At 34.3% G+C, this 69,788-nt stretch overlaps 8 protein-coding genes across 9 annotated transcripts; 5 read left to right on the top strand and 3 right to left on the bottom strand.

The window, feature by feature from the left end:
- Window positions 1-2,761: 2,761 nt before the first annotated feature.
- LOC114744131 (glyceraldehyde-3-phosphate dehydrogenase 2, cytosolic) lies at window positions 2,762-5,909 on the top strand. The gene is made up of 12 exons (XM_028932321.1): window positions 2,762-2,969; window positions 3,077-3,100; window positions 3,259-3,359; window positions 3,622-3,737; window positions 3,837-3,936; window positions 4,230-4,376; window positions 4,457-4,517; window positions 4,604-4,701; window positions 4,784-4,926; window positions 5,058-5,141; window positions 5,262-5,351; window positions 5,462-5,909. The coding sequence occupies exons 1-12, from the start codon at window positions 2,762-2,764 to the stop codon at window positions 5,505-5,507; spliced, it is 1,218 nt and encodes a 405-aa protein (XP_028788154.1). The 3' UTR covers window positions 5,508-5,909.
- Window positions 5,910-19,047: 13,138 nt separating this feature from the next.
- LOC114744133 (uncharacterized) lies at window positions 19,048-23,444 on the top strand. Its single transcript, XM_028932323.1, has 8 exons — window positions 19,048-19,660; window positions 20,539-20,697; window positions 20,858-20,953; window positions 21,043-21,135; window positions 21,273-21,392; window positions 21,989-22,126; window positions 22,278-22,595; window positions 23,089-23,444. The coding sequence occupies exons 1-8, from the start codon at window positions 19,100-19,102 to the stop codon at window positions 23,356-23,358; spliced, it is 1,755 nt and encodes a 584-aa protein (XP_028788156.1). The 5' UTR covers window positions 19,048-19,099; the 3' UTR covers window positions 23,359-23,444.
- A 3,618-nt stretch (window positions 23,445-27,062) lies between these two features.
- LOC114744132 (protein PLASTID TRANSCRIPTIONALLY ACTIVE 10) lies at window positions 27,063-32,907 on the top strand. Its single transcript, XM_028932322.1, has 12 exons — window positions 27,063-27,865; window positions 27,950-28,009; window positions 28,109-28,138; window positions 28,390-28,463; window positions 29,027-29,108; window positions 29,755-29,828; window positions 29,935-30,001; window positions 30,578-30,670; window positions 31,502-31,678; window positions 31,752-31,802; window positions 32,132-32,283; window positions 32,366-32,907. The coding sequence occupies exons 1-12, from the start codon at window positions 27,086-27,088 to the stop codon at window positions 32,802-32,804; spliced, it is 2,079 nt and encodes a 692-aa protein (XP_028788155.1). The 5' UTR covers window positions 27,063-27,085; the 3' UTR covers window positions 32,805-32,907.
- Window positions 32,908-38,966: 6,059 nt separating this feature from the next.
- LOC114744128 (cyclin-dependent kinase G-2-like) lies at window positions 38,967-44,326 on the top strand. Its single transcript, XM_028932318.1, has 8 exons — window positions 38,967-38,973; window positions 39,388-39,483; window positions 39,894-41,328; window positions 41,431-41,566; window positions 41,660-41,748; window positions 41,949-42,060; window positions 42,152-43,107; window positions 43,213-44,326. The coding sequence occupies exons 1-7, from the start codon at window positions 38,967-38,969 to the stop codon at window positions 42,248-42,250; spliced, it is 1,974 nt and encodes a 657-aa protein (XP_028788151.1). The 3' UTR covers window positions 42,251-43,107; window positions 43,213-44,326.
- A 248-nt stretch (window positions 44,327-44,574) lies between these two features.
- On the bottom strand, window positions 44,575-49,337 carry LOC114744134 (adenylate kinase 4). 2 transcript variants are annotated; one of them, XM_028932324.1, is made up of 7 exons: window positions 49,246-49,337; window positions 49,001-49,155; window positions 46,128-46,273; window positions 45,897-46,016; window positions 45,513-45,680; window positions 45,088-45,177; window positions 44,575-44,912 (listed from the first exon to the last, which is right to left on the bottom strand). In XM_028932324.1, the coding sequence occupies exons 2-7, from the start codon at window positions 49,104-49,106 to the stop codon at window positions 44,811-44,813; spliced, it is 732 nt and encodes a 243-aa protein (XP_028788157.1). In that variant the 5' UTR covers window positions 49,107-49,155; window positions 49,246-49,337; the 3' UTR covers window positions 44,575-44,810. The 2 variants fall into 2 exon arrangements, with proteins under 2 accessions (XP_028788157.1, XP_028788158.1); XM_028932325.1 differs by having other exon boundaries at window positions 49,001-49,116; window positions 49,246-49,274.
- A 583-nt stretch (window positions 49,338-49,920) lies between these two features.
- LOC114744127 (nucleolar protein 56-like) lies at window positions 49,921-53,540 on the bottom strand. Its single transcript, XM_028932317.1, has 8 exons — window positions 53,284-53,540; window positions 52,298-52,512; window positions 52,005-52,162; window positions 51,634-51,821; window positions 51,303-51,555; window positions 50,918-51,066; window positions 50,697-50,831; window positions 49,921-50,511 (listed from the first exon to the last, which is right to left on the bottom strand). Exons 1-8 carry the CDS (start codon window positions 53,486-53,488, stop codon window positions 50,147-50,149), a joined length of 1,668 nt encoding a protein of 555 aa, XP_028788150.1. The 5' UTR covers window positions 53,489-53,540; the 3' UTR covers window positions 49,921-50,146.
- A 5,770-nt stretch (window positions 53,541-59,310) lies between these two features.
- LOC114744129 (probable inactive leucine-rich repeat receptor-like protein kinase At3g03770) lies at window positions 59,311-63,466 on the top strand. The gene is made up of 7 exons (XM_028932319.1): window positions 59,311-60,940; window positions 61,223-61,356; window positions 61,516-61,756; window positions 61,996-62,207; window positions 62,292-62,317; window positions 62,488-62,599; window positions 63,068-63,466. The coding sequence occupies exons 1-7, from the start codon at window positions 59,665-59,667 to the stop codon at window positions 63,302-63,304; spliced, it is 2,238 nt and encodes a 745-aa protein (XP_028788152.1). The 5' UTR covers window positions 59,311-59,664; the 3' UTR covers window positions 63,305-63,466.
- An 811-nt stretch (window positions 63,467-64,277) lies between these two features.
- Window positions 64,278-67,526, bottom strand: LOC114744130 (argininosuccinate synthase, chloroplastic; the record flags this gene model as incomplete). The annotated part of the gene is given in 7 exon segments (XM_028932320.1): window positions 64,278-64,946; window positions 65,143-65,231; window positions 65,871-66,056; window positions 66,132-66,206; window positions 66,617-66,799; window positions 66,961-67,009; window positions 67,446-67,526. Coding segments are annotated over 7 exon segments (1,216 nt in total), but the record flags the coding sequence as incomplete, so codon positions are not given.
- Window positions 67,527-69,788: the final 2,262 nt, after the last annotated feature.

The following is a 69,788-nucleotide window of genomic DNA, read 5'->3' as shown; positions in this document are numbered from 1 at the left end:
ATCTCGTATTTTGTAAATCACTATTGAAAATCAGCTTATGAGCTACTTGTAAGTTATTCCAAACAGGACCTAAATAAAGTGATCAAAGCTAAGGCTTAGAAACTTTTGTGAAACCCATTCGTCTAATGGACTTCAATGAAGAGTTTCAACTCGTACTACCCATGTCCCAAACATGTCTTAAACGTTACGTTGCCCCTCTGACCGGCATCTAAAGCATACAAGAATCACAAAGAAAAGAAGGGGAAAAAACAAATGGTTCACAAAGTTGCGTTAAACTTGTAGCTGGGAGTGCAACGAGAATTAAAAAGAACAAGTCAACCATTGCTCACGGATATCCCTTGAAAGTTGAGAGCTTAGACAGATCCGCTTGCCAACTCAATAAAATAGACAACTTCAGTTCATCCCTTACTTCCTGGTGGTTGAACCACCGTCCGACCTTTCTACTTGTCTCTTGCATTATATTCATTCACCTTACCACCACTACTTCTTCCGCCCTTTTTAAAAAAGCAAACCATCTATCAATAACAAGTTGTCTTGATAGCAGCAGCGTTATTTGTTTGTTTTGGGTGACCAAGTAAGAAAGGCTTCCAATTACCAAAATTATAGTGTTAAATGAAGCCTATAATAATATTAGAGGATCAGACATTCACAGTATGAGGGTGAATTAGCTTATTAGAAATATAAATGATTTTATGGTATTTAAAATAAACATACGAGAAAAGTTTTATCTTAACTTGCATAAAAAAGTATTTTTTTCTAAGGGTTATTCCAGATGCTCCTAGTGTAAGATTAAGGGTGTGTTTGGATGAAACCAAACCGTGGTTTGGAAAAGTGATTTTGGAGAATAGATTCTGGGAAAATAGATTCTGTGAAGAATAGATTTTGTAAAAAAGTGATTCTGAGAAGTGAGAGTGTTTGGATAGTTGTTATCAGAAGCACTTTTTATATATACAAATTACTAAAAAAAAGACATAAGTTAATATGATAATTACAAAAAAAATAGATTTTATGATATATTTTAATTTGAAGGAATAAAATTGTTAATAATATGTTTTTTACCAACATAATTAATAATACATAAGATAATATAATTAATAAATAATTAATGTGTATATATATTTATAAAATATAAGATTAAATATATTTATAAAAAATATGTTTATAAAAAAAATAACAAGATACATATCATATAGGCCCTCACACTCTCCCTTCTTTCTCCAAAAGCAAAAAAAATTTGCTTTTTCCAAAACCATGGTTTTGGAGTCAAAACCATGGTTTTGACCCAAAACCATGGTTTTGATTTTTGGAGGGAGTGTTTGGGTAGATTATTCCCCAAACCATGGTTTGGGGTGTCACCCAAACACACCCTAAATTCATAATCTTGCAATTGTTGGAAAGCTAGCTTTCATAGTACGAAGTGATTGTGAAGGGGATCAAATTATTGACGCGTAGAGATATATGGAACATTTCAGATTGCCCGCACAAGCTTCCCAGTCCCCACGATATTCCGGTTTTTCTGACTTTGTTGGGTTGGTGTGGCTGTTGACATCTCAGACGTGGCTGATCTCACAGCCAAATAGCCAATGTCTTTTGCTTCGAATTCGAACCCCCAAAGTTTTCAAAAGCCGACAGCAACGTGTCGTCCAATATGAACCTCCCGGTTCTCCACTACCTGATGTGTCCTCCGAATCCCCCCTCTCCAGATCCTTCTCAGCGTCTCCTCGTCCTTTCAATAAAATCGTAGCACGAATTTTATTTGTAGTATTTATCGTCTCCCCTGTTTTTATCCCTTGTATTATCATTTGTACCTATTTTTCTAACTATACAATACATTTCAATGAGAATATTTAAGAAAAATAGATTTCATTATCAACAAAAAATACAACAATTCATTCGGTAAAAAAAAACATATACGAGACTATATAAATATTTTATTTTATTTTTGAAAATATATAATAAGAAAAAGAGAGATTTGGAACAAAATAATGATAATACACATTCCCATGATCAATAATCAATAATCAAAATAATAGAAGAAAATCAAGCGGCCAAAAACCATGGGACAGTACCATGGGTCATACGCCGGTTTTGTAGCGGAACAGCTAGCGTGAGTAAGACTCTTGACCTCTCTAGCGCTAACAATCTAGATCCTTGGTTTCGTTCTCTTTCAATTGGAAAAAACTTACTCCTCCTATTTTTAATATAAGACTCATTTAACTAATTTGATTAGATTAAAGAAGTTAGGTAAGTTAGTTAATTATAGGAAAATTGACACATTTTTCCTAAAACACCATAATCATCTTTCTTAATACCCCTTAAAATTGACATCAATACTAATTATGGTTGAGAAAGTATCTATAGGGGTAATTTAGAGAAAATTAATAAATATGAGAACTGGGTCTTATATTTAGAACCAAAACCAACTCAAGAATTGGATCCTATATTAAGGATCGGAGGAGTATAACGTAAATAATTTTAGGAAAAATCACAAAAAAAAGACCATCAAAATAAAAATAAATAAATTGGGAAGTATGATAGTATTAGTATGGGTTTTGATAATAATTTCATGAAGAGGTCTCTGTATGTAATTTTTTTATTTTAACGGTTTTTTTTGGCAATTTTTTCATAATTTTAATCTCCTCCTTTTATAACTAGGTTTACCATTGCTAGGATACACTTTCCTCTGATCAAAATAATAGAAAATCTGGTTTAAAAAAAAAAAAAAGGACAATCAGGCGGCCAGAAAGTAAGGAACAGCATCATGGGTCATGCGCCGGTAATGCAGCGTGGTAGTGATGTGAGTGGGACCCTCTTACCAGCCCGCAGTGTCCAGCACCAGTCATTTCGGGCTTTAAATAAATCAAACCCTAAGACTACTTTTCTTTGCTGTCTTCCGCTGCTTTCTCATTTCTCATTTCTACTCTGCTGTGTCTTCTCGGCCTTGGACCCTCCACCCTCTGCAACTATGGGTAATCACTGCTATTTCATGGATTTTACTTTATTTTCGTTCATTATTCTACTTTATCTTCTCTGATCTGATTCTATTTCATTCTTGTTTTTGTTCGTTTGAAATCAGGCAAGATCAAGATCGGAATCAATGGTAAGTGATCTTCTACTACGATCTACATCCTCTGGTTTCATTTTCTGCTCGTTCGCTTGGATCGAGTCTATTTTTTTTTTTTTATTTGGATATTTGATTTGTCAGTGACTTCCTGAAGTGATTCGAGTTCTTGTTTTCGTTTGCGTTTTCGCTTCCAGGATTTGGAAGGATTGGTCGCTTGGTGGCGAGAGTGGCTCTGCAGAGAGATGATATCGAACTCGTTGCTGTCAATGACCCTTTCATTTCTACCGACTACATGGTATACCTTACCGTTATCTATGTTCATGTTTCATCACCGTATGTGTGGAATTGTCGTCACTCAGCTGTGATTAGCTCTCTGATCGGATTCTAGTTCTGTTTTGTTCAGCTTTTCCATTGAGTTGATGCGTGTTCAGTTTAAGTTGGTAGTCTTTAGTTGTCGACTTGCTCCACATGTTTTCCACTGTACGAATGAAATTATGAATTTGGCCTACGATTTTTCCTTTACATTTTTCTGAGTGATCGTCACTCGTGCCTGGCAGACATACATGTTCAAGTACGACAGTGTTCACGGCCAGTGGAAACATCACGATATCACGGTCAAGGACTCTAAAACCCTTCTTTTCGGTGAAAAGTCTGTCACTGTGTTTGCTCACAGGTGATGCTCTAGAAATTTTCTTATGGTTGTGCTGGTAAATGTTAACACTACGTCTCGAAGGTGAAGATTATACGTTAACCTTGTAACTTCGTGTATCAGGAACCCGGAAGAGATCCCCTGGGCTGAGACTGGAGCTGAGTTTGTTGTTGAGTCCACCGGTGTCTTTACTGACAAGGAGAAGGCTGCTGCCCATTTGAAGGTTTGCCTTTGTGCACTGCCCATTCTCTTGCCCTTAGTATTTGTCGTTTGCTCATACAAGCTTATTTTAAACGTTTGCATAATGGTATAACTTTTCACTGTTATCTTTTCTTGTATAACATCTTTTGGGACTGATTGGCGCTGGGTCTTGAAGCTTAGCTAGAAGCATGTCAAAAATGCCCGTCTTACATACACTTTGCTTATAATTTCTTTTTCAATGGTATTTTATCACAGTTTGGATTTGTGAGGATTGTGTGAAATGATTATTTGTCTGATTTGTTTTGCTTGAGCCAGGGTGGTGCAAAGAAGGTTGTCATATCTGCCCCTAGTAAAGATGCTCCCATGTTTGTCGTAGGTGTTAATGAGCACGAATACAAGCCGGAACTGAATATTGTCTCCAATGCAAGCTGCACGACCAACTGCCTTGCTCCACTTGCCAAGGTTATTAGGCCTTCGGATGCTTATACTGTATTTGTTTGCCATACTGTTCTGTTATATTAATCTTCCTTTGTCAATTGTAGGTTATTCATGATAGATTTGGCATTGTCGAGGGGCTAATGACCACCGTTCACTCCATCACTGGTGGGTATAATTAACTGTAACATCTAGCATTTCTCATTTTTGTGTGCTAAGAGTAATTGTGACTTTCTTGCTATATTGCCGCTCAGCTACCCAGAAGACTGTTGATGGGCCATCAAGTAAAGACTGGAGGGGCGGAAGAGCTGCCTCATTTAACATCATTCCGAGCAGCACTGGAGCTGCTAAGGTGAATAATTGGCATTCATATATTACTGTAAGCTGTTACCTTTTTCTGGTCTCCTTCACTGATATACTCTTGTTTGCGTCAGGCTGTTGGGAAAGTTCTTCCTTCTTTGAATGGAAAATTGACTGGAATGGCATTCCGCGTTCCTACTGTGGATGTCTCTGTTGTTGATCTCACTGTGAGGCTGGAAAAGGCAGCCTCCTATGACCAAATTAAAGCTGCCATCAAGTAAGATTTTATTCTCGAAGCAATTCTTATAGTTAACTTTTATTTGATCGTTGAACTCTTTGATATTAGCTGGAATGTTTTTGGGATTGCTTTGCTTCTGGCTTGTCTGATTTGATGCTACTGTCTTTCAGGGAGGAGTCCCAGGGCAAGTTGAAGGGAATCCTTGGTTACGTTGAAGAAGATTTGGTCTCCACTGACTTCGTTGGGGACAGCAGGTGCGGATCATCATCTGATTGGAAGTTGTTAAATTCATCAAATTCTTTATCTTGTCTTCTTTAGATCCATATATTTCCTTGGAGCTAGGAGTTGTATGTTAACCTTTTTCCTCCTTTCAGGTCAAGTATTTTTGATGCTAAGGCAGGTATTGCTTTGAACGATAACTTTGTGAAGCTTGTTGCTTGGTATGACAACGAGTGGGGTTACAGGTAATTCATCTTTCTTTCTTACTATTGCATGGTAGCGGTACCTTTAAAGCTGGTCAGGGGAAGGGTAAAGTGGTAGATAGCTAATGCTTGCTTTGTCTTTAATATTGCAGCACACGCGTTGTTGACTTGATTACTCACATGGCCAAAACTCATTAAGCCGGTACTGCAAGTAGCCTGCTGAGTGCTTGTCTTTATAAAGTTTGGCGTAGTCGCAGTCTAGTTTCCTGTCATGGAGACTGAGAGTTCCAAATAAATGGTTTCCTACTGCATCCCTCGTGTTGCTGTGGGAAACGTTGGTTTCTTAGGCCTTTCGTTTTAATTGCCTCTTTTGTGGAGGAGCTGGAGATTCTGAATTTTTATACCTGTATGTCTTTGACTTGTGATGTCAGATGGTTTTCGTGTCTCCGTTTCTGATTTTTGTTTCTTTCAAATTATGGTTGTTTAGCCTACGGAGAGTACAGAAAATGTACGAGGTTGTGCGGTGCCTCTCGAGTATATTGAAGCAATCATACCTTGGTCGTTATTAAATAAAACAGGCTGAATTATTTCAGTTCCAAATTCCTAATTACGTGAAAGTACAACTATTGGCCAAACAATGGAAAGGAGAGGGAGGTACAATTGGTAAACTAGCGGATTGAGGGTTAATTACTGGCCCCCGTTTTGTGCACTTTCTCTCTGCCTCCACCATAACCCCAGGTTCATGCAGCCTCTTCCCCCTCCTTGGCTCATTCCCAACACCATCTCTTTTCCCACCATCTTCTCAATCAGTAAATGACTTGCCGTTCCTTCCCTGCTCTTTTCTTTCCCTTGGTCACAAAGTCACTGGCTTCCTCTGCAGCCATCTCCGCGGTCACGTTTCCTTCGCCGTCGGCTCGACTCCTGTCAGACAATCATGTAACAGAACATGAGAAAACATACAATGATAGTCTAAGAATTTGGAAAAGCCTAGAGTGAGGAATACACTGAAGAGAATGATGAGATGAAGAGGCGCCTCTAAACTCAATAAATGTGAGACATGTAAGGCGGCACGGAATATAATTTTAACTCAATGTATATCAGCTGTACTTGTAAAATTATATGTATATTATATTACTTCACATAGAAATACATGAAGAAGAGTGTTAAGTGTTAGCGAGAGCATGTATATTGGCCAAAAAAAAAAGTAGGAGCATGCATTATATACAGGATGGTCACATTGAGGAAGAAATTGAAACAATATATGCAGAAGGTATATGAATGAAGAACAAAAAAAGTAAAGAATAAAAATAGTAAAGGATGGGCTCCCCTGTTTTAGTATTAAAAAAGAGAGGCACTTCTCAATCTTATTAAAATGCTATTTGTACCGTATGAAATTTTGTTAAAGAGTAGTTTTAGCTGTCTTCATTACCATTCTTTTTTTTTTTTTTTGAATTACTTCACCCGGTATCCCAAGAATGGGCTTGGACTAATCCGGATTCGGCCATTGCAAGACTCTAAGGGTGGCTAACCTACCACCAAGTATTTAATACTGTTGTATGCCCAAGGCTCGAACTCGAGACTCTTGATTAAGTTAGGATGACCCATTACCAGTCAACCTAAGCGCTTGGTGGTTCATTATCATTCTTTATGGTGATACCATAATCACCATCCACTGCAGCGGCGTTTCTTTCTTTTAAACTGGTCAAGAAGTGGATCAGAATTCTTTCCACGCAATTTTACTTTGTAGAGTGTTTCATTAAGGTATGAATAACTTGGTATGAGAAGATCATCTAGTGTAGCTTCTTCAAGTTGCAATCCTATCTTCTTCTCCAGTGCATCTCTACCTGCTTTGGAAACATTCAATATGGTGGCCGTTCGCAGTAATCCAAACAGATACCTTGTTGCTGCAGAGGACCCAGAGCTCTTAGCAGCAGATTGGAGAGTATAAACTCTAGCAGCTCTTTCTGTTCAGCCTCTAAAACTACAGACATGGACGACGGTGATGACGAAATTGGCAGCTTCCAACTTGACCTTAAAGCACTTGAAATGTATTTCTTCGCTGCTTTCTATAATCTAAAGTGGCACGAACGAAGCAGAGAGGAGTGCTTGCTTAGATATGGCGTTATGGCGGAAGGAGGAGATGTTTCAGTCATTGCTAACAAAAATCATTGACGGTGTTAATGTTTATTTGACAGCAGGGACTAACAGGGCCTAATGTTAGAAAGTTAAAAGATCCAATAAAAAGTGAAAAAAGCACAAGGATCTGATTCAAAATGGAGAGAAAGTGTAAGGACATGCAAATTAATTTTTCCTAAATATTTTCTTACTGCTGCTTTGCGCTGCATGTTTTTTTCTGGGTTTGAAACCATAATTTTTAACGGTAAAAATTATTTTTTTTAAAGAAAGAAGTAATTTTCAAATTCTACATCAATTAAAATTGTAAACTTAACTATTAGAAATATAAAACAAATAATACTAAATCTAGATTCTTCAATTTCTCGACAGTTTAGGCTGGTGCTTATAATTTTGTATTGTTGTTATTAAGTGCAAACTATTACTACTATTATTCATTTTAACTTCTCTCTTCGCAATGTACACTACCTCTAGTCCCTGACATACAATTTTTAGACAAGATATTTTCTGAATAAATTAACTGATTAAAAAATCTATAATTCAAATTGACTATAAGAAAGATATAAATTCATAATGAGTGACCTTTTTGGTCTAAAATAAAATTGAGAGAATCCAGCCGGACTAATTAAAGGACCCCTTGACTAATGAATTGCATAATTTTCCCAAACTAGGCAGGTTAAACAAAACAGTGTTCCTTTTCTTATGATCAGCTAATAATATACTACCTCCGGTCCTAATTATAAGAGCCAGTTGACTAATTTAAGAGATTAAAGAAGTAAGTTGAGTTAGTTATTTGTCCTAAATAGGTGTTGTCTTTCTTAAAATATCCTTGCTAATCAAGTGTATTGACTAGAACTATAATTATTAGAAGGACTATCTTGGAAAAAATTGAGTAAATATGAGAGATAATATGAATTGGGGTCTTATATTTAAAATCAAAATAAAAATCAAACATGATCTTATATTAAGGACCGGAGGTAGTACTCAACATACCTTCTTCCTCCGATTTATTATAAGATGTTTTAGGCGTTTTTGTGGATTTATTTGCCCAAAAAAATTCATGTATTTCAATTATACCCTTAGTCATCTTCCTTATTTGTGAAAGAGATCATAAAATCTTGGCTGAAATCATGAGATCACTATTAACATTTTAGAGATAGAGAAGGAAAATATTTGATTGTTTGACGTGACATTTTATAAATTTGACCAACTTATTTTCAAGAAGATATCTTATATACAAATATATATAACCAGAGAGGTTGTATTCGGGTATTTGCATGAAAACCAAACCATGGTTTTAAAAGTCATTTTATGATATACGAAGTAAATACACGGATGAGCCTGTCTTGATTTATGAAAAAATACTTTTTAAAAATACTTTTATATAATGTCAAACACCTCTTAGTTGCCCACGACAACAAAAAAAGAAGGGGCAGAGAGAATATAAAAGAAATGAGATAACCTTTTACTATTATTACATAATACATGATTACTTAATAATGTCAGTTATATTTTACGTGATACAGTATTTATTGTACGTGCACATTTACATTTTCTTTATATACTTTCAATTTAACATTTTTAAGGTTGCAGAAAAATTCTGGTCCTTAATTAGGAAGCAGAGTCGCTTGTGTATTGTCCCTAAAATGTTTGTTATTATGGGAGAAGGATGGCTTCGCAGCAAGTGAAGGGTGGCCCCTTACCACCAATGGCCACTTAAGCTCTGCTGCTTCACATTTTGTCTTAGTCCCCTGCAGTATAACTCTCTCACATGATTTTCCATCTATATAATTTCTCCTCTTAATATAGCTCACATGATTGTGATCTGTGTCATTGCCCTTGTCACGGTTTTGCCTCCCCAGAAATAAATAAAAATCAGACAGTTCTTAATGTAAGAGCTAATCAATTAATTTGAGTAGATTAAGGATGTTAGTTAAATTAGTTAATATGATATTTTTTAAAAAAAATACTCTAATCATATTTCTTAACTCCTTCCCTTCTTCTCCTACTTGATTATTATTGAAAAAAATATCAGTAGAGTTAATATGAAAAAAAATTGATAAACATACAAAATAGGTTTTACATATAGAACTACTATCAATTCTCAAATTAAGTTTTACATTAACGACCAGAGGAATACCATAATGTTGAAATATTGATGAAATTTTTGGGGGGGGGGGGGAACCTTATACAGAACGAGATTTTGCTGAATTTCTAAGCATATTAAAACTTCACCAAAGTGGCCAATTAGCAAAAGTCTGCAATAAGGATGTGTATAGTTCATATCCATAAATTCATATATATAATTTCTACTGTCAATCTTAATAAATGTGGTACTTTTTAAATCATAAGGTTCACCTTAATGTAGATGAGTGTTTAGAACTTAACTCATTTATGAACTTTATAATAAAAGTTGAAGAAAGAGGCTAGGGGAGAATATACATGAAATGCATGAAGGAATCCCAGTAGATCATTGAACCATGATACAGTTATATGTATATAGAATAAGAATGGTGAGAGAGAGAGAGGAATAAGAATAAGAAAAGAGGAAGCTAAAGCGATATGTCTATATGTAATTAAGAGTAAGAACAAGAAGGTGAGAAAGTAATAGAGAGATCTAGGCATAAGAATTGGGAGCACAGGCTATGCAAGCAAGCAAGAGGATAGCAGAGGAAGCTCCATCATCTTCAAGATTTGAGCTGCTTCTCTTGAACTTCCCACTTTTCCCTTTGTTGAACTGCATCATCACTATCTGCTGTTTCTGCTGCTGCTGGTCTTGTTGGTTGTTCTTCTTCATTGCTTCTGCCCTTGACACCATTGTTTCTCTCAACCTGGAAACAGATCTCACCAAAATTTCAATTTTCAAACGCTTGTATGTCACTTAGAGAGAGAAAGAGAGGGGCATGGAAAACTAGCACATGCACCTTCTGGTTTTATAGAGTTCAGTTGGCACAGAAATGCCCGTTGCCTTAATTTTCAAAAATAAGCAGTGGCCATGTGTTAGATTCTAAGTTCATTCCTTCCTGCCACATAATAGTACTTACCTATCTGTTGCTCCAACGAGGACAAGGTTTGTTGGCCCCGTTCCGAATTAATACCTCCCCCATTTCCAAATTATTACCTCCGTTACTTAATATAAAATCTTATTTGATTTTTATTTTGATATTAAATATAAGATTCTAATTCATTTTATCTCTCATATTTATTTTTTTTTTTCTAATGTAATCCTTCTAACTATTGTAGTTTTGACCACTATACTTAATTAGCAAGGATATTTTAGGAAAAACAATACCTATTTATTACAAATAATTAACTTAACTTCTTTCCCTAATCTCCTCAAATTAATCAACTAGCTCTTATAATTAGGACCGGAGGCAGTATATTAGATGAAAACATTGTTGAAAAATTCCTCATTATAAAATTTATGACCTTCCGTAACTAGTTGACTAATTTGAGTATATTAAGAAAATTAGTTAAATTAATTGTTTGTAATAAATATGTGTTATTTTTTCTAAAATATCCTTACTAACAAAGTATATTAATTAAAACTACTATTATTATAAGGAGTACATTAGGAAAAACTAGATAAATATGAGAGACAAAATGAATTGAGGTCTTATATTTATGTATGACCAAAATAAAATTCAAACTAACTTTTATATTAAGAATTAGAGGTAATACTGTGCAAAAGTATTCATGGATCTACATCCTTGAGTGAGTATAACTCGTCTTCAATAAATTTAATTATTCTTCAATTGTATATAACAAATGTTCAATTATGTGCAAACCGTTGAGAATAAAATGCCCACACCTCAGGGCTATGTCTGAATGAAGGGGAAAGTAGAGGAATAAAAACCTCCAAAAATAGTAAAAAAATTTCTTATTTTTCAGTCTTTCTTCCTAGTATTCTTTTCTCCCTCATTTCTCCCCTTCCAAACGTAGAGTGAGAGTTGCACCTGTTGAAGAAAGGTTGCATCTAAGCCTTTAATTTCACATGTTTTTTGACAATAAATTTAATAATGGGGAATTTTTCAGCATTTTTTCTTATGTTAGATTACGCTGCTTTTCCGTTTCTATTCCCTTCATTTTCGCTGAGACCAACCATATATAGGTTGAGATGCATTCTTTACACTGACAAGCTATTCTTGTGTTCCCAGATTTGATGTCAAATTTTGGGGATGTAGCTCTATATATTAATTAATTAAACTTGAATCATTAATCAAGCACCCAACAACCTACCTACCTCCTACAAAATAGGACTACCATATGACAAAATACTTGGGTGGATAGCCTACCTGTTATTAGTTGGCTAACTTGTCAAACAATAAGATCATCAATACTACCAATGTTTCCAGATAAATCAACATAAACTACACACGCATATAATGGTAGTACTGTTTATAGTGTTCACATAGGATGTGATTAATTTGTGACTCATTTTAGATATCATATAAATAATTAAATACAGATGCAAATCCCATTCTGATATAATCCATGATTATAATTAGCCTCAATCTTGTGTGCTATGATATATATGTGTGTGTGTGTGAAGATTAAGAAAATAAAAAAGGAATGGTAATTAAAAATTAATTATAATTCCTTTTTATTGGAAAAAATTATTACATTTAAACACGAAATAAATAATATCACAATTTACAATTCACTTCTGTTCTTTTTATTTCATTCTCTTCTGTATAAATTTGTTCTCAAAAGTTAGGATAATGTTAAATTTGATTTTTGTCCCTAAAGGATTGTTTGGTTTGCAAAATAATAAACAAATTATTTTATAGAAACAAAAAATTATTTTTTATTCTTGGATGGGAAAAATAGGATTTTCTAACCCTACTCTCCAAGTTCTTAGCTTCAATTAATGCTTAATGGTGTTTTGAATAGGATTGCCTCCAATAAAAGATAGTTTATGCATAGTAAGAAAAAAATATAATCTTTTATATTTCAGTGAGTATTTAAAACTAAATTCATTTTAAAGAATACATGTATACAAAAACAAAATCAGGGAAAAATTATTCATATAAACCGAATTTAGAACTTATTTATCTACAAAAACCTCTGATATTAACTACTTCAACAAACACATGTAAATTTTTGTAGTTTAAATGTTAAATACTTGAAATTTGATCAAGAATAACTATTTTTTAAAATTTATTTATTTAATATTTTTTCAAAATATCATGAGAAAGAAATCCTAACCATTTAGACCATTAATGCCTGCCTTTCTAATTCAGAAAAAAAATCTTAATAATCAAAAATATAATTTGTTAACTTGTTTTTATCCTTGGTCACAATGATTATCTCTAATCATATGGAATCAAATCCTAAGAAAAATATTCGTGATCTAGTTAAATACTAATACAGTGTATAATTAATGTTATAGCTGTTGGTGATGAAGAGGCGTAGAATAATATATAAACCTGAAGAAGCAGCATTACACGACAAAAAATACAACAGTTATTAGAATAAGTAGTAGTTACATTCAAAATAGAAATGATAGATTATATATACAAAACATAATGAATATATGAAAGTCTTTGCCTAAGGTCTTGTCAGTAAGAAATAAGAATGATGTTCATGTGCCCACCCATGTGGCCATGTGCCCTCCTCCTTCTGCTTTCTGTCCCACTGGCCCAAGGTTCTCTGGAATGAATTTTTCTAGTGTATAATTGAGCCAGGCACCTCATATTTAATGTAAATAGTAAAATGTTGAAAACTAAATTGTTAGGGCCAATGTTTTGGGACCCACGCAGACTCGGTTTGTGCTGTTATTCTCTATGATATGTTAGATGTTTAGATCATACTGAGATCATGAAATTATAATATTAAGACAGGATACTTAAATACTCTGAAAGTATCATGAATGAGCACCTAGCACCCAAAAGTTTTTATTTGTTTTTATATGTCCTGGAAGTTTAATTTCGTAACATTTCTGTCATGACTGTTATCTGCTATTAAGTTTGACTGTTAAAGACACTTGTCAAATTACATAATTTAATAGTCAAATTTAAGAACAGATAACATCCCGGGTATTTTTACTACGAAATACAACATCTGGAGCATGCAAGAGGAAAAAAAAATTCAAATGTTAGGGTGCTACTTCATAAATACATTTTGGCGCTGTTATCGAATCCAAGTGTTTTCGATGGTGTACTCGACTACAATATCTATGAGTTCATTTTAGCACCGAAGGTCATCCCATTTAAACATTATATCCTTTGAGTGATATGTATATACGCATTGGTGTGGAAAAATAAATCACTCTGTTTATTAAATATCTTTTTAAAATACTAATATGTGTTTTTCATTATATAAATATAATTTCAGAAGAAGGGTCATCAGTTGTTGGCTATATTTTCGTTGACTGAAGGGAGTATTTTTAAGGAAATGTCTTCAAACTCAGTCATCCCTTTGTTATGAATTAACTAAGAGTCTAAGATGTAAGATTTCGCATATAATACCTATAAATTATATGCCAGCAAGTCTATAATACCAATGCAGGCACAATTAATGTTCAATTATCAATAAAATGTGGTGACAAAAATATTCATAATAACCAACGATGGGCTCCATCGATCATGTGACATGTGAAATTCGAAGTCAGTATAATGCATCATCATTCTTCATATACGTGGCTGGTGATTTCTTCGGAAGTATCTGAATAATTTTTAAATGTAAGTTAACTTTATATTTTCATGACTTATTCACAATATTGTTATATACCTAATATAAAACCCATTTAATTAATTTGATTAGATTAAGGAAGTTAGATAAGTTAGTTAATTATAAGAAATGTGACACATTTTTCCTAAAACACCATAATCATCTTTCTTAATACCTCCTCTCCCTCTTCTACTTGATTATGGTTGAGAGAATATCCATAGGGGTAATTTAGAGAAAATTGATAAATATAAGAAATGGGTCTTATATTTAGAACCAAAACTAACTCAAGAATTGGATTCTATATTAAAGATCGGAGAAGTATATGTATGTGTGTGTATGCGTGCATAATGAACGAACCAACCAAAGCAATTTTGTACAATCCATCTTTGCTTTGATTTTCCTCATACTGGACAGAATCTGATCATATGCCTTTAATTATAATTTATGCATACTGAACCTTAGCTATATGCAGGTCATTAATATAAGACTTAGTTAACTAATTTGAAAAAATTAAAAAAATTAGTTAAGTTAGTTATTTATAATAAAGAGATGTTGTCTTTCCTAAAATGTTCTTATATTAATCATGTGTGCTTGAGTTACAAATTGATAGTAACTTCCTAACATATACAACCACTATAAGAATTATTTGAGAGTAAAATGAATAAATATTGGAGACAAAGCGGATCAAAGGCTTATATTTAGAATCAAATTAAAAGTCAAATCGACTCTTATATTAAAAATCGAATGCAATGTTAGAATTATTAAAAGGCATTCATTCTAAATTTTTTTTTTTGACCATTTAAGCACGAGGTTTCAAATTCAAATTTGTAGAGAAAGAGGAAGCATTCTTTGGGAGCTGCCCCAATGGGGGCCACGTGTTTAATGGTTGCAACAAATTTAAACTACATTTTTTGAAAAAAAAATATTGGAGCGAGCAAAAATAACAGTTTAAGAATACCAATAATATGGACAATTATTGAAGTTTACATTAATTAGACATTGATGTTTTGCTGGGGAGTCTAAATGATCGAAATGAAGGCGACAATATTCACAACTCATTGTTCCCTGGGACGATGATTCAAACAGACAATCAAGTAAGTTAAAGACCACTGCGTTAATAGAAATATTATTTTTTTTAAAAAAAAGAAGATGCAAAAATGATAAGAATGAGTGCAAGTTTATTTTTTAATTTAATATTTTAATAGTTATACAAATGATGGTATGTATGCTAAATTGGGGTATATAGTCATACTTATTTGTGCTTTTGAGGGCTACGGTGCAGTCGCTGCTCTATTTATTTCAATCTATATGATATTTTTGGAGCAAATTGTGAATGCCAATAAATCCCATTAAAAATAAAGTTAGAAACCTTAATTTTTAAAAAAGCTGTAAACTTTTTAAAAAATGCCTTCATTTAATATTAAGGTTAACTCATAATTATCTAATTAAAGGTATCTTTGGCGTAAAATCTTTAATAAATTATTGTTTTTCCTAAAATATCTTATATTATAAAACATGAAACTACTTTAAAAAAAATCTTATAAATTGCAATAGAAAAGGTATTGTTCTTATATGAAAAAAGTAAAAAAGCATTATTCAACTCAACTCATATTATTTAGTTTAATGTATAACAATATACTTTGGGGTTTTTTTTTTTGAGTGATCTTGCCACAATCAAATTATTCCCCCAATCCCATTTATAAATGACTTCAAATATGTTTTTTTATACAACTTTCAACTTTATCCTCATGTTGTACTGTTTTCAATCTTTAATATAAGAGCTAGTTGACTAATTTGAGCAGATTAAGAAAATTAGGTAAGTTAGTTATTTGTAATAAATTAGTTTTTTTTCTTAAAATATCTTTGCAAATTATATATATTAGTTAGAACTATCATTTGATAAAATATTTGACATATGTAACAACTACAATGACTATTTTGAGGGGAAAAAAGATAAATATGAGAGACAAGTTGAATTGAACTCTTATATTTGTAATCAAATTAAAACTCAAATAAATTTTTATATCAAGAACATGAGGTGGGAAGGGCAAAATAATACATTTCTATAAAAAATTTGGTTATGTAAATTATAAATTGGACAAAAAGCATCAAGCCTTGCAACTGGTTGCTTGATTTCTCGGGTCATCTTTGTACCTATGGTCTCTTGGGCCCCAAAGCAAAAGACACAAGGATTAAGTTTTAGAGTAGGCCGAATGAAGGCCCACATTATGTAAAATGCCTTTGTCCCAAAATTTTTAATGTAAAATTGTAAGTCCAACGTCGCTCGCTCGTTATACAATTTATTAAAATGGATGGTTAATATAATTTCTGGTTTCTAAAATTTGAGCTCATTTTAGTTCTGGCTTTTTAAGTTTCAGAGAACATATGGTTTAAGTCCTCGAAATTTACTGTCTTAAAACCTTATCTCTAGAGATATAATGGTGTTAAAATCTGTTGAAGTATCATAAACAGTGTTGAAATAATGATATGGACTCATCAAATAACATCTAACTGGATATTGTGTGGATAGCATAACGATTATATAAAGGATGATGAGTTCTCAAAATGTGAACAACTCCTCAAACAAACAGCAAAGAAGAAAAAAAAGGGCTAAAAAGCTGCATGTTGAAGACATGTTCTTCTTCTTTTTTTTTTTCCTTTTTCTTTTTGTTATTCACATAATATCTAACTAGATACCATCTCATGAGTTCACATCACAATTTTAACTCTATTTACAATATTTCAATAGATTTTAACATATATCTTAAAAGACTAAAGTTTTAAGACATAATAAATTTTAGAAACTAAAACCATGTGTTTAAAATTTGAGGAACCAAAACTAAAATAGGTAAAAATTTCAGGAACTCAAAATTATATTAATACTAAAGTTGATACAGAAACTTCGCTTTCGATTTATTATCATTCCGACTTTGATGATTACTATGATAAGCCTTTGGACCAAGCAAATAACTTCCATTGGTCTCCAGAAAGCATGACGGTGAAACCTACGGCCACTTGGCCGTTAAAATTATAATAACCCAATTTAGACGGCTATCTGTGGCCACGAAGGGGAAAAAAAAATCAGATGGGGAGCTTATCGTTCTTATTTATTCATATTAATTATTTGGCTTATTTTTACCGTTGTACTGCCTATGATCGACTGAAGATTATGCATGTTTGCTTATAAGCCATTAAATTGCGACTTTCGCTGCCATTTGAAACGTATCATGAATTCTGTTTTTATTACTATTATTTTCTTAATGACGAGTTAATATTTTGAACGTTTGATTCGACCGTACCTTTTATTTGGTCCGATCCCTCCATCCATGTTTTGAAGATCAAATACGAAGGTCCCAGTAAGACCAAAATACAAGGGCCTCTATCCACGTTTTTATTACTATTATTTTTGTTCTTTATTGTCTTGTTCACAAAATAATTTTATAAAATCATTTTTTAGAATAAGTTTTGAAAACAAAAAACAAAAGAATTGGTTTGGATAATAATTTTAAAAATCATGTTTGGAAAAAAATCATAAAAAATTATACTTGGTAGATGATAATTGTCGCTAGTAATTATAAGTGGTGGATACTAGGTAAAAAGAGAAGAATATTTCTTAAAATTTTTCAAAACAAAAAATACAAAATACAAAAACAAAAAAAAAAGATGTGAAAGTTGTTTTAGTTTTTAAAAACATGTTACTGCTTTTTGTTTTTTAAAACAAGTAACTAAAAACAAATTACTAAATAAGTTTTTTTGTTTTTCTGTTTTTGAAAACAAGAAACTAAACAGGCTACAAGTTTCTTTCTTTCTTTATTTTTTACGGTTGGGAAATGAAAGCGACGAAATGGTGAAAACGTATTCACCCGTTAATGATGAAAATGTAGACATAATCAAAATTATTTGCACGGTAAGTAAAACTATATTGTAAGTTACTGATTGATCTCTTGAATGATTACAGGTCGGCAAGTTAAAAAAGAATTGACCTGCATAAAACCTAAAAGGCAATATACGAAGAAGGCGCAGTGAAATAAGGGATGCGCTGAAGTATACTTTGGTTTGTAAGAGGAAAATTTTATTGTTTTTAAATATTTCTCCACAATTATTATTTCTCAACATTCATGTCTTATTTCTAAGGAAAACATAAATTATTTTAGCTTCTTAAAATTCTTTTATTTTAGGAGAATAAACTTAGGTAAAAACCCAAAACCAAGCCGATAAAATACATTACATAATCCGTGTTAGAGATTAACACTTTACCGTTCAGTATGGATTTATGATTAAATTCTACTAATACTAAATGCTCATATTTTAAAAATAAGCTACATAATCATGAGCTGTTTTAATATTTTTATTTTTTTTGTTAAAAGTGTTTTACTATTTAAAATTATATAATAATTCATCTGAGTTCTAAAGAACATGTACTATAATTACTATCATTTTCATGCAAAAAGGGTTTTGGAAAGTTGGTAGGAAAGGAAAAAAAAGAGAGATAATCTTCCTAGAACTTCACCCTAAAGACAATATCACACTTTATAATGTGATGTAATAATAAAATATTTGAATCATCCGGAAAAAATGATTGGAAGGTATTATTCACACACACGCAGAGACCCACTTTAAATTTAAATGCAAAATTTAAAAACAAAATGAATTAAATTAATTAAAATAATAATAATAATTTGGGCCCCTCTTCGATCAACAGCTGCATCATTTAAATCTCGTACCTTTTCGAGCGGTCCGCCAATCCGACACTGTAAATAATCAAAAATCAAAATATAGAATAGTCTCAATCTCCTTCCTTCTCAGCGCGCCCTTGCATAGTTACACAGTTGCACCTAACATATCTTCACGAGAATTCATTGTGGGTTTATCATTTTTCTTTCCTTCGAACGATGTTGTAGCTCATCTTCTTTGTTGAACGTTCAAGCCCTAAATTGTTTCATTCTTATCCGATTTTTCTTTCCGTGAATCGTTTATTTCCTACAATGGCGACGGCGGCATTCAAATCTACGACTAAGAGAACCCCCATAGGAGCTTCATCGGCTTCTTCCACCGACGATTCCAGTTCCTCTAATCGCAACTACTCCGCTCACCGTCGTGCTCGAAGTCTCAGCCGAGCGCCCCGCCGGGTTCCTTCTCACGACTTGGCCAATGACCCTGATGAATTCCCTGCACCAAGAGGGAAATTCGTTAATACTGTCAGGGGTTCTGGGTTTCCTGAGATCAGTCTTGATGATCTTGCCATTGAATTCTTCGAATCTGCCAATCGAGGTCGCATGGCTTCGAGACACTCTGAGCTCAGTCCTGCGAATGGAGCCACTGCATCACGGAGTCGCATGGCTTCGAGACACTCTGAGCTCAGTCCCGCGAATGGAGCTACCATGTCACAGAGGCGAGGGAGGTCTGTTTCGAGGAAGAGCTCTGGAGTGATCAATGATGGAAGGGGCAACGCTGATTATAGTGCTAACAGAGATGGAGGGTCAGATGCTCATACGGGAAGGAGGAGATCGCTTTCGGTGGTACGGTACCAGATTAGTGATTCTGAGGTGAGAATCATTTGCTTCGTCTCTGTAGCTTTGGTTCCTACGACTCGGATGCATAGCCTTGTTTGTATATATAAGTGTCAATTTGACTTAATTATCTGCTTGCATATTTAGAAGGGATGCATATATCGAATACATTCTATATTCTCTTACCGATTCTGACTAGCAATTTCGCCTGTTTAGAATGATTCTAAGTATGTAATATGGGAATACGGCTTAAGCCATTTAGAGCAATATGGACCGTGTCAAATCTAACAAAGAAGCGTTCTCTTTTGAGTTAGTCCTTCAAACATGCACGTTCCTACAGAGCAACATGGACTAATTTAAGTTTTAGGGTCAAGTGATGTTACAAACTGGAAAGTTCGTTCCTTGCTTGAACAACCTTGTTCTACAGTTGCTTGTTTAGAGTTCACTGTTCAAGTAAAATTTTTCTTAGACGGAAATTCAGAAGTGGTTAGTTATAAAATATTAACTTTATTTCCCTTTGTCTTGTTTAATTTAATGCTGTTTGTTATTTTCTCAAAGATTTCAAATGAAATGGGAGAATTGACGTTTTTCATATAAATATTCAATAAAGGAAAATCTCTTGCTCATACATTTTTCTATGATTTCCCCCTTTGGCCATTTTCATCCTGGGAGTTTTTGAGCAATTTGATAGGCAATACTTTCTCTTCAAGTTGATCCTCATTCGCATGACCTGAATAGTAATTAGTTTGTAACCATTTATAAATTGCGGAACTTGTTATCTGAAACCATTACCTTTATTGAAGCATGCCTTGTAATTTTTGGGTGGACTATATTTGGTATGTTTCACTTTACCACTTTTTATTAGACTCTCGTATTTGATGTATTTATTCATATTCATATCTTGCATGGTACAGAGCGATCCGGATCATTCTCAGAATTCTAAAAGTCGTGTGAATCTCAGAAGTACTGATGTGGCAAACAAATCAATACATAAGACGGTTGCATCTGATCAAACACCAGTGCTGAAAAGGTCCCTTAGCCAAAAAGACATGAGGTCATATGACGGTTACTCTGTAAGTGAGATTATTTCCTTAATTACCCTAAATTTCTGACCTTTTGGCTGAAGCTATCTATCTTTCGGAAGACAGTATCAACATATTTTACATCTTATATTATTGCATTATATTCCAAACCTAGGTGACTGAATCTGAAAAACTCTTTCTGGCTTTTCAGAGCCAATCTTCAGTTCTTACTGATGAGGAAGGGGCTGGTGGTCACCTCAGCAAAAATGCGACTGAGAATATCCAGACTATTTATGCACAGAAGAAGGTTGATAAGCTTTCTTTGAAGTTACAGTTGCAGAAGGAGTGCTACTTTAGTTTGAAACTTCTAATTTTCATCCTCTTATAATTCTTCAGGCAGCAAATTCTGGCATGGACGGTGGATTCCACAAAGCTGCACAGAAGGAATTAAGACATTCTGTGGATGTCATCAAATCGAAAAATGAAAAGGTCTGTGAAATATGAATTAGTCTTTCTCTAAATCTGCTCGTTAGCCTCAATATTCTTTCTTATGCGTGTGGAGATTCACTGCATTGAATGATCTCTGCTGAAAATTTTTCTATTTTTTTGTGCACCTTCCAAATCAGGTCGGGCTGAAACCAAGAACCTCCACTCTAGCTACTGTTGATCGCTTGCTGTCAAACAATTCTGATGTTCTTCATAGCGTGTCTTGTATCAGGATGAACTATGAAACAGAACTGGAACAGGTATTAGAATTTAGAAGTGAAAAAAATTAAAAGCACACGAGTATCTTGGTTAGCATTCTGATTAGTAGTGATTGCTGACTTAATGATCATCTAATGCAACTGTTTCAACTCATAATTTCAGGCTTCCTTTTATTTTATATTAGTATTGTTGCTCCTTGTCATAGAAGCAACAATACTAATACTGAAAGATTTGTTTGTTGATAGAGTATAATGACATCATGCAGTTCATATTGATATTCTTACCTAGTGGGATAAGGCCGCTTGTTATATATTAGTATTGTTGCATGTATTTGACAATGCTGCATGCTATTTGAAGGAAACCAATTATTTTTATTTTCAATCATACGTATTCTTACGCTGCAATTTTTTCGAACAATGCTACAGGTAAAGTCGTCTTAAAACATTCTAAAATTGAAACCAGCAACATTGTTTCCTTCTTGATGGATGGAGAAAATGCCTTGTGAAACTTCCGTTATTTTATTTTATTGCTTTGCTTTAGTATTTGTATTTTAGATGCTTTTGATTGATGAACATTTTCTTATTGACAAAAGCGATTGCCATGTTTCTTTGTTTTTGTATTTTTTTCAAACTGACAGTCAGAGAAACGCAAACAAGATTTATTGGCTGAAATAATGCTGGAGGAACAGCGAGGCAGAGAACTTTCTAAAATTGTCAAAGAACTGCTCCCTGATAAAAAGAACGAAGCTATGCAAAAACCATCAAGAGCCAGGAAGGTGTGTGTGTATTTTTGTCCTCTGCGGAAGCACAAGTGTTCTTTAACTTACTGGACATATAAGCTAAATCATCCATCACATTGTTCCTTTATGAAATAGAAACTGTTGAGATATTTGTTTGATCATTCAAACAATGTGTTTTATTTTCCAGAGAAGTAATGACAGGAACCGGATGTCTAAGCGCTTGACTGAGGAAGCTGAGAGATATATTGAGGATTTTATTTCAAATGTCGAAGATACTGATATTTCATCACTTGATGGAGAAAGAAGTGACACTAGCTCATCCATTGGAGGACTAATAAAACCAGAATCATTTAATAGCCCATCAATACCAAGATCTCTTCCAGTTGAAATGGATGGGGTCATGTTTCCATGGTTGCAGTGGGAGACTAGTAATGATGCTTCCCCTACAACAAACCTCAACAAGACACGGACGCCAGTAACTCCAAAAATTGCCAGTTTCATTCAGGTTATCGCCGAACTGCCACTTGTCCTCTTTTTTCTAGAAAAGGATTTTGCTGATTAAATTCTTTAGCATACGCATGATAACTTAATCATATGAATGCCTTTTTGTGTTGACTTTTTTTAATGCAGTTATCAAGTACACTTTCATTGATTGCCCAAGAAACGTAAGTCAGGGATACAATCATATCATCATATGCATGCATCTTAATATGTTAACATAGTGACAAGGTGGCCAGCACACCCATATCTGGACATTCACCTGTGACCATTCATGTGATTAAATTTACGCTTGTTTGCATAAGAACAATATCTGAATAATGGCGTGCATGTGCAATACCTTCCACACCCTTTTTGGACAAATGACACAGATTCTTAGTATTCTGTAACAGTGAATTTAACCATTCAAGGTATCGAAGACAACAATGTGCCAACGATTCTTGTCCTTTTTTCTTTCGGGCGATACTTATGGGTTCTGTGTGTTGAATTTGATGTCCTAGGAAATCAAGAAAGTACGAGATCAAAGCAATCATTCTGTCAGCAGCCATGGAAGCTGGAGCCCTGATGGTATTGTAGAGTATTCAAGCAGTAAGTTTGGCGAATCCTATGAAAGCCAGACGTTGTCTACTGCATCATCTAAAGGAATGAATTATGATATGGATGAGTACCTTGAACTCAAAAAAAGCGAAGATCTTCTGATTGAGAGATGGAGGCAACGGCAAAGAATTGATTCAGGCAGTCTCCTGTTATGTAACCTAAGATTATTTTAGCCGTCTGTTCCTGAATTTATATGTACAGATCGTCTTATTATGCATAGTATTAGTAAGTTATCATGTTGATAGGCATTATTTGCTCACCAGTTAGTACGAAATCTTCTATTATATACTTTTTCGGTCTTTAGCATAAGAACTAATTTAACATTCAATTGGTCTTAAATATAAAACTTAAATCTATTTTGTTTCCAATATTTATTTATTTTGTCTTCAAATAGTTCCTATAGTAGGTGTATGTATTAAAGAATTATTATCAATAGGTAATTCAAAGACACATGATTAATAAGGATATTTTAGGGAAGATAATATCTATTTATTATAAATAACTTATTTAAGTAACTTTCTTTATCTCCCAAAATTAGTCAATAATATCTTATAGGCTAAAGTATACAATTGGTCCTTTAATCTTGGATAAAGTTTTAATTTCGTCCTTTAACTTTAAAAAGCATATATTAGGATTTGATGATGATTTTTTATAACAATCATGGATATTTTGAAAATTAAACTTAATATGTTAGTATTTAAGAATATTTCATCAACATTTAAGATCGTAATGTCATCATTTTTTTTAAAAAAATTTAGAATTAAAGCACTAAAAATATACTTTTTAAAGTTAAAAGATCAAATTAAAACTTTATACAAAGTTAAAAAACCATAAGTATACTTTAATTTATCTTATATTAAGGATCAGAAATAATATTTATTAGTCTATAAATTCAAGAATAAACCATATCATTCTAACTCGGTTTTCTAATCCTTGACCCTTCAATGCACGGAAATATGAACACTTTGTATGGGAGGATAGGATTCTCTCATTTTCTCTTTTTATATCCTTTCCTTTTTCTTAATCGTTAGATCAATCTTTAAATAATTTAGGTTTAATTATATATAAATTATCAAATTCAAATTATGAAGGTTGGATTTGAATTGAAAAGTTTAAAAGTGTAGTAAATAAAAAAAATTTAAATAATTTATAAGAAGTTGAATTTAAACGGATTTACACTAGGTGCTCATCAATTTTAGACCATTCACCATCCAGATCTAATTTGAACGGTTTCAGATTTATTTTTATTTTTTAAAAAAATATTATTTTAATAAATATAGAATAAAAATAAAAATAATCTCTTAACTATCATTCTTTAAAAATATAATTTTTTTATTTTAAAATAATTATTTAATAATATTAAATCTGGACTGTTCATATTAAATCTGAACGGTCCAGATTGCTCATCAGGTGATGAGCATTCGGTGCTCATCACCTGATGAGCACCGAATGGGGATCCAATTTAAACTACTTAAACGATAATTTTATGGTTATAAAAAAAAGAAGCAAAAACATTAGAAGGGATCAAGGGAAGAGGAAGAAATTTTCTCTCACCTTTCGGTGCATCAAGAAAAATCTAGTTCTTGCATTAAAAAAATTAACTATTTGAAAGATGCTAATAATGATATAAGTATTATTTATATTAATGTTTGGGAAAAAGACAGGCAAATGCTAACTGAATTTCAGAATGACCATAACGTCCGTCCAATTTGTAAAATGCCATTTTGGTCTCAAGAGACCAAATTGGCATTATTATATCAAATGAAAAGACCAAATTGTCTTTCCTTTTAAATATTATTTTTAAAGTATCACAGCTCCTACTGGCCAGCCAGTCACCGGAGCTTTGGCGGCGGTAGTCACCGGACCTCCAGTGACCGGCCGACAATTGGTCACCGAAGCTCCGTCAGTCAAAAATTTTTTTTTTGAAAATTTTTACAACTTCAGTATAACGGTTAACAACTTTTGTAATGCTATTAACAACTTCAGTATAGCAATTAACAACAGGTTTTTTGGACAATTCAACAAGCTCTGGTGACCTGAAATAATTTTTTTGAAAATTTTTATAACTTCAATATAACCGTTAACAACTTTTATAATGCTATTAACAACTTCAGTATAGCAATTAACAACAGGTTTTCTGGAAAATTTAACAAGCTCCGGTGACCGGAAACAACTGTTTTGAAAATTTTTACAACTTCAGTATAACGGTTAACAACTTTTGTAATACTATTAACAACTTCAATATATCAATTAATAACAAGTTTTTTGGAAAATTCAACAAGCTCTGGTGACCTGAAATAATTTTTTTGAAAATTTTTATAACTTCAATATAACCGTTAACAACTTTTATAATGCTATTAACAACTTCAGTATAGCAATTAACAATAGGTTTTCTGGAAAATTTAACAAGCTCCGGTGACCGGAAACAACTGTTTTGAAAATTTTTACAACTTCAGTATAAGGGTTAACAACTTTTATAACTCTATTAACAACTTCAGTATAGCGGTTAACAACAGGTTTTTGAGTTTGTTAATGACATTACTGAAGTTATAAAAATGCCACTTTTTGAATTTTTCGAAAAACTTGTTGTTAATTGCTATATCGAAGTTGTTAACCGTTATACTGAAATTGTAAAAATTTTCAAAAAAATGTAATTGTTAACGTTATACTAAAGTTGCAAAATTTTACAATTTCAGTATAACGATTAACAACTTTTATAATGCTATTAACAACTTCAATATAGCAATTAACAACATGTTTTCTGGAAAATTCAACAAGCTCCGATGACCGGAAACAATTTTTTTTGAAAATTTTTACAACTTCAGTATAACGGTTAACAACTTTTGTAACTCTATTAACAACTTCAGTATAACGGTTAATAACAGGTTTTTGAGTTTGTTAAAGGCATTACTGAAGTTATAAAAATGTCACTTTTTGAATTTTTTAAAAAACCTGTTGTTAACTGCTATACTGAAGTTGTTAATAGAGTTACAAAAGTTGTTAACCGTTATACTGAAGTTGAAAAAATTTTCAAAAAAATTGTTTCCGATCACCGGAGCTTGTTGAATTTTCCAGAAAATATGTTGTTAATTGTTATACTAAAGTTATTAATAACATTATAAAAGTTGTTAACTGTTATATTGAAGTTGTAAAAATTTTCAAAAAAATTGTTTCCGGTCACCGGAGCTTGTTAAATTTTCCAAAAAACCTGTTGTTAATTGCTATACTGAAATTGTTAACCGTTATACTGAAGTTGTAAAATTTTTCAAAAAAAATTTTTCCTATTGACGGAGCTTCGGCGACCGCCGCCGTCGAGCTCCGGCGACCGGCCAGCCAATAGGAACTGTGATACTTTAAAAACAATATTTAAAAGGAAGGGCAATTTGGTCTTTTCATTTGATATAATAATGTTAATTTGGTTTCTTGAGACCAAAATGGCATTTTGCAAATTGAACAGACGTTCTGGTCATTCTAAAATTCAGTTAGCATTTTTCTGTCTTTTTCCGTTAATGTTGTATGGCACAAAAAATAGATAATTAGATGCTTCTTGGTCTTAGATATAATAAAAACACAATAAACATTAATTACAAAAAAAAATACCTCCAATTGACGTTAAGGAAATTGACATGTCAGGGGATCGAATAAGTTTAATTATTTGTCATGGAAAGATTGAATTATCATGGGGCCAAATGTAGAAATTTGGGCCTTGTTTGGAGCTCCATTGAAAACGGGTTTTTAAACAAATTCACGTAAGTCGAGACAAAACTCTCCTCACATACTTATCTCGTATTCCGTAAATCACATTTGAAAAGCTACTTATAACTCAATCCAAACAAGCAGGAATTCGAAGAATAAACTTTATCCGGTAAGAGAAGCATTCAGGAGGGACTCCTTACTCCCATGCTTCACTCTCCTCTGCTTGCTTGTGGGTGGCACATCCCACCTGCAGCGATGCAAACTCTCCAAACCTCTTATCTCTTCTGTGTCCCTAAAACCCTAAACCCTTCCTCTCACCATTTCGGTTCTCAACGTCGTTCTCTGCTCGTCGGAAACCAACCATTTTCCATCAACTTTGTTGCCAAGGCTTTTAGCTCCGATGAATTCCCCGTTGACGAGACCTTCCTGGAGAACTTTGGTCCCAAAGACAAAGAAACTGAAGATGAAGCTCGAAGGCGCAATTGGATCGAGCGCGGCTGGGCTCCATGGGAGGAGGTACTCACTCCGGAAGCGGACTTTGCGCGCAAGAGCTTGAATGAAGGCGAAGAGGTTCCTCTTCAATCTCCCGAAGCTATCGAGGCATTCAAAATGCTGAGCCCCAATTATAGGAAGAAGAAGATGGAAGAGATGGGGTTGACTGAAGACGACTATTATCGTAGGCAATTTGAGATAAAGGGAGAGATACCGCCACCTCTGGAGACGTATTGGGCTGGTCCAATGGTCATGCGACTCGTGCCGCCGAGGGATTGGCCCCCTAGAGGTTGGCAGGTAGATAGGAAGGAATTGGCGTTTATACGCGAGGCACATAAGCTGCAGGCAGAGAGAATCACTCTGGAGGAGTTGGAAGCCGGGGTTAGCACGGAAACAGATGAGTTGTGCTTGGACAGGTACAAGATGTTTGTCAAGCAATACACCGAGTGGGTGGAAGCAAACAGGGACAAATTGGAGGAGGAATCTTACAAGGTTTCAGCCGAATGCCCGCATTTGTCTTTTTTTTTTCTTGCTGATTCGGATTACTAATATGTCCATGTCTTGTCAATCTCACAGTATGATCAAGATTACCATCCTGGTAGGAGGAAAAGGGGCAAGGACTACAAGGAGGGCATGGTTAGATAAGTTGCATTTGGCCTTTTATTTATTATTCTTGGTCTCATGAATTCAATGTTGCAGTGCCCTCGTTTAATGTGTTTTCGTTGTTTTATGCAGTATGAGCTTCCCTTCTATTATCCTGGCCAAGTAAGTTACTGATTTCATGTTATTCTTATGGAGCTGTTGTTGCCTATAAACTGCACTTTTTGTTCACATTGCAAGAATGCCTCCATTTGTTCGCATTAAGCGTGGTTGCTCACCTACACTGCTGCTTGCTTTTTGGCATGCCACTTGAAGGAACTAATTTTCAAAACCAACCCCCCCGGAGCGCCCCCCGGGTTTTTTTTTTTAATGTAACTTTTCAGAGATAATAACTCGTTAAAAAATATGTTGTGCAGATTTGTGAAGGGAAGGTGACAACATTGCACCTCTATCAAGGGGCATTTGTTGACATTGGTGGGGTATATGATGGGTAAATGTCCATTTCCCAAATTTATTCTTTTTGTGTTCCTGATATTCATTCTTTATTAGGTGTTGCTTTCCTTGGCTGGTATTGTTTGATGAAGGATTATTGATAAAGTAATAATGAGTTGCTTCCCTTATTTCGATTGGTAGGAAAAAAATCTTTATAAGTATCTTCGTAACTGAAACAGTTATGCACTGTACGTGGCCCCTTTTAGAGGAAGACAGTCTCATTAGTTTATTTGTACAAAAAAAGACAACTGTCTTGTCTCCTCTGTTTCACTTGGATGAATAGATCAGTGATAACATAGTACCACTACTTACTGAAGTAAAAAAAAAAAAAAAAATTGTTTTGCTCTATAAATGAAACTATTTATTATTATATTTGATTCCTGTAGCTGTCTTAGTTATAAATTTATTATGCCGTCAATATTAATTAGGACGCATAACTTGGAGGCTTTAGCTTCTGTGATTTGGTTTAGCTTATTTAATAGCTACTGCCTTTGTTCTTCTAATTTATCTTCAAGTGTTCTCCCTCATGATTATAATGCCTTCATGCTTCATGTGTTCTAGGTGGGTTCCTATAAAGAATAATGATTGGTATTGGATCCGCCATCATATAAAAGTGGGGATGCATGTCATGGTTGAAGTTACGGTGAGTGTTTTGCACATTTTTCCTTCTCGTCACACAATATTGTCTTGATATCAGTTATGAGATTCTAATGAGTATTCATGGATATTGATACTGGTGATCAAACATTTGGCCTTTATAGCCTCTCAGTGGAGTGAATTAGAAAATTTTTAGCTGAACGTGGAGGAGAATACAAGATCCCTCATAGAGCTCTGCTGCATCATCAGCATATATATTAAGAAAATTATATGGCTGCAATTGTTACCGTAATGTTTGTATATGGGGTTTTGTGCCCTTTTCTTCCTTTTAATTTGTCTGCCTCCTTTATCATTTCAATAAAAACTTTGAAACCCCCTCGCAATTGTAAAGGAGTGATTCTCGTTCATGATTAAATTAAACCATGTGCCTGGTGGTATAATCCACATTTTGTTTTGCAGCCGTATCTTCATTTTATGCTGCTCTGTTCGTATCTTAACTTGAAACCTGAAATGTATATGGTTATATGACTACTAAGTGACCAAATCTGAATGGTCACTCATGGAATTTTGTCATTGTATTGTAGATTGCAAAATCCAGCCAACGTCTGTATTCTGTTCCTAACCTTTCAGTTCGTCATGAAATTTGCATATTTTATTTTATTTATGAATTTTTCTCCCTTTTTACATTTCAGGCAAAGCGCGACCCGTACCGCTTCCGATTCCCTATTGAACTTCGGTTTGTCCATCCAAATATAGATCATCTGATGTATGAACTTTTTGTGTTTCTGATGTTACACTTTAACTTTCTTTTATAGCTAGGCCAATCTTCATTTTCTTGTTGCATTCGTATTAACATCTGTTTCATATTTCAGCTTTAACAGATTTGACTTCCCGCCAATATTTCACCGTGATGATGATGACAACCCAGACGAAATACGGGTTTGTGCATTCGCTCTTGATACTTCAAATCATCCCATCCTTGATGTGAACCCACACACAGACACTCTTCTTTTATAAGGCTCTTTATATTGGAATTGACCGTGGCCTCATTGGATGAGTATTGGGTCAAGTGTAACTGTTAGAATTGATCTGTAGAAAGGTTTATTTCATTAATATACTCTTCGATCTTCGCAAGGTTAGACCCATGTAGATGATGGTTCCCATGATGCTGCGACAAATGCTTTTAAGCAGTGTCTATAATCAGATACTGATGCTTTTAGATCATCATATCAAATCTCTGAACTGTTGTTCACTTTCTTATACAAAACTTTTATTCTCTATTCTCTATTCTTTATTCTTCCTAAATATTGACTCAATAGGTTATGACCAGGTTCATAATGTTTACAATATTTATTTTATGAGAATGTTTACTAGAGCTCTGTTTTCTTTTATTATTACATGTTGTTTATTTCAAGTTAAACTAAAAAATAGTCAAATATAGCATTTTTTGAAGTCAGAGTTATCAACATGGTTGTTGATTCATTCTTTACATAGAAGATTTTTCAAAATTTGCAGCGTGATTCTGGACGACCACCCATTCCTAGAAAAGATCCAGGAGACAAACCAGAGGAAGAACCTCTCCTGTCAAACCACCCATATGTTGATAAGGTGAATTCTGGTCACATTTATTCTTTTTAACATTGTTGCAAGATACAATTTTGGTGGATTAATTAGTTTATGCATGGGATGTTCCTCGGTTTAACTTTTAAATTCCTTTTGTTTAAAAATGTGTCGGTCAATGTTCACCTAATATATTATAGGACTATGTAGGTGATATCAACATTCTCATTCAAAGTCTATTAGACTTCGCGTGTGTATTACTCTACAATCTGCATTGACATCCCACGTGTGCTTAAAAGTATGGTTAGTTCATTATTGTCAAAACTGTAAGGGTTTTTATATTTTAAAAGCAGCCGGAGGTCCGTCTTTCTGGATAGAAGTTTTTAATCTAAGATGCTATTACCCTGTGGAATTCATCATAAGCATATACTACCTTTAGTCCTAAATATAAGAGCTAGTTTGCACTTTAGAACCGAAGGTAATACATTTGTGTACTTGATCAGCCACCTATTTTCATCTTAATTTTGTATAAGTATTGGCTTAGGCTTCTAGATATCTAATGAGGGTGTATTTTCAGCCATAATGTCTTATTGCTCTGTTAATCTGTTTTCCGGGAGTTTTCACTTGGATTTTTTTAAAAAAAAATAAATTTCACTCTTGTACAATTTGAGGAAAAAAAATTCATTACAGATGAAATAGTGTTTTACGCAGCATTATTCTCCATGGCTAATCAAGTTGCCTTGTATTTTTCACTTTGTTTTAACTTATGGTTCAGGAACATGTTACCTAAATCTGTTATCACAAACATTCAGTATTTAGCATCCATTCAATGTTGCATGCATGATCGTTAGCTGCACCTTCATTTTTTTTTTTTTCCAGTTGTGGCAAATCAATGTTGCCGAGCAAACAATTTTGGATGACATGGAGATTAATCCTGGAAAATACGAAGGCAAAAAGCTGTCGGACTTGACTGATAGCGAGGACTTTGATGAAGAAAACTCTGTAGAGTATACACAAGCTTATTATAAGAAAACATTACTACCAAAAGTGATTCTGGTGAGTACCATTACTTTTACATTGCATTCATCTGCTTGTTGTTTTGTTCACATGCTGTTTGAATATTTCGCAGAAAACAAGTGTCAAAGAGCTTGACCTGGAGGCAGCACTTGCTGAGCGCGAGGTCAGCTTTTTTTTTTTTTTGGTCTCTTCTTTAATTCAATATTAACTGATGATTAGATGATCCACCTTGTACCGTTGTCTTTGGGAGAATAATTAAAGAATGAGTATAAATGTTCTTTGTCTTGGACGAGGCACGATAAAATGGCACCCTCCGCCATAATATCAACATCCAGATTCTTTTTCATTCATCAACATCCTGAACGTTGATATTTCCTTAATTCAATTTTACGTTGTGAACAGTGGAGATTTTTTAATGAATTGATATTTTCCAATTTGAACGAGTCTTTGACTATTCAAGTTGCATGTTAAGTATTCCGTGTTGGGATGCAGTACCATAATAAACTGAGGAAGGAAGCAATGGAGAGAGGAGAAAAATACAAAGTAGCAAAACTGAGGCGCAACATTGAGATGGATGAGTATGACTTAATGCACTGGCGGAGATCATTGGAAGAGAGAGAAGCGTTACTTAGAGACATCAGCTGGTGCGGTTATTTTAACATTGTCAGTTTAAATTATTTTAACAAGTCACCGCATAATATTTTCTCTTGTTTCCACTTTGTACAGTCGTAAGTCTCTTGGTCTGCCATTGGAAGAGCCTGGAAGATATGTAGATGCTAGCTTTTTTGGCAAAGACCAATATGATCCTTCAAGCCCGCTTTATCGATATGATTATTGGGGAGAACCCAAGAACTCGGAGAAGAGCAAGCAAGAGAGGATGGCAGACGCCCATAACAAATCAATAGTGGGAAAGGGTACTTTGTGGTACGAAATGTCATATGATGATTGCATCAAGCAACAGATGAAAAGGGAAGCCCAGTCCCAAGAACCACAGGAGAAAGCTGACGATGAAGATGAAACACAGCACAGTGATGAAGATGAAGATGACGACGATGACCTTGACTTCAGCGTTCTAAGCAGTCTTGGTATTAATGTATCAGATCAGCTCCATGTTAATGGAACTGAATCTTCTAGAATGTCTGATGCGGGTATTTTTGAGGACTAATGCTCTATACTTTTCTGAGCCGAAGTCAATTTTGCTTCTTGTATAGTTGCGCGCGGCTTCTCTCCAATACCATTACCGTCCGCTGCCTATCCTTTTCCTGCAACGGCCGCGTTTTTTTTTTTTTTTTTTTTAATTTTTGGGGTAAAACGAGGACAATCCGTGCTCTCAGAATTATTTGGTCCTAACGGTTGCCGTGAATGCTATCGAGCTGCTAGAAGGTAACGTGGTCGACACGCATGAAGTGAACGACCTTAATACAGAGGTGAACCGTGAAGGCTCTAACCGACAGGGACCCGGAAACTAAAGTAGGCCATGTCAAGCGGAGAATGAACAAGGCTGCAGACTACCTGGCTAAGATAGCTCTTAGCGCTTTGCACGGATTGCATTTAGTCGGACAGCCTACCCGTGATGGGAGCAGTATTATCTTCTAGAATTGTAGTGGTAGGAGTGCTTTAGGCCGGCCCGTCCCAGTCGGCTCATTCTGGTCCCGGTTTTATTGGGACGGGACAGGACGGGACACGTGACGGGGTCATCCTGTCCCAGTCCCGTCTCAGTTCCCTTTTTTTTTTAATTTTTTATCCTATTTATATAATATTATTTTTTTTATATTTTTTAATGATTTGAGACTATTATATGGAATTATAGATATATTTATTTAGAACTTTTATATTTGTTGATGACTTGATATCATTGATGATTAGAATTTTTAGTAAGTTTTTATTGTGTTAAAAGTTTTTGTTTAGAGTTTTTAATGATTATTATATGTAATATTTTGGGCTTTTGTTGGAGATTGTCCAAACAAATAAAAAAGAAAATAAAAAGAATATTTTTATAAGGCCTAAGCCCAAAAAATTATAATTAAAAAAATCAGATTTTATTAAAAAATAAAAATATATATATCGGGACGTCTCGGTCCTATTCCAGATCCGTCCCGTCCCGATTGAGACTGGGACACGGGACAGATTTTATGTCCCATTACTGTTCATCAGGACGAAACCAAGACGGGCCTGTCCCAGTCCCGATCTGTCCCGTGAACAGCCCTAGTAGGGGGAGCAACCACAACTCCCTACTTTGTAGTTAAGGGCTTTTGTTTGTTATTCGAAAAAAGAATTATTTGGTCTCGTGCTCTTACAATTATTTGGTTCATGGAATAGGAAAAAAAATGAAATGGAAAACTTGGTTTTTAATTGAAAAAAGTCTTTTATGTTTTAAATAAAAATAGTAAATGATATATAGTTGTTGTTGATATTAACACCCTCAAAAAGATATTTGAATAACACAAATTCTTATTTAAGTCATTGAATTTGTCAAAGTCCTAATTAAGTATCAATGAAAGGGACATTAAAATTCCTCTTTGGTTGTGTGATTTGATTAGGATTTTGACAAATTTAGTGACTCAAATAAAAATTTAAGTTATTTAAGTTTTTTTTTTAAGAGATTCTTCTTATTAAGATGTTTATTAATTACTCTTTAAGTTTTTAATGTAAGAGCTCTTTAATAAATTTAAAGAGTTAATTATTAAAAATATGACTTAATTTTTTATAAAATACATGTGCAATATTAGACTATTGATAAAAAAATAGTACTACCTTAAATTCCGACAACTAATTAGTGGGTATTAAAAAATTTAGTTAATTATTTATAATAAATAAATATTATCTTTTTTAAAATACCATTGTCAATATAAAATACCTTTGTTGACTTTGATTACGTTGGCAAGACAGGAAAGGCATGAGATCTTCCATGGGATCATCATATTATAGCCAAACCTCACTAAATAGCCTCAAGAAATATAGGCCATGGGATCACACCATTTCTACTACACTCAAAAAAATGAAAAGAGGATAGAAAAGAGAAATAGGGAGGGGAAAGAGAAGAGGAGTTAGAAGGGAAGTTTGAGGAAGAAATTCATACCCAATCACCCTTAATCCTTAATATGATTAGTTTTTCTTTAATCCAAATTGTTGTGGGCTGGTTGTTAAAATATCTAAAATCTACTACGATTTCCTCCTAAACTCTCTTAGCTTCCTTGAAATCCTTCAAAATTGTAAACCCTAAGTTCGTCCCTCCCCTCTACATCTCTGCCTAATTTATAGAACATGTAATAACTCCGGACAAGTTCTCCAATCCTACAACTATTAGTAGCTACTGCAATCTGGGCCTGTGGGCCGAAAACCCTAGTTTCTTCTCAGATTTACTATTAATTGTTAGTCATGTGTTAAATGCCTATATTATGTTATTCCTTGTCTGATTTGATTTTCTAGATTATAGCACTTTATATCTATTTATTGCAAGATGTATAAAGCATTCCTTTTTTTGTTTCAATAAAAGGGAATTTTCATTGCATACGCAAAGTATCTATGGCAAGATGAATAAAGCATGCTTTTTAGCATCAAACAATACTCAATTTTTTTTGGCTAAAATATAAGTATTTTCTTATTGGAAGTAGACATTGTCAGGCACTAAATGTGGGCATATCTCCTAACAGGGATTTAAATCTTGGTTTGTCATATTGTCAGAAACTAGTCTTTTTCACTAGACCTAATTCCCGTTGGTTAATAATACTCGATTCAATCTATATAAGACGAAAAGTAATGTGAAATTGTGTGATTGAATCATGTGTCAGCCCTTGCCCCTACCTTAGGCCCTGTCCATACCCTTTCACCGGGCCCTGGCAGACATTGTCAGGCACTAAATGTGGGCATATCTCCTAACAGGGATTTAAATCTTGGTTTGTCATATTGTCAGAAACTAGTCTTTTTCATTAGACCTAATTCCCGTTGGTTAACAATACTCGATTCAATCTATATAAGACGAAAAGTAATGTGAAATTGTGTGATTGAATCATGTGTCAGCCCTTGCCCCTACCTTAGGCCCTGTCCATACCCCTTCGCCGGGCCCTGGCCCTTTCCTTGTCCCTGGCCATGTCATCAGTGATCTTTTTAAATTCCCTCTCGAGAAACTGACGTGCTTCATTCTCATCTTCACCTTCACCTTCCTCCATTTCTTCCTCCTTAGTGTATTCTTCTATGATATTGCCCTTCCACATCTCTGTCCACCCATCTGATCCTAGATGGATAAGTAAGTTAGCTAAATACTGATAACTATGCCGCCTATTGCTAGATCTTTAAGTGATCTTTGAGTGCTGCCTGATGAATTAATTCTTTGCCTAATTCCATAGCATCTTCAATTGGCATGTCCTTCTTGTACCTGTTAATATTGATAAATTAATCAAAGCTACAAATGATAGAAAAAGTTTAACGAACCTGGAATCCAATACACTGCGAGCGTGTGATGATTTGGATCCAATGTAATTGGTTAAGAAGAAAATTGCTGTGGTAAGAAGAAGGTTTTAATTTGAAAAGAAATATATGTTGTTGGTTAAGTTTGAAGTAAACACATTTAGGTGTGAGCAGAACTAAACCATAATCGAATTAAACTGAATTCAATTTTGGTTTTTCTGTTCAATTATTTTGGTTTTCAGTTAGATATTCAGATTTCATTTTTTAACAATTCGGTATTCGGTTCAGTTATTATGAAAAAAAAATCTATTAAAACCAAAAAAATAAAATAAATATATAATATATTTATATTTAATAAATATTATTATAATAAATATATATGTGGGTGTACTTGAGCTCTTTAAATATATTTGTATTTAATAAATATGATTATAATAAATATTACTCTTCTGGTCCTTAATATAAGACCCATTTAACTAATTTGATTAGATTAAGAAAGTTAGGTAAGTTAGTTAACTATAAGAAAAGTGACATATATATATATATAACTGCTAAAGCGTAGATATCCTCCTATTGGAGGCAATCCTATTCGAGGCTCTGTCGGGCACTAAATATGAGCATCTCTCCCAACGGGGATTCGAACATTGGTTCATCACGTTATGAGAGATTAGCCCATTCTGCTAAACTCAACCTTCATTGGTCACATTTATATATTTTGATTAATCAATTAACCGAACCAAAATATTTTGGTTAATTTGATTAATCAATTTTGATTCGGTATTTAAAATTAACCCTATTCAGTTATTCGATTAATTTGGTTATTATTAAAAATCAAATAAAAAAACTGAATGCTCATATCTAAACACATTGACCTTTAGTTACAATATGTTATTTTCAACATTTTTACGTATTGTTTGATCCCGTCCTCCCAACGAAAAGAAGGGCAGTATATTTCATGTTCCTCAATGGAAGGGAAGAGATGGGACTCATAAGAGGCGGCGATTTAAATTTTAGCTTTCTTAAATGACATGTGGTTCTTAAACTGAGCATTTGTGAATGCTGTCCGCGTAAACCTTCTCCAATTCTAGATATATCTTTCCAAGCAAATATCACTTTCAAGCATAAATCATGTTAGAGTTTCAAATGCACCAGATTCAAAGACATAAATTGACTAATTGAGCATTAAGCATATATTATCTAGTTTTTAATATAAAAGCTGGATAGTTAGTTTGACAAAATTAAGAAAATTAGTTAAGTTAATTAATTGTAGCAAACATATATTAACTTTTCTAAATTACTTTCTTTAATTATGTGTATTAGAATTATCTCTTAGTGGGAATCTCTTACAATTAACAGAGATTAGAGAAAACATAAATATAAGAGATAAAGTAAATTAAATTGAAATATTATATTTAGGGTTAAATTTAATATTCAATTAACTCTTATATTAAAGACTAGAAGTAGTATTTACCAAGCTTTCCATCAAATGCCCTTATTTCTTAGTATCTATATGAATTAGAGGGATGAAGTTCTTCTTTTGGACTCTGGATCAGCTCCAGCATTAATATGATATGACCCCGACCGATTAAAGACTAAAACTACATGCGTGACTGGGTGATTTTTTTTTTTTTTTTAATATAACCTTGGATGGTATAAACAACTAAGTAGTGAACCTTGCTAAATAAGAAATTTGTGAAAATATATTTGACATTCTCAATGAAATTAATAAATGTACTTATCTTTTAATAAATCCTAATCTCTCATATATTATTAACCTAACGTATCAGCCTCTTTCAACCTTTATCTGATTTTTATGAATTTTGTATGGTTTAGAGTAGCTTTTTTTTTTGGCCAAAAAAAAAGGCTATCTTTTATGCCTGCAAAGAGAAATGCTTGCAACAAAAGTTATTAAAATAAATAAATAAATGAATACACCATCTGTTTGATTAACTATGGAATATCCAACGATTTATTATATAAAAAAACCTGTATTCTCATGGTAGGTCATGGACATGGGGCATAGTTGAAAGCATTTGTGAATTCTTGAAATCTGCAAAGGGTTGGGTAAAATTGATGTTTATAAAATGTAAAAACGATATTTAATTTAATTATTAAAATTATTTTTCTAACCCATATGAAATCAGATTTATCAAAGTTATAAAAATTGTGTTAACAGAAATTTCAAAAAGATTTAAATAAAAGTCGAATGAGACTAATAAGTTAGATGAATAATATATGAGAGATTATGATTTATTGAAAGATATCTATTAATTTCATTGAGAATGTGTTAATTATGTTCTCATAATCTCATGTTTAATAAGGACTTAAGAAAAAGCTTAATACTACCTCTGGTCCTTAATATAAAACCTTGCTTGATTTTTATTTTGGTCCTAAATATAAGACCCCAATCCATTTTGTCTATCATATTTATACATTTTTTTCCAAAGTAGTCCTTCTAATAATAAAAGTTCTAGTCAATACACTTGATTAGCAAGGATATTTTAGAAAAAATAATATCTATTTAGAACAAATAACTAACTCAACTTATTTTTTTAATCTCCTCAAATTAGTCAACTGGCTCTTATAATTAGGACCAGGGGTAATATGATGAAGCAACAAAACCCTGACTTCTTATCATTGTTATTATTTTTTGTGGGAAATACCCCGACTCATTTGGAAAGGCTTAAAAAATCTCCTATAAACACGTTTCATAAAAACCGAGACAAAACTCCTCTTATATACTTGCTTTGTATTCTGTAAATTATTATTAAAAAGCTATTTATAAGTTGTTCCAAACGGGTCTTTAGACTTAAAATGAGGGCCATTAACATAACCCCCAAAAAAAAAAAGGAAAGAGGATCAATAATCTGCTTCATCCTAGCAAATTTGAAAGGATAACCATTAAATTATATCCTAAATAATGACGAGTATATCATTATATAGGACACGTGTTAATTACTTTTATGCCGACGATTCATTAGTTTATGTTTCTGTTTTTAATAGTTTATATCAATGTTAAAAAATTGTTAGTCTGTACACTCAAATTCACATGTATACCTTAATAACGTGAAACGTGAAATTTATTAGAGATTTAAGCATCCATATAATTACAATATTCATAGGATTTTTGGCCTACGAATAATTTATATTCAAAGGTTTTATCCATGGAATATCTAATAAATAAAAACACGATATTTTTGTCACCAAAAAAAAAACACGATATTTTACTTTCTCAGGGCGATTTCGGTGGGGATAAAATAGGGCATCACAACACGATGCTATTTAAATTGAAATTGAAAAGTTCCCTTAACGCGTTAGCAAAGAAAGAAGGGAGCTGTGAGGCGGCGGACTCCGAATTTTCTCGATCGCGTTCATCTTGAGATTCTTGACGCTGCTGTGCTTCGTCCTTTCGTTCTTCTTCGATTTCTGTGCCGCCGGTAAGGCTACTCGATACCTGTGAAAATTATCGAGGTGCAGCGGCCGTCTAGGGTTTTGCTCGTGACCTGATTGATTGCTGTTCTCCGTTTTTCTTTGTTTTCTTTTTTGATACTTTGATCATTTCTCAAAACTGCTACGAGCCTGCCTCAATTGTGTGTGTATTCTGCTGATTCGTAGAAAGCGTTACGGCTTTTTGCTAGCAATTCAGTTTCCGAGGCTATTTTTTGAATCTCAGTTTTTGAGTCTTCTGGTGTTTGTTAGGGTTTGTATTAATTGAAACAACAAAAGATAATTCTTTTTGGGGCTCTAGGGTTGAATATTTGGGATTTGGGCTTGGGGCTCGAATAGATCTTTTCCTTAAAAACTGGTTACTGATTAAGGGGACTTGTATTTGTCAATCACATGGCAGCAAGGCGGGACAATGTTCTGAGGAAAAGAGAGTCTTACAAATATAGTTCCATTAAGGAATTTGATAATTATATTAACGGTTCTTCTGGCGCGGCAGTGCATCGATCTAGTAGCCGCCACCACGTCACACATAAGAACGGTCGAAGATCTTCCGATCGTGATGATTCAGGTCCTGGACGAACTGAGTCTTATGGTAAAAAAGAACAGAGCGAGCAGGGTAAGTTGCATGGAGATAATGGGAAATATGCACCTGCATCTGTGTTTCAGGAAGATTGTGGTGAAGTTGTGGACGCTGAAACTCATGCACCACCGGGGAAGAGAAGAAAAATATCTCCAATTGTCTGGAACTTAGCAGAAAAGGAGGTAAAAATATCTGATAACAGGACAGCACAAGCGACTGCTTTGTCTCCCTTTTGTCCATCCCGACAAAGCTCTCATGGGATCACTGGTCTATTTTATGGCGGAGCTGTTAATTCCGAATCTCCTGCTGATTCCTCTAGTGCATTACCTCAAGGACGTTCAGACAATGAGGGTGAATATGTTGATCAGTCTGATAAGAAACACGTGCAAGGTTGGAATATCACAATGTCAAGATGGTTGTCGGATGATTATTCCCCACCGAATGCATCTGATGATGATTACATGGATGGAAAAGAGACGTCAAGCCCAGAAAGTGGTGAGTTCATATGTGAAAGTTCTGAAGGCAAAAAATCCATATCATCAAGAAATAGTGCAGGAGTTGATTGTTGCTGCACATCAAGTAATAAAGAAGTTAATAGTTCCGAAAAGGAATTACTTGTGGATACTATGGATGATGATGAGGAAGATAGTGAAACTTCTAATGTTACTCACCCTTCATCAGATCCTGAAGACGGGGGCAGTTTAATAGTGGTGCCGAGAAACATAAACAGCATCCAGAGCTGCAGAAGTGTTTTAGAATTTGAAATGATCAAGAAAATAAACGAAGGAACTTATGGTATTGTCTACAAAGCTAAGGATAAGAAAACCGGGGAAATTGTAGCATTAAAGAAGGTGAAGATGAATATGGATAGAGATGGCTTTCCATTGTCCTCTTTGAGGGAAATAAATATTCTCTCATCTTTTAATCATCCTTCTATTGTGGAAGTTAAAGAAGTTGTTGTGGATGATTTTGATGGTGTTTTTATGGTAATGGAGTATATGGAGTATGACCTTAAAGGGCTGATACAGAAGATGAAGCGACCATTTAGTATAGGTGAAGTAAAATCCTTGATGATGAAACTTCTCAAGGGTGTGAAGTATCTCCATGACAATTGGGTTCTTCACAGAGACTTGAAGACATCAAATATTCTGTTAAATGAGGAGGGTGAGCTAAGAATATGTGACTTTGGTTTATCTCGCCATTATGGAAGCCCACTCAAGCCATATACTCCTCTTGTGGTTACTCTGTGGTACAGGTGAGCAGCATAGTATTAATATTTGGTCTTCATTTATGTTCATTGATGGATAAACTAGTGGTTAATGTATTATTCATTGATGTGTATTGGTTGACTGTGCAGGGCTCCTGAGCTTCTGCTAGGTGCTAAGGAATACTCAACAGCGATTGATATGTGGTCAATTGGTTGCATAATGGCTGAATTAGTTGCCAAGTCGCCTCTATTCCAGGGAAAATCTGAAATTGAGCAGCTTAATAACGTAAATGAGCAATCCAATTCTTGTTGTATTTCATCAGTTATATTTGTGAGTACCCTGATATACTAATGAATATTTGATTTTCAACATCTGCAGATTTTCCAAACCTTGGGCACACCTAATGAAAAGATTTGGCCAGGAGTATCCAAATTATCTGGATTTAAGCCCAATTTTGTGAAGCAGCCGTGAGTTCTTATTTCCCCTTTCAAAACAGTTTTGAATTGGACTTCTGTCTGCTCCTTTATTTTCCTTTCTGTCGACCTTGCTAAGGTTAACCTTATTTCATTTTGTGAAATATGATCGGTGGAATCATCTCTGTTTTTTTCCCCCAATATCCTGTTATTACTCTTTAGTATTTTTAAACTAACCCCTTTAAGTATTTCAGGCACAATCTGTTGCGGAAGAAGTTTCCAGCTGCATCCTTCATTGGGTCACCTGTTCTTTCTGAATTGGGATTTGACTTGTTGAGCAAGCTTCTGACTTATGACCCTGAAAAGGTGAACGATAGATGGTTATGTGGTGGTTTTTTATTCGAACTGAACTTTAATGCTAATGTCGTTTTTTTTATTTTTTGGGGTCCTTTTACAGAGGATATCTGCAGAAGCTGCTCTTCTTCATGACTGGTTCCGTGAAGCCCCTCTTCCCAAATCTGACTTCAATATCACATTACCTTCACAGCATTGCTAGGATTGTCGGACATCTTCAGGACAGGTTCCACGAAGCCCTTCTTCCAAAATCTGACTTCAATATCACATTACCTTCCCAGCGGTGCTAGGATTGTAGGACAGGTGCATCTGCTGGCTGGATGTGAGGCATCTTGAGGAACAGTGCTATTTTTTTCCTCTCATAATTGTTTGTCTCACCAATTTTTATCGCTACACGTTTAAAGATTAATGTGATTGCAAAGCACAGGGCAATGGTTTCTACTAGACTTTTGGTGGGCGTAATTAGAAGCAATGAATCGATGTTTAGATTCCTGAGGTGTGACATTATACTTCTTATTTTTTTTTTTTTAACGTTCTATCCAAACTCTGCGTTCTCTCTCCTGATACATTGTCTTTGCTAAAAGATGTACATATATTTCAGGATTTTCTGTATCAAATGATGAAATTCTTGAATGGTGATGTCCATATTCCCTTTCCTCCTCCTTCCTTATCGGTTGACTATCAATGATATGTAAATGATCTGAGAATTTAGTGGTTCTTGTTATTACTATTTTGCCCCATCAAGAGTAATATTATTTTTTATCCTTTGCATTTTTATTATAATTACAACAAATGGTTGTTACTTTTTGCGATGTTACTAATAGAAGACACTCCAGGGCTCAGTTAACTGTGAACTTCTGTAGTTTTCTTTTTTTAAACTGTATTATGCATTGTTGATCGTGGATTTAGCTTATGTTTTGAAGTATCATGATGGAGAAGATGGGTAATGTCATAAATGATGATGATGGAGAAGATTGGTAATGTCATAAATGATGATGATGGAGAAGATTGGTAATGTCATAAAGGGCAGAGCAATATTATGTAACTCATGCGCACGAGGTAAATTACAACATCTCCCTGACCCTGTTTATGTAATCTTCTGCGGAGGCAACGGTGTTCACAAAGCACATCCCTTTTTTTTCCCCCCTCGAAAATCTATTTCAGCTTAATGACATCAAGTATAATGGTTGACTGCTGTTGTAGTCAGTAAACTAATGTCTGGATGGTGCTTCCGGACTTTTTGGTTACTGAGGTATGCGGTCTCTTCTCCAACAGGGTTGTTACTTCGAAGTATCTTCTCAGTTAGTAGCATAACTAATTTGATCCTTTGTTGTGAAGGTCCGTTGATAATTTATTTGTGTCGGAGTAATATCTTGTTGAGGAGAAGCGCCTGTTGGGCCTTCCTCATCATAAATAATAACGCCCCCGTTCGCATGCTCAAATTACATGTTCTTATTTCTATGTATTATTATTATGCATGCACAAATACCAGAAGTGATTTACTAAATGACTTTGGCTGTCTTAATTTTACCGTTCCTTCTCATAATATTTGCTTAGAGGAACATTGAGGACAAGGGGGCAGTTTGCTCGCAGGGTTATATAGCGCATTGGTATTTTACATGGTCGTATGTTTGTCTTTTAATGTTTGTTTATGTTAAAAGATTGACTTAAAGGTGTGCGTTGGTTTAATGACCAAGACACCGATGTTGCATATAATTATTTCTGTTCTGGTGATAATTGGCCTGTTACAGGCAAGAGTTACTTTGTGGGCGGTTTTGCTGAATTGGCGTTTTGATGCTCTTCTCTCACCCTTGTAAACACATTTAAATTACTTGGAAAATCATCTGACCGAGTAGCAAGATTGTTTTCAAAGCAAGCTGATCCATTGTTAACAGTTGCTGCTGCGATAGTTGCATGGCAATTTTTTGTATTTGATGCCGGAACAGCAAGTTTTGGTGCTGCAGGATTTGTATCAAATGGTTACCAGTCTCCTTGTTGCTAGGGGTGATGACTGTCATTAGGTACATTCAGCCTTCATGACGGGCACAAAATTTCACTTCTTCAAAGTTTCCTCATGGATCCTTGTTAATAAGGCTAATATTCAGTTATCTGATCTAAGTAGTCTTAGAGTTTATTTTTATTGTTTAGTCATTTAAGTTTGCTTTAAATTGGCTAAGTGGGACAGTGTAGTGAAATTTTGTACGGCTCTAATCTAGAATTATGTATTGGAAGTATCATACAACAATCAAATACGCAGTTTAAGTTCATTGTTGGAAAATTCATTTATATTCGCTAGTCGTCAACAACTGTTGCACATGAAAATATGAATACAAAACAAGCGGAAGTAAATTTTTAAAAGGCGTACGGAAGCTTCAAAGTTTTGTTATTTTACTTCCAAACTTTAATACAGACATCTTAGATCTCTGGTTCTTGAATTTTTGAGCATGCAAAATCTCCTGCTTACAACGAAAAATGGCAATTCTTGTGGCATTTGTAAGATGACAAAAAGGGGACATCATATACGAGTTGCGATGAACAAAACTTCGCCCTGGCATCTTCAATTCACCTTATTTCGTAGATATAACTCATCAAATACTTCGACATGAGCCCGCATGCAAGTTTTGTTTTCGGCGAAAAATCAGCAACGTTAAAAGTCAGGCGAAACCCGCGTCTTCACATATTTAATTAAAATTACAAATTAGCAACAATGATTGTTTTCAATGGGCCAAAAACAAATGCATTCCGCACTGATTTAGAAAGCACTATGAAGACAGCACTTTCTCGACCTCAGTTGTAACCTCTTTGGGAGGCTTCTCTGCATGAAGGTCAGCAACAAGACCTTTCTTTGAATAATAATCAATAACCTGCACGTCGCATGCCAAAATCAATTGTTAATAACAACCCTGACGGCAAGAACAAGCAATTTCTCATGTGCAATTCCTACCACTTATTACCAAATTCCTTGTCAATGGACAACGATCTCTATTAAAAGCTAATAGTTTAACTAAATCTTTAGGCAAAGACGGATGAAAATCATACTGGTTCCGTTTGTCTGTGAAATGCTTCCAGTCTAGATTTCAAGACAGCTGCTGTGTCATCCTTGCGCTGAATCAGGGGTTCCCCAGTAACCTAAGCAAACCAACAAATTAGACAATTTGTATCGTGATATGCAATGCATTAATACTTCCTTGAGACAACAGCAATTCACATTAAGAGGAATGAATATAGCCTGCAACTCAAACAAGAAATGCCGCAAAACTACCTTGATTTGTTAGACGAATTTAAAAATAAACATGAGTTTTCTTTCATACTTAGATGCTAAGATTGTACCTCAGGTGATAATAAAATATTGGGAACAATTCATATTAATAACTTCATATTTTTAAAAAATTAGAATTTCATGGATATCATATGCATGGATACACGCATAAATATATACGAGTACATCTATAGATTAGACTTACATCATCAACTCCTGGAACCTTCGGCGGGGCAAATTTTGTATGGTAGGTTCTCCCACTGGATGGGTGTAACCAACGGCCGGTAATCCTTTCTTCAAGGATAGCATCATCAATTGCAAAATTGAGTACCTTGTCGAGTTTTACCCCCTTCCTTTCCAGCATCTCATCAAGCTGCAAGTAAACAAAGGACATTTGAATGTCAAATTTCTCGAGGCAAGTAAACATGCACATATTCTTCTCTTTTGCAGCATCTCTTCAAACTGCAAGCAATATGAGCAAAGAATGTTTGAATATCATATTGCTGACGCAACTACAGAGCACAAATATTTGACCAACAACCTATCACTCGATATCAATGAGTTGCCAAGATGTCATCAACCGTAATACCTTTTGTGCTTGGACCACAGTTCTAGGGAAACCATCGAGAATGAAACCTTTCTGACATGATGGTTTCTTCATTGCCTCATCTATAATTCCAACAACCAAGTCGTCCGAAACAAGTTCTCCCTGAAAAGCAAGTACATAAAACCATATCAATAATCAATAACCGACTTAAAAGTGCACATAGAAATAATACAGTTAACTCTGAGGGAACACATTACAAAAAGTGAACCTTACCTTGTCCATCGCTTCTTTAGCCTTGATGCCAAGAGGTGTTTTAGCTGCTACAGCAGCTCTTAACATGTCACCAGTAGCCAAGTGGCACAGGCAATACTCATCCTTTATGATTGGTGATTGGGTGCCTTTTCCCGATCCAGGTGGACCTGCATCAACATGCTCTCAAGCTCAGCACTACCTATGCAGCATAGCAGTGTTATTTATTATTTGTGCCCATGATCAAGTACATCCAATAATGAATAATTTTTCAGCCAATCTAACTAATAATTTATGACACGCTTAATGCCGATAAAGTCATAACTTATCAGAGCTGATTCAAAGCAGCAAATGGAAAATCGTAAAAGCTCATACTCCTGTTTCCTCATCCTTGTATTTATTTATTTGAATGCGATCAAACCCTGACAGGGGGGTATTCAATTGTACCCATAACTAAAATCATAAGCAAGTATTAAATATGATAGAAAAAAGAGAAAAGAAACAGAAGTAACTTCATGTGGTCACGAACAAATCCATAACCCAAATGCTCTCATCATATGTTAATAAAACTTTATCACATGTTAAAGGAATAACCATAATATTAATCTAATATAAGCAACAAATATCAAATTAAAATATCAAATTAAAATATTAGTATAACTGTATGAGGACCTTGGAAAAGACTTTCTTAAGAACTACACTGCACTAGATGCGGGAGCAGTCACTCTAAAATCTTGCATACCAAGTCTCATGTTATATAGTGATCTGCATGTTCAATTAAGCAAAGTAATTTAATCCTTGACAGTCTCTATTTCGCAAATAGAAAAAGAATCATCATAAAAAGGGAAATTCCAACTCAAGCAACTTCCCTTCGAGGACAGGAACAACTGTAGTACACTTCTTATACTAACTTTAGGGACATGCGGCAGTTTAACTGCCTATATTGAAGAAACAGGCACCCCAACATTTATATTTTGCAGATCAAAAGGCAAGAATAACTTGATAACTAAAAGAAGTGGCCAGTACGGAGATGAAACTTTTTAGCAGAAACCGTAAAAATGCATCAGAACAATAAAATCATTAATTTCAACTTAGAGCTCAATTCCAAGCTATTCTCATTGTAAGTGTTTTAGAGTTGGAAAGAGGAAACGGCAGCAGAACTTGATTAATCCAAATATAAACGACAAAATCACTACATATCGTGTATTTCTAGGAACATAGCTCATGCTATGCACCTCTTTCGACTAGGAGAAAGCCATCAAATCAGGACGCATTTTGAATATAGAATAAACTGTTATAAAAAATTGGAAACAAGTTTTGAACTATTAACTTTTATTTAACTTGGAATCGAAGGGTTTTTGTTTGAGTAAAAGCAGGACAGAATATATGCATTGCATTTTTTACAAGAGACAAGCTAGAACAGATTTGGAGGTTAGACTGGGAATCAAGTCATTCCAAAAGTGAAAAAGTTTAGATATTTGGGATTAATTATACAAAAAGATGGTGAAATTGATGGTGATATTAGTCATAAAATTCAAGTTGGGTGGTTTAAATGAAGAAAAATGACAGGACTTATCTTTGATCGAGAAGTACCTAATAAGGTCAAAGAAAAGTTTTATCACACTGCTTTAAGACCAACAATGTTATATGGTAGTAAGCATTGGGCTTTAAAAGGACAACATGAACATAAAGTGGCGGTAGCCAAGAGGAGAACGTCATACAAGAATATATAAGATTTATAATGATCATTCACGCAGAAAAGTTGAAGTGGTTGCTATTGATGAGAAAATGGTAAAAAATCATTTAAGGTGGTTTGGTCAAGTACAAAGAAGGCCTTTGGATGTACCGGTGAGAAGAATTGATCAAACAGTATAAAGTCCTCTGACAAGGAGTAGAGAAAGGTCAAAGAGAACATTTAATAAAGTCACTGAACAAGATCTTTCAATTAACAATATATCCAAAGATTTGGCTCCAAATAGAGTTTAATGATGTTGTACGATCCATGTGACCAATCCCATCTAGTGGGATAAGGCCTTATTGTTGTTGTTGTTGCAACTTTTATCTAACTACACAATCACATACTTTCGAGATATATATATTTCTAACAACCAGAGTCTGACACCAAGTGATTACAAATAATTTGAAGTATCATGTAGTTCTGTGCCATATGTAATACAAGTAACAAGGACACTGCTCCCATTTTTTTTAAAGCGTGCTTCAATGGCATCTCTACATACTATGCACATACCCCAAGTACTCACCATCAACAGAGAAATGACCTCTACAGAAGAAGCATATTTGTTATGACAGCTACCAAGCAACTGACAAGAATGACAGAAAAACTACTAGATAAGACGTAACATTGGGCAAATGACCTTGAAAAATAAGACCTAAACATACAAACACCTGAACTTAAGACTTTGAAACTCTCACTTATCCTTAAACACTGAAGATAGAAAATAAAAATCCTCAAGACACCTTAGAAACAAAACCCATGAACCAGCGAAAGAAAACGTTCGAATTTCTTAATGTCCATATCAGGTAAGAATACCATACCCAGGTATCTCCAGCCCTAATGGTCACTAGTTTCTGCCATGATTTATTATCAGCCACTGGTATATACTTGAAATTTCTAAGTGCCCTCCCTATTATAATGATAGCAGCAGTTGCTGCAGAAAAAAGAACCTTAAACCCAGAACAGGCTGAACATTTTTTTTTTTTTAATTATAATAATCCTAAGACAGATAATCCTTGTGGAATCCCCAGACTGAACCCTAGTAACCGCACCAACATCACAGAAACATCTAACTCTCTATAACATTCAAACGGTTGTTTCGGATCTGTCGGACTACCAACTAAAAGAGGACAAACAAAGAAAGCTGAAGAGAAAGAAATACCAATGAGGATGAGACGCTTGTCGGGTTTGGAGGCGCACTTCATGCGACGGAGAAGCTCAGTCATGAGATCCACAGAAGGAACATCTTCCAAGTTAGCGTTCGCCATTTTGCTTCCTCTGCGTGCTATCCTCCTTGGCCTCGCGGTTTTTTATGCTCTGCAGCAGAATCTCGCTTACTTTCGAAAGAGAGAAAGAACAAAAATATATATTCTGATCCAATTTCAGCGAAGATTTCCAGATTCTTACCTTCTCGGCTTGGGGCTTCGGATTCGCAACACAAACAGACTCTTTCACCCTTGCGGTTAGGCGAGGGTTAAAATGGCAGTTTGAAATGTGCCCTTGCACACATTTTATACTTAAATTCTCTCTTTAATTTATGAGAGAAATCAATAAAATACGTCCCGTCTTGTCAATTATACATTTTTCTCACCTGAATACCAATTGTTTTAACATATGGTAATTTTTCGCTGATCCTTTTGGGTTGGGGGAAATGTCTATTTAATTCAATAAATTATCGCAACATCGTTTTCTTTAATTCTCCAACAAAGATGTGATATGGCCTTTTTTTTTTTTTTTTTGCCAGACGACATAACCTATAAATGTTATAATTTGATAATTTATTCATGTTAGCTTTTCAAATGTTCAAATTTTAATTGTCCGTATCAGCACTTCATTTGTCAATCAATGCGTGTATGTACTCAAAATACATGAAACCTGAGCTCGAGAAATATAATTCATTTCTAAGACACCATGACCCATGTTTAATTAATCGGAAAATGCGGTTAGGAAATCTTATCAGATCAACATGATGTGCCAACGAATTAAATCACTTATTAAATCAAACAGCAACAGTAATTATGACCATGGAAATTTGAAATATGATATGAGATGTTTTTAAAATTCCTAATATGAATCATGGCAGATCAAGGCACAAAAATTGATTATAACCAAAAAAAAAAAGAAGTTATAACAGTGCAATACAATAATGATGCCCAAATTTGCTAGAACAAAATTTTCTGTGATGAAGGGAAATCAGACATCTAGATTAGTGTAGCACAAAGCACGCATTCAAGACAAAGATCTATACTCCCCTAGCTTCCAGAATGATAAGACAATAATTCTACAACAAAATCTGCAGCCTCATAATTTATTCATCATCCTCATTTTTGGATTTCTTCTTCTTCTTGGCCTTAATAGCAGCGTCCTGTACTTCTCCGTCATCATCTTTCTCTTTCTTCTTCTTCTTCTTCTTAACTTCTCCATTTGCCTCGGCATTATTTGCATCATCTTGACCGGCCACATCCCGCATCTCCGTGTCCACATCCAATTTCCTCTTTTCTTTCTTCTTCTTCTTCTTTTCTGATTTGTGATCCTCTAATGCATCACCATTTGTAAAACCGTTAGACTTATCTACAGCCATTTCTTCAACTCCATCTGCAGCAGCGGCTTTTGGCTTCTTCTTGCCTTTCTTGGCGGATACTTCAGTAGGCACTTCTGTAGCAATCTCGGTATCTGCAATAATAACTACAGATCAGCAAAATTACACAACTAAACTCGCGCAGAAAAATTTGGGTACTTCTCAAATCCCCATGTATTGCAGCAATCGTGAGTTTTCAGAATCAGTCAGTCTTGGAGTTCAAAGGCTAAATTTAAGGAGACAGAAAGATAAAAATAATGTGTCATTGAATCCTACAAACCTTTATTTTGAGCACTTTCAATGGCAGCCTTCATGACATCAAGGTTCTTACGAGGGGCAACTCCCTTGTCATAAAAGTCAAGTCGCTCCTCAACTTGTTCACGGAGTTTCTCTCCAAAAGCTGTACTACCCCTTTCTGCAACAAGTAGAACCAAAGTATTTCACAGAAGGATGTGGTAAGTGATATATTACATTTCAGCAATTAACAAGTTAGAAGCTAACCAGAAAAGCAGTCAATGCGTGATGCAATTGAACACTTATTTGCAAGATAGCGAGCCATTCGGCCTTTGTTTTTGGCAGATGCTCGACCAATAAAAGATGAATGGAATATCAGACCGTATTTGGGAGTATTGCCTCTGGTTTTCAACGCCCTGAATACACCAAAGCCAAATGATTAATAGAAGCAACTGTGTTCCCTATGCAAATCCAATATCGGTGTCAAAATTGAAGACCAAATTAGCTATGGCCTTGTACAATAGATATCCTAACGCTAATGAAAAAAATCAAAAACCTTGTAGTATTACATCTGAAGCACCTTTTTTGTTGCTAACATCACTAATAAATTCAAGCTTTGGTTAACCAAAACAAGAGGTACTAAGCTATAAACCTGAACAAAGCTTTCTCTGCACCAAGAATTTGAAGGGTAGAAGAGGGGCACTTGGCCAAATTAGTGAGGCTTCCAGCATGTGAAATCAATCGCGCACCAACAACTTCACCAATCAAAGAGGCCAAATTTGGTGCAATGTCATTCATCTTAGTAACAAGATAGTCATAAAGCTTCCTCCTATACTCAGATAGGTCCATTACCCTCTGAGCAAATTGCTGGACATTAATTAGGTCCACTGGAGACAAATCCTGTCCTGAAGAAAATCAAGAGAGTGAAGGCTTTATATAGAAAATAACGCTAAAGTTATGCAACACAAGCACAAGAATCCTACCCATAGATGCCTTGGCAGCTTCCACAATCTCCTTTGCCTTGTCTTCATCTCCAATTATGTCTGTTAAACCTGAGAGTTTGTCCTCAGACAGCTTGGACTTATCTTCGATATATTTTGCAACTCTAGCATATAGATAATTGTCATTTACAATCTTCACCAGTTCAGGAAAATGCCATGAATACCATTCCCTGCACAGATTTGATGAACCAGCACAGAGTAAATATTAACTATCATTAAATAAGTTTTTAATTACTCAAAATCATGCTTCAAATGGCACCAGTTTTCCAAATATAGTAAAGGTTGTGGAATATAATGACGATACTGGATTTGATTATATATGTATTGCTTTGCACATTTGTCGAATAATATACCTGACTCTCATGGAAAAAGAATTGATATCTTTATCAAGTGTATCAAGAAGGAAGATTGCTTGAATGACCATATTGTCAACTCGGTTAACATTAAATTTCACTTTTGCCCTGCTGTAACTATGCCCCAGACCAAGTTGGGCTTTTTCCAAATCTCCAGGCTGTGGAATTTCAGAAAGTCAAAGAAAAACAAAATGAAATTAAAAAAATAGAGAGAAAAATATGATTACATTAAAGGGAGGAATTCATATCCTTGGAATACAAAAAATTGAAAGGGACCCAGAGAAAATGCTAACCTTGAGATCATTGAGAAATCTGTCAAAATGGAGCCGGACACCTCGAAGCAGCTCACCCACAAACTCATTACTTTGACACGGAATTTTAGTCACTTCAGAGACCTGAGAACCAATCTTAGGATCTACTACACCTAAACTGAACTTCGCCTTCTTGCCTTCCTTAACTTTTGGGAGATTAATCTCGAGAAAACTTCTCAGCTCATCAGTCAACAAACCTGAAAGCCAGACATAATTAATAAGATAAGATGAAGATTCGCACCATGAATTGAACCATCGGATTTCAATTTTGTGCAAAGATACACATATCAGTCATCAAACCAAACCAGATGATAACATCATATAAGCAAATACACAAAATCGACCCCAGCCAAACATCATTTAAGTGAGTTGCGGACAGAGATGAATCTTCAATATTTTCCGAATTATTAAACATGTAGTTGAGACCCAAAGTTTCAAATTCAATCTCTTGGATGTTTCTCCTGACCAAACAATGGCTGCATGGAATGATGTGAAAATGTGGAATGTCAGATATTAAGTTCATTAATTAAGAAGAATAAACATCTTCCAACCAACAAAATCAAGGTCCAGCCTCTCGAAGATGTAGAAGAAGAAGACAGCAAATTTATAATATGGAACTAAGTAAACCGATCAAAAAACCACCAAAATTACATGTCTCTCACTAACATGACCTCCGAGATGCACCAAGAACAACTAACGCTACCAACTAAATTTGACGTTGCTTTTTCATCAAGCGTTAACAGAAGCAAGAGACAAAATGCAAATAAGTTGTTCCTGAAAGGATGACTACAACCCAACTTTGTACACAAAGTGAACTTCAATATTCAGCCAACACGTGAGCAATCTATAAGATTCCACGAACACAGACCAATACTAACACGTAATGGCGCTCATAACACGAATTGGATCAAAAGTTCAAAGCGCTTCGCAAAACCTACACGTTCAGAGTGAAAAATGAGAGAGGTTACCTTCAGAAACAGAGTTGCATTGCTTAAGAGCATCAAGAGCAGATTGGAAAGGAGAAAATGCTGCAAGCTGCACGACCTTGCCGAAGCGGTTCAAGTCAGAAACAGAGTTCCGAACCGCTTCCGTGTTCTGCCCAATCTCATCAAGGCCATGAGCATGGAATAGGGCGTAGCCAGAAGCGGATTCATGGAGAAGGTAGAGAGCCATTGAAGAAAGAAACCCTAGGCCTGCGAGAACAATGTGCGGGCGGCAGGAAGAGGAAGGAACAAGACCATTTGAAGATTACTGCGTAAAAAGCGAAGTAGGGTTTAGGGTTTTAGTGCAAAATTGATGACGTTGTGTAGGAGTGATCTCATTCGTCCGATATGCATACTTGTGTTTTGACTCCTCGGATGTCGTCGCTGAAATAGCTGGGACCCATGTAGCGACTCTCGTCTTCGGTGGACTAGCAATGATAGAAACATTTGATTCTTCTTTTTCATCACATATTTACAAATTCTTATCCTCGAATCCCACTATTGATATGAGGACCTTATTAGTAGGTGATTTATAAGTACTTTTGTAAGTGCTTTCTGAGTCTGGAGGCATGTCCTAGCCCTGGTGAGTTTCCGAGATCTAACTCACCTAAACTTTTTTGTATTAAAAAAAATTCTTATCTATTATAACTCATAATTTAATCGTGTTATTATGAATCTCCTTTTGCTTTGATTCTTTTGTTTTTTGGACTGACATTTTGCTTTGATTCGGGGAAAAAAATAATTCATCATAAGTATGATGGACAGAAAATAATCTAATCATAAATAAAAATGTGTTTATATTATATTATACTCCTCCGGTCCTAATTATAAGACCCAATTAACTTATTTGAGGAGATTAAGGAAGTAAGTTAAGTTGGTTATTTATAATAAATAAGTGTTGTCATTCCTAAAATATCCTTGCTAATTAAGTATATTGGCTAAAACTATCATTATTAGAAGGACTATCTTGGAAAAAAATGCATAAATATAAGAGACAAAATGGATTGGGTCTTATAATTAGGACCAAATAAAAAGTCAAATTGGGTCTTATAATAAGGACCGGAGGAGTAGCATTTAATATAACCATCTATAATTATTTATATGCTTTTTAATTTTATTTAATATAGAATAAATTTTATAAAGATACTTCTATGCGGGCCCAAAACAGAGATGGTAAGCTAAAAAGGTAATATCTTCTCTGTAATTTTAGTGTGGATTGAGAAAAATCAAAGCTTTGTTTATTACTTATTAATGTGATATCAATGTGGCATACATTATTTATGTCACAGTCCGATTTGCTAAACTCATTGTTTATAAGGTGATAACAAATCAAACCAAGTTGACAAACATCTTCTGTGATGAAAAAGCTTTAAACTCGTTTTAAAAATTTATCCATGGAAGCAGCAAACAAACTCAATTGTAAAAGTCCATTGTGGTTATAAAAGAACATCTTACAACCACAGATAATAAAATTAGTAAGATGATATAATATCATAGTAGAAATAACAGAATATGTATAAATAGTTTGGAAAAGATATGACTTAGCTCTTTTTTCCTAAGCACATGTATGTGTCCTTTCTGGTTGAGGCATTGTCAAACATTAAGTGGGGATATCTTTTTCGGTAACAATTCAATTCAAATTAAAATTCATCACAGTCAGATACTTGATTTGGGTTTTGCAATTTTTTTTGGTATAAGGATGCTGAATTTTACAATAACGGCTGGGGTGAGATCAATGCTTTGAAGCTCAAAACATAAGCTCGACCGCTAAACCCGTTGTCCCATCCTACCCATGATAATAGCAATCACTGGCAACCCAAACACTAATTCTCTTTTGATGGAAAGCCAAACGTCAATTTCCATTAAGGTTTACGCAATCTTTGATTCCTCAAATTTTATATCAAAGGTTTTGATCTCTCAAGAATAAACATGGTCTATGTTTTTATTAAGTTATCAAGAATAAAAAAAAACTTAAGAGATTCAAAACCTATAACTTAAAACTTGATAGAGCAAAACTGAAAATAAAGACGAATTTAAGAAACTAAAAATTATATTAATCCTTTCATTATAGACAAGTTTCATAGTATCATTTTTCATCCATAGGGTTCAACCCACAAATTCAAACTTCTCAAATAACGTTATTTTCTCCCAAAACAAGAGTCATTGCATATGTAACTGAGATTTTTTTTTTTGGCCAACTATAATTGAGAAAATTATAAAAACTTCAAAAGGATTTAATTAAAAATGAGATAAAAGATTGACATGTTAATTTTTTCCTTTAGAACAATTAATTTGAGCGAAAATGTTGAAGATTACATGATATAGTGTACCATAATGTTTTTTAGAATGGCCATCACTACTTCAAGGATAGTCTGGCAACAAGATTACATTGCACATTTGATATACTTGGTTTAGTGTCAGACGTAATGGGGAGGGACTGTGATAGTGACAGATGATAATGAGAATACAAGTTGGCGTTGAGTTTATTTCAACAAAGCAGGCACATTTTTTAAACCACTCCCAAAGATTAAAAAATAGTCCTTTAAACAAAAAAAATTAGAAGTCTGACCCCAAAAAAAAAAAAAGAAGGACAAGCTCTAACAACTCCACATTTAGATAGGATGAAACTTGTGGTCTTTCGGCTTAAAAGAGAGTGTTCATATCACAAGGTTTATGAGGCCATATTGTAGAAAGTAAATCGTCTGTTATTATGAAAAGCCCAAAAGGGTTCCAAGCATGATCTAAATTGTTTTTGGTAGGAGTACAACTTGAAAGAGGATAATATATGCAAAAGTTAAAAATATTAAATCCCTAATAATGAACCCAGTAAAAATTAAGGATTTTGTCCTCACACGGCGTGGTCATGTATATCTGTGTTTGTATATATATTACTTTCGATTCTTAACATAAGATCTTATTTGATTTTTATTTTAGTTCTAAATATAATACCTTAATCCGCTTTGTTTCTTATATCTATTTTTTCCTTTCAGATGGTCATTCTAATAATAGTAGTTTTAGTCAATAAATTTGATTAGTAATGATATTTTAAAAATATATATTTATTATAAATAACTAAATTAACTTATTTTTCTAATCTATTTAAATTAGTTAATTAGGTTTTATAGTTAGTATTTTTTTATTTTTCATGTTAACATTCTGCATATGAAAAGCAGCCCAAATATAAGAATATTAGGAGTGGATGACCATCTTGAATAGTGGCTGTCATCGCAGGTGGCTGCGGAGGCTGCTCGTGTACCGACGCGGGCCTTCTCATTGCTTTCATTTTTAGGGAGTGTTTGGGAAACCCAAAACCGTAATTTCAGAAATACTTTTTCGCAAAACGAGGTAATCTCCTCCACATATTTACTTCGTAATCCGTAAAAACATTTATGAAACTATGGTTTAGTTTCTATCCAAACACCCCTTCAGTTTCTGGTCTTCCCTTAAAGTTGGACTTTGTCACCTCGTCTACACAAGCATGTCTCTGTTGAGTGTATTTCACAACTCTAAGGTTTAGTTGAAAACACGCATGAGAGTTTGGATCCTACTATTTTCTATACTTAATATAAAACTAATTAATTAATTTAAATAGATTAAAAAATTAGTTAAATCAGTTATTTGAAACAAAAAAGTGTTTTTTTTTTAAATATTACTGATCAAATGTATTAGTCAAAACTATTATTATTACAAAAACTATATTAAAAAAATAAATAAATATAAGAGATAAAGTAGATTGTTGTTATATATTTATGATGAAAACAGAAATCAGATAAGTTTTTATATTAAAAACCAGAAATAGTACTTCATTAAAGAAAAAATTTCTGGGGAGAAGCATACCAGTAGCAAAGCTTTATTACAAAGTAGTCGGTTATATAAACATAATACAGAAAATTGCCGAGGGCGCACTCAAGTAACCAGATGTTCCATGCCAGATCCCCTTTTGCTGCCTCGTGTCATGACCACATGGTATAAAACAAAGCTCTACTGAACCAAAAAAAACACACCCACACACACACACTCACTCTTAATATAAGACTGACTAATTTGATAAATTAATTATTACTAAATTATTTAATCATAACATATATTATACGACCCCTCTAAAATATTTATATGTATCATTAGATTATGCAGCAATTTATAAACTACACAAATTAGTTTAAAAAAATAATAAATATTAATACTTAAAAGTAATCTAGTAAATTCTTTAACTTCTCCAAATTAGTTAACCGACCCTTGAAAATAGTAACATTTGAAAAATTATAATAAGATCCCACCTAAGATAATTAAATACAAAAATGTCTTTTGAAATAATTAAATTAATTTGAAGTTTTGAGGGACCTCATTATAATAAATTTTATTTATTTAATTACTAAATTACCTTTGTTTTTTTAAAAGTATACATTGACAATTAAAAATGTAGTCATTAATAACACAAGGTGTAACGATTAACAACTATCGCGTTAACTATTGACAATTCATACATTATATTTTTGTGATGGGTTGAGAGAATGTGTTATTAATATCTGTCGTGATAATTGTCAGTTGTTACACTTTAAGTTGTTAATAATTGTTCTTTCAGTTATCAACACATACTTACAAAAAAAAAGTAATTTAATAATTAAACAAATAAAATCTCTTGTAATAAGATCTTTTAGAACTTCAAAATAATTTGATAATTTAAGAGACTTTTTTGTACTTAATTCTCTTGAGTAGGATTTTATTACAATTTTCTTATTTTTTTATTTAATTCTCTTGGGTGGAATTTTATTGCAATTCTCCAAATTAGTTAATTGATACTCCCTCCGTTCTTTATTATAAGAGACATTTGATGCTTATGGCATGTTCCTATATATAAGAGACACTTAAAAGTTGTCACTACTTTTTTGTGTTGATTTCCTATTTTACCCATATTTATTGTTTCCAACTTACATTCTCCCTCCTTCCCACTTCTTTTTCTTTTAATAATTTACCATTGTTCTCTCTCATGCTCTTTCTCCTTATTAATGAAGGTATTTTTGGCAAAAAATTATACTTTTTACAAATTAATTGTTCTTAACTAATTTTAACTGTTTTTTTATCAACGTAATTCGGTTATTCGTTTCTTATAATAAGAAACGGAGAGAGTATTACCTCTGCTCTTAAATATAAGAGCTAGTTTACTCATTTGAATAGATTAAGAAAATAAATTAAATTAATTATTTATAATAAATAGGTATTATATTTTCTAAAATATCCTTATTAATTAATAAGTTTATTAGAAGAATTATCTAAATAAAATAAATATAAAAATAAAATAAATTAAAATTTTATATTTAACATCAACATAAAAATCAAATCACCTCTTACACATCAAACCATCAATCAAACCCTAAAATAGAAGGTGCGGATCGGAGAGCCAGCCTGTCAAGACATGGGAAGGAGCTCAGCCAACTCCAGTTTCAAAGTCATGTGCCCTTGTCAATAAATATAAATATTCATCCTTCCTTATCCAAAATAAAAATAACAGCCTGCCATCACACACGATTTTTTTTTGGCCAGACACCACACACTATTTTACTCGCAACTTGTTCTGAGTCTGACAACCTTTTTTTCCCTTTTTTTTTATATTGTTAAAAAAATTACAAAAGATCTTTGCTCATCACGCTGGAGAGATACTTCCAAGTAAATAAAGAGCTTCGGGGAAGGCTACAAAAATACGGCCAGGCTCTCCCACTCACACATGAAGGGAATGACTTTAAGGTTCAGAAATGAGTGTTTTTTTTTTTTTTTTGCCGTTCAGAAATGAGAGTGTTAGATGAGCCTGAAACGACCCAGTAGTCCACTTCCTCTGTTTTTAAAATAAAGCATGGATTTTAAATCCCTTGATTATTATTTACCAATGGGTACGTAAAGCTCACTCAAGTGATAAAAGTCATTATGAAATGTGTGCGGGTCCTGTATTTATAACTCTGTCAATTTCGAAGATAAACGAATCGACTCGAATCCCTGAAACAGTATTGATTTTCAATGAAACGAGGGAGTACGGACAGAATAGATGGACAGATAGATTCATGATTCCATCTTATTAATTGAATTTCTTCCCGACTGTTCCATTCTCTTATGGTGGTATAATTTTTCTTGTGGTCCGAAGCAGCAGAGTGACTCTCTCTGTCTCTTACCTTTCCACTTGGCGAGAGGGCAAAGCTTGCTGACCTCCATTATTGCTCCTTGAACAAAGAGCTCCCCCATGTGCAAGCACTAAATGCATCAATCTTCAAGTACCCCACTTTGGTTTTCAAGCAAAAAATCCCAGAATTTCTCCATATATTCCCACCACTGCTTCTATTTGTGATTGCTCTGCTTCTTGAAACAGAGAAACTTTTCATGGGGTTTCATAACTTGGTTCTGCTACTCTGTTTTGCTTCTTGGTGCTTGTGTTCTGCTTCTCAGCTGCAATCATCTCAAGTCCAAGTGCTTCTTCAGCTGAAGAAGCACTTGGAGTACCCAAAACAACTAGATATATGGAAGAATCGTTGGTCATCTTTTTGCTCTTCTTCTCCTTCTTCACAAGTAAATGTCACATGCCAGGGAAGTTTTGTCACTGAACTAAGCATAGTGGGCGATGCTAACCCATCAAAGGTTAGTGATTTTAATGGTTCTCCTATTCCGAATCAGACATTGTCAGAAAACTTCTCTATGGATTCTTTTGTGGCTACTCTTGCCAGGTTAACTAGCTTGAAAGTCCTTCGTCTCGTTTCTTTGGGCATGTGGGGTCCGCTACCTAATAAAATCCAGAGACTAAATGAGCTTGACCATTTGGACTTGAGTTCAAACTTTCTCTATGGGTCAATCCCTCCAAAGATTTCTAACATTGCCAATCTTCGAGTTCTTGCACTCGATGACAACTTTTTCAACAGTACAATTCCCGTTTGGTTCAATTCTTTGACTAATCTGACAGTTCTTGGCTTGAGTAATAACAGATTGAAGGGTCAGTTAGGAGACTTTAGTGCTTTGAGTGCTTTAGAAGTGCTGGATTTGAGAGAGAATAGATTGGCCTCTACACTGCCAAATATGCCAAAAGGGTTAATGAGGCTTTTTCTGAGCAAAAACTCGTTCTCAGGTGAAATTCCCGAGCAATATGGTCAGCTAAATGGACTTAAACAGCTAGACATTTCATTCAATACACTCACAGGATCGCCTCCTTCTGAGATTTTCTCTTTGCCCAGTATCGTTTTCTTGAATTTGGCATCAAATATGTTAAGTGGCTCCCTTCATAGCAATCTAAAATGTGGCAGCAAACTCAGATTTGTTGATATCTCACACAACAAATTGATGGGTTTCTTGCCTTCTTGTCTGGGAACAGAGTCAGAAAACAGGGTTGTTAACCTTGAAGGAAATTGCTTATCCTCCAAGTTTCAGCATCAGCATGCAGTATCATACTGCACAGAGGTTCATGTGAAGAAGAACACTTTCAGAGTTGGAATTTTAGTTGGTGTAATTATTGGAGCTTTTCTAATAATAGTGGTTCTGGCTCTGGGCATTGTTGTGTGCGGAAGATGTTGCCATAGAGGAATCTCAGAGCAGCATCTATTGAATAAAACAGTTCAAGATAGCTCGACAACTGCAGTTGGGCTCTCCAGTGAGATTCTGGCTAATGCAAGTAGGTTGTCTTCATCTTTTAACACACAAACACACACGACTCAAATATTGTCTGATCTTATTCTCACATGATTTTGTCCTAAAAGTATTTGACTTGCTATTTGCTAGTCTTTGAAAGATGTACATTTGTTCTGTTTCTCATTAACAGTAAAATTCCGGTAGGATTGAATTGTGCATTTCCTCTCATCAAAATCTTGGGTGAATAATAATCTTTTTCTGGCCATTATTGAGAACGAACATAAGCAGTGATTGTAGTTTTAATTTTTTATTTGCCAATTTTCAGGATTTATTTCTCAAGCTTCCAAGTTAGGCAAAGAAGAGCTGCCCGTGTGTCGGCCCTATTCTCTTGAAGAGCTCAAACAAGCTACAAATAATTTTCACGACTCTACCTTTATGGGTGAAAATTTATACGGGAAGGTAATACTCAATTGGAGGCAAAACTTACTGTTCAGTTTCTAAGTGTCATTATCTGGTTCTCTAATAATAACCTGATGCGTGCGTTTTCTTATAGCTCGAAGCCATATGGTTAAATCTTTAGCATTCGTTACTCATGAAAATTTCTCCCTTGTGTTGCAGCTTTACAGAGGAAAGCTAGAAAATGGGAAGCAAGTTACAATAAGGAGCCTGCCATTGTCAAAAAAGTATTCATTCAGGAATTTCAAACTGAGGTTGGATTTGCTTGCAAGGCTTCGTCATCCTCATCTTGTATCTCTTTTGGGTCACTGCATTGATGGTGTTGTAGCAGAAAATAATGGCACAAACGTATTTCTCATATATGAATACGTTCACAATGGAAGCTTCCGGAGCTACCTATCTGGTAAGACCATCACTTATAAGTTAACTTTCTGAAGTGCCTGAAAACCTATTTATATGGGGATGATGATGATGTTTCATGCCAAATTTCCAATCACTTAAGAGATCAGATTATCACCTGCATACTAAGCAATACCTGAAGCAATTATAACAATGAATGAAACTTCGGCCTCAAGGAATTCAGTTTCTGAAGCTGTTGACTTTGTATGCAACTTTTTAATTAAGTCAGGATTGTATGTGTAGGAACAAGTTCCGGCAAGGTCTTCAGTTGGTCTGAGAGATTGGCGGTTTTGGTTAGCATTGCCAAGGCAGTTCACTTTCTGCACACCGGGATGATACCCGGCTTCGTCAAGAACCAACTCAAAACGAACAATATATTGCTTAATGAGAATTGGACTGCGAAATTGAGTGACTATGGATTGTCCATTATCTCAGAGGAAGCTGACATGAGTGAGGTATGGCTTCTTGTTTCTTTTTCCTTGTTGGTCTTGCAAAACGTTGTTCATATCAGTGATTACAATTCATCTTGTGTTTTGTAGGGAAAAGGAGAGAACGCTGGATCATGGTAAAGATTTCCATTGATTAAAGTAACTCATTAATTCCTTGGTACACAAGAAATCAGATGAATTCTGATAGATTTATCAGAATTTCAGCAGTAGTTGAATTTTTTTTTTGGGCAAGTCCTTCTTTGAGTTTTTTACGTGTGAGTGATTTTCTCAATATCTGTAATTTCAGGGAAATGAAAAGATTAGAAGATGATATTTATGGCTTTGGATTTATACTTCTTGAGGCACTTCTTGGACCTTCAGTATCTGCTAAAAAAGAAGCAATCTTGCCAAATGTAATGGTATGTATTCGTCTTGTTTGGTGTATAGAATTAAGACAATGGAAAGAAAATAAAACAAGAAAAAAAATAGTTTTGTGGATAAAAATGACACTGTCCTTTTTTTAAAAAAAAAAAAAACTGATGGGTAATCATAAATAAGGATATAATATATGTTGTATATCTCGTTATTTGCGTAATAAAAATTTTTTTTCTTTTCCATACCAAATTGGGCCAGAATACATGCATGATTATTCATAATAATCACACAATAACTGGAAAGATGTTACAAATCCCACTTCATTCAATTTTTCTTTTTTCTGCAACAAGTTCCTTAGCCATGTAATCAGATCAGTTCTCATGCATTAATGAGCTGTATTGTTTATGATTTAAAAACTTCATCATTTGAAGTTGATGATTTCTTTGGGGTTGGGTTCGGACCGATGAAGTTTGTTAATTTAGCACACTGAATTATATTACTGTAAATTGCAGGCGTGTTTCAACAGTGAAGATGGGTGGAAGCAGATAGTGGACCCAGCAGTGCAAGCAAGTTGCTGCCAAGAATCTTTGTTCATTGTGATTTCCATCACAAACAAAAGCATTTCCACTGAATCTTGGAGCCGACCATCCATTGAAGATGTCCTTTGGAACTTACAATATGCTTCTCAAGTTCAAGCAAATTCTGATGCAGATCACAGATTAAATCCTACCACACCACATCATCAGTAACACAATTTTGAAACTTTTTCTTCTGAAACATGACAACAATGGTTTTGATTCTGTGGGTGGTGACAAATATTCCAGTTAGTTAGGAACCAAATTCATGTTCATTCAACTATGTACCAAATTTCTTAACTTTTGTGAACACCAATGATTATTACCATATATCGTCCCTCTAATGGCTCTTGAAGCAAATTTAGTTCTGATAACTTTGGTATAGGAGTTGGATCTATATGGTTCTTAAACGGGGACTTCCAAGTTTTACTTACATTCCTAACATTTTCAGGAGAAAATACAACAGCCCTCTCTAGATATAGCCAAAGTTTTATCTCAGCTGACTCTTGCAAATTTTGAAACTAGTGTAAAAGATAGTTAGTTTAGTGTAATTTATATTTAAATAGACTTTTATGAAGAAAAAAACCTTAGTTTGACAAACTAAAACTTGTTTAAATGATATAATTGCAAAGTAAATTAAAATGTAAAGTGACTGAAAATAAGATAAGTTTTATTAAATACATGTATTTATATACTATATAATTTGATAATTTCAAGAGAAATATTAAAATTAAAATTATAAAAATAAAAAGAGTTAATGTATATTGAAAAGAAATTGTAAATACTACAAAATTTAAGTGGATATATTTAATATGTTTTTTTTGGACATATGGCTTTCGAATACTATTTCATGTTTTTTCCAATTTAGAGTATATTTATTTTTTCTTTTATTAAAACAAGGTGAGACTCACATTTTAAAAGATTTTTTTTTCCGTTTTTTATTTCAGCGTCATTTTCCCCTTCTCTCTCCACGTTAGTGACACGGCTTTTTTGTTTTTGGAAAAAGCAATATAAAGACTAAAGATACATCACTTTTAACGTAAGTTGGTTGGGCCAGAATTGAGCTGTAGAAAACATTATGCCAAACACAAGTGAAAGGTCTAAAACAGCTTTTGAAGTACAAAATATCCGCTTACATGCCTCAACCTTGATGCCAAACACATTAGAGGAACTGAATGTGAAGTTGAGATACCATAGATATGAGAACAATGAAGTCAGTGGTATTTCCCAGTAAAAATACACAGAATTGGAGAAAAAGAAGTATTAGATACCCTGCTCAAGCATTGCTCTCACCCTTGTTGTAAGGCCATATATCTGTATAAACCCAGTAGCATCAGCTTGATCATAGATTGGGTCATTCTCAAAAGATGAAATATCTTGCCTGTACAAGCTGTAAGGGCTGTTCCGGCCAGTCACAGTAATAGAGCCTTTGTATAGTTTCAATGTCACAGAACCTGTTGTGGTTGTTGTGATCTTCTCCATGAAGGCATCAATGGACTTTCGAAGAGGATCAAACCACTTTCCCACATACACTAACTCTGCATATTTCAAGGCTAATGAATCTTTCACTTGGATTGTTTCTCTGTCAAGTGTCAAACACTCTAACTCACGTGTTGCTGTGAAAAGGATGGTTCCCCCAGGAGTTTCATAAATTCCTCGAGCCTTCATACCCACAAGCCTGTTCTCGATCATGTCGGCCCGGCCAACAGCGTGCCTTCCCCCAATTTCATTGAGTTCAGAGAGCAAGGATGCTGGTGAAAGCCTCTTCCCATTAAGCAAAACAGGTAATCCTGACTCTATCCCAATTTCCACATATCTGCAAGATAGCAGAAACTTGAACACTATGAAGCACCAATATTAATAATATAGATATGTGACACTATATACACGGGAAAGAAATCACCACTAGACAAAATATTCAATGTTTAATTGCAATTCGAAGTGCGTAGTCCGATACTGTTTTTAAAGTTTTGGGGCTTCATAGCAGAATAAGAGCATAAGGATTTATATACTCTGCTTGATTTGGAGCATCCTCTGGATCCACAGATATCATGTACATTTCCTTTTTCGGCTCGTTTGCTAGGTCTTCCAATATATCACCCTTCAGCGTCACACAGATTGCGAAAATAGCAGAAAGCAATATCAATATCTGTATGCCTATAATTTCTGGTTTTTAGGACTCAGCAAAAAGAATAACAGTAGATACATTAACCTACATATTTGGAATACGAAAATCAAATTATGCATTCAATTTGATGATTCAAATGTCATAACTAATCAAACCATTGGGTTCTTTTAATAATCTCAAAAAGCCCTGGAATTAAAAACAAACGTAAATTAAAAAGATTTATAGAGGTTTATTATGGTAACATCCAGTACTAAAAAGAAGATACCTTGGAATTACTTACAGTAAATTTGCTTAATTAGAAGAATCTGTATACTTATGTGAAACCTGGAACAGATTATTATACGTCTCAATGACTTGCAACCTTGGAAGTCTCTTTCATTCAAGCTTCTAGCCAAAAAGAGAAAAAGACATGTAGAAAATAAAACATAACAGAGGAAACTGCCCATACATCTCCTCTATTTTCAAAGGAGGTTTATGTACACTTCAAAAATATATGTGAAAGACTAGTACATTTCAACAAAACTCAATTGAAATTTGGGTCATTTGCTTTTCGTTTTAAGGAAAATCTATATATAGGTTTTGAAAATAAATAAGAAACCTTTGTAATTTTACCTCATGACTAAGGTGCCAAATGTTTCTGTCTCTGCTGTATATGGACTTTTTTGTCACAGGAACAGGCACTTTATGCTTCTCTGCATAGTCAATAGCATCTTCCCTACCTGTAATGTCCCACTCCCTCCATGGAGCCACAACACTAAGCTTGGAATTCAAAGCTAAGAATGTGAGCTCAAATTGAACCTATATGATACTAACTTGTGTCAGAAGAAAAAAAATGGCGACAAAAATATCTTTGGACGTAATTCTAAGACATGCCTGATCATTTCCTTTCCCAGTACAACCATGAGCCACGCCATCTGCTCCAACTTCTTTTGCAACATCTACCATGGTCTATTAGCAAATATACATAAAAATAACAAAACAAGTATCTTAGATAAGGACCAAGTTCTTCTTCTTCTCTCTATTAGGAGAAGTGCTTGTGGAAGAGAGACACAGCCATGTGGGCTCCACATAGAGTCTGGGTTTTAACTGACTATTTCTTTTCTCTCTTCGAAAAACGTGTACTTTTAGAAGTTGAGAGACCTGACACATCAGAATTTGACTTTTATTTTCTTTTCCTCTTTTTCACCAAAAGATTTATGACTAAAAAAGGCACTAGGTTGAAATTAGAAGGCCAGAGCCTAAAATCGTACCAACCATTAGCTGAAGAAATGTGAATACAGTTAATACTGTTATTTGTTTCTATCATAGGAGCTGATTGAATATATCAAACTTAGAGGCAAAAATGTTTCAAAATATACTTTTGCCATAAGAGGGCGAGCCATTGCAGTCCCTAGAAGATACTTTCTCTCATATATTGCACCAGCACGCAAGCAAGGGAATATATAATCCCGAACAAATTCCTCCTTCAAATCCTTCACTACTAACTGAGAGGCTCCACTGGCTTTGGCCTTCTCTTCTAAACCTTCAAATTCTTTTTCACCCTGTAGAGTTTGACGTTAAATATCAAACACACAGAAAAGAGAATAATATAGGCGTAGTAAACTTCATTGAAATATACAATCATGAAGCATCTTTTCATCTTTCCCAACAACACAAGAATAGCATTGATTATAGGAAATGATGTCTATTAGTTATAACATACTTGGCCAACATCAGCTGTGAAGCAAACGACATCACAGCCATAATTCTCTCTGCAAATTAAAGGTCATCGAAGAAAGGAATTATAACAAGAATGAAATGATATTAGGCGCAACCAAGCATCAATCACGTGACGAATAAGCTTTTAACAGTAAAACCAGAGTTAAAAAAAATATCTGAATTAAAAAAAAAAAAAAACTAAAGATCCCCATTATTTCCCTTCCATGCTTTTTCTACAAAAGTTCAAGTCTATTAGCTTGTCTATATCCAAATCACTATATATATTCTTCGGACTTTACCTAGTGTGCAAGGAAACGCCTCTAGTTCTCTTCAACAAATCAGTATAAGAAAAAAAGAATAAAATTCTCCATAACCCTAATTATTGTTATTCAGGATCTATAAAATCAGACAAGGGAATCAAATTCTGCAAACTTGCAACGGAAGTTTAGCTATGGTGATCAGTAAGGGTCAAAAAAACACCATATATACCTTAGCCATGGAACAATTACTGATGAGTCTAAGCCACCGCTGTAAGCTAGCACAACCTTATTTAATTTTCCACGAAGCCCGCTGCCCTTGATATCAGGAACTTTTGTTTCTGTATCGCTGGTTAAAACTGCTCTTGTTACTGCATGTCAAAAATATTTTTGTGAGACTATATGGATGTTGTGACATGATTTTAAAGCGCAGGCAAGTACGAGAAGGCGGATGAATGATTAATTTTTTCAATAACTAAAGCGAAAATTTAAATTGGAAGGGTACATAACAATTGAGATGAGATCTATTATATTGAAAACACTCTAAACATGCAGTCTTTGCTTGTTGTGGCTCAAGATCTGCATACGAGTGTAACCATGATGACCATTGTCATGCTCAGAATTGGACAACTTTAAAAACTATTGATAACAAAGATTAGCATACTATGCAAAAAAAAAAGGGGTCAAATGATTGTAACTCATAACTTCTCCGAGCAATTTTAAAGCAGACATTGAGCATGAGTACAGGGGTATACATGGGTCTCTTAAAGTAAAGTAGAGTTAATGACGTTATGACTTAGAAGCATGAAAATTTTCCTGTAAGTAGGAGGCCATAGGTTTAATTTTGCTTATAATTTTCAACAATTACTATCTATCCGCCGGCCAAGAGAAAAAAAACTTACTGTCTATCCCTTAAATCATTAAAAGAAAATGATGGAGTGGCAAATACGGAGCAGATCACTATTTATCTTCCTGTCCAAGCATAACAGAAATGAAATATAAATCTGCCAGAGGTGAGCGCATTAAGCTATATATCTGCACACGATCAAATCGCCGGTTACATATGATAAATATCTAATTAAGTTCAAATTACTATAATTTAATCCAACAGAAGATGAGTTGGATTGTATCAAAATCAAAGAAATTTAAAAAAAAAAAAAAAAGAACAACGTATGAAAAGCTATGGAAGTAATTAGAGTAGTTGAGAGAAAAAAGGATATTTCTTTGCGGTCTGTGCTCCTTTGGACACACTACGTACACTGGTGGAAAAAGAAGACAAGACAAGGAAGAAAGCAACCTGGCAAAGTCGTCTAATAAGATAAAACAAATTCAATTTCCTTCACTTCAAGCATCTTGCAAGGCGACGTATAATCCTATAATTTTCGCGCAGCGCAGTCAATTTATAAAAATACTGACAGGGCTCCATAACAACAGAGCATGCACGGAATGGAAGCATGACAGGCCGCCAAAGTATTATCTCTTTATCGATTAGTTCAGAGCCACGAGATGAATGAGTCAAATTCAGAATAAAAGTAAAAGTTACGAAGTTTTGAAAATAAAGGGAAAGGAAATATAATGGGACACAAAACAGAGAGAAGAATTACGAGCAACAGGTTGTGAAGCAGGTAGCAATGGCGCTGCAGAAAGGGGTTGCGCCCAATTTTAGTGAACGGCGAGAGCAAGCGATGCAAGAATTGGAATCCACTCAATTGTGAAGAGGCGAACCCAAGCTTCGAAGCCACTCTGACCCTCGACGACGTCTTGTTGTTAGGGCAACATAGATTAAACTTATTTTCCATACCACTCTCCCAAGCACCGCAGCTGCCATTGCTTCTGATTTTCACGCTATCTTCTTTTTGCTTTTTCGTCAAAATTTTGCGGAAAATGAAAAAAAGAAAAAGAAAAAAGAGATGCCTGTGAGGCTAGCTGTACTTTAATTTGAAAAACATGGATAGCAAATAGCAAAGTGCGGAATGAATATCAGTAGCAAAACCAGAAACGGTTTCAGCAGAAGGCAACGAAAACTGAAAACATTGCCATGCACTTCATGCCCGCCATGCATTTCCCTCGTTTATATTAGTTATCGCTCATCAAGTGCCACGTGGTTCCCTCACATTGGCAGAACCACGTGATAAAAATTAGAAGTGGGGTAAATAAATAACATATAGGAAGGTCAGGCCAAAAAAAAAAAAACAATATAGGAAGGATGTGAATTTTATGTGTCTTTAAAAAAAACGAAAAAGAAAAGGAAAAAATATATATATAATGTTTTTAATTTTAATAAGTTGATCAATATGATTTTTCGTTATGTATGATCGACAGAAGAAAATTTGAAGAAGTAATAAATTGCCATAAATAAAAATTTGTGAGGGAGGGAAATAATTAAAAAAGTAATTTAAATAATTTTAAAGTTACAATATCTTGAAATGATAATTAAAGCAGAGTGAGGTTAATCCGAGAAAGAGAGTATGGAATGAATTTGGCTTTTTTTTAAATGTTTTTTATAGTAAGAATTTTTTTGGGTACATTTTCATTTAGAGGTTCAGTAATATTTAATAATGTTTAATAGTCTGAA

This window comes from Neltuma alba, unplaced genomic scaffold (genome assembly GCF_004799145.2).
Source record: "Neltuma alba isolate B1F8T4 unplaced genomic scaffold, ASM479914v2 tig00004271_pilon, whole genome shotgun sequence".
Lineage (NCBI taxonomy): Eukaryota > Viridiplantae > Streptophyta > Magnoliopsida > Fabales > Fabaceae > Neltuma > Neltuma alba.
Note: the sequence above shows the minus strand (reverse complement) of the source record. Positions and strands in the feature narration are given on the sequence as shown.

Excerpts from the sequence above, each read along its gene's own strand:
- LOC114744131 (XM_028932321.1), top strand. The coding sequence starts at position 2,762 with ATGGGTCATGCGCCGGTAATGCAGCGTGGTAGTGATGTGAGTGGGACC. Across the intron at positions 5,142-5,261 it reads GACTTCGTTGGGGACAGCAG|GTCAAGTATTTTTGATGCTA; the intron begins GTGCGGATCATC and ends TCCTCCTTTCAG. Across the intron at positions 5,352-5,461 it reads GACAACGAGTGGGGTTACAG|CACACGCGTTGTTGACTTGA; the intron begins GTAATTCATCTT and ends TTAATATTGCAG.
- LOC114744133 (XM_028932323.1), top strand. The coding sequence starts at position 19,100 with ATGGCGACGGCGGCATTCAAATCTACGACTAAGAGAACCCCCATAGGA. Across the intron at positions 21,393-21,988 it reads ATGAAACAGAACTGGAACAG|TCAGAGAAACGCAAACAAGA; the intron begins GTATTAGAATTT and ends TCAAACTGACAG. Across the intron at positions 22,596-23,088 it reads AAATTGCCAGTTTCATTCAG|GAAATCAAGAAAGTACGAGA; the intron begins GTTATCGCCGAA and ends TTGATGTCCTAG.
- LOC114744132 (XM_028932322.1), top strand. The coding sequence starts at position 27,086 with ATGCTTCACTCTCCTCTGCTTGCTTGTGGGTGGCACATCCCACCTGCA. Across the intron at positions 27,866-27,949 it reads TGGAGGAGGAATCTTACAAG|TATGATCAAGATTACCATCC; the intron begins GTTTCAGCCGAA and ends TCAATCTCACAG. Across the intron at positions 28,010-28,108 it reads AGGACTACAAGGAGGGCATG|TATGAGCTTCCCTTCTATTA; the intron begins GTTAGATAAGTT and ends TGTTTTATGCAG.
- LOC114744128 (XM_028932318.1), top strand. Across the intron at positions 41,329-41,430 it reads GTGGTTACTCTGTGGTACAG|GGCTCCTGAGCTTCTGCTAG; the intron begins GTGAGCAGCATA and ends TTGACTGTGCAG. Across the intron at positions 41,749-41,948 it reads CCCAATTTTGTGAAGCAGCC|GCACAATCTGTTGCGGAAGA; the intron begins GTGAGTTCTTAT and ends TAAGTATTTCAG.
- LOC114744134 (XM_028932324.1), bottom strand. The coding sequence starts at position 49,106 with ATGGCGAACGCTAACTTGGAAGATGTTCCTTCTGTGGATCTCATGACT. Across the intron at positions 46,017-46,127 it reads CTAAAGAAGCGATGGACAAG|GGAGAACTTGTTTCGGACGA; the intron begins GTAAGGTTCACT and ends CTTGCTTTTCAG. Across the intron at positions 44,913-45,087 it reads TTCACAGACAAACGGAACCA|GTTATTGATTATTATTCAAA; the intron begins GTATGATTTTCA and ends TGCGACGTGCAG.
- LOC114744127 (XM_028932317.1), bottom strand. The coding sequence starts at position 53,488 with ATGGCTCTCTACCTTCTCCATGAATCCGCTTCTGGCTACGCCCTATTC. Across the intron at positions 51,822-52,004 it reads TCTTTTTCCATGAGAGTCAG|GGAATGGTATTCATGGCATT; the intron begins GTATATTATTCG and ends AAATCTGTGCAG. Across the intron at positions 51,556-51,633 it reads AGCTGCCAAGGCATCTATGG|GACAGGATTTGTCTCCAGTG; the intron begins GTAGGATTCTTG and ends GATTTTCTTCAG.
- LOC114744129 (XM_028932319.1), top strand. The coding sequence starts at position 59,665 with ATGGGGTTTCATAACTTGGTTCTGCTACTCTGTTTTGCTTCTTGGTGC. Across the intron at positions 61,357-61,515 it reads GTGAAAATTTATACGGGAAG|CTTTACAGAGGAAAGCTAGA; the intron begins GTAATACTCAAT and ends CTTGTGTTGCAG. Across the intron at positions 61,757-61,995 it reads CTTCCGGAGCTACCTATCTG|GAACAAGTTCCGGCAAGGTC; the intron begins GTAAGACCATCA and ends TTGTATGTGTAG.